At 39.6% G+C, this 55,293-nt stretch overlaps 1 protein-coding gene across 6 annotated transcripts; it reads right to left on the bottom strand.

Moving 5' to 3' along the window:
- Nucleotides 1-8,272: 8,272 nt before the first annotated feature.
- Nucleotides 8,273-55,073, bottom strand: PRDM2 (PR/SET domain 2). Of its 6 annotated transcripts, none has more exons than XM_088529537.1 (8): nucleotides 54,995-55,073; nucleotides 48,875-48,992; nucleotides 47,956-48,059; nucleotides 45,450-45,602; nucleotides 41,609-41,738; nucleotides 26,148-26,258; nucleotides 20,361-24,714; nucleotides 8,273-8,381 (listed from the first exon to the last, which is right to left on the bottom strand). In XM_088529537.1, the coding sequence occupies exons 1-8, from the start codon at nucleotides 55,001-55,003 to the stop codon at nucleotides 8,273-8,275; spliced, it is 5,088 nt and encodes a 1,695-aa protein (XP_088385663.1). In that variant the 5' UTR covers nucleotides 55,004-55,073. The 6 variants fall into 6 exon arrangements, with proteins under 6 accessions (XP_088385663.1, XP_088385658.1, XP_088385660.1 ...); XM_088529532.1 differs by lacking the exon at nucleotides 8,273-8,381 and adding an exon at nucleotides 18,198-18,415; XM_088529536.1 differs by lacking the exon at nucleotides 8,273-8,381 and adding an exon at nucleotides 29,706-29,764 and having other exon boundaries at nucleotides 24,678-24,714.
- Between the last annotated feature and the right edge of the window lie 220 nt (nucleotides 55,074-55,293).

Raw genomic sequence — 55,293 nt, 5'->3', positions numbered from 1 at the left:
CAATGTGGTGCATTCCATGCAAACAAAACGTCTTTGCCCAGCTCATTGCTAAAGACATAGGAGCAATTTCTGTCCTCACAAGCAGAAAGGAGACATAAATAGCCTGACCTTCTTGCCAGCTCCATGCAGGAAAGCAAAAATCAGCTAATTCCATCCACTTGCCGGCAACATTTATACATATATTTTTGCAGCTATTTCCCTCCCTTCCTGACCCGCGGATACCAAAGCTTTTTTCACACCATTTCCAAAGTGGCACAAGCAAAGTTTAGTGTGTGCTGGGATGTGAAAGAATTAGAGAGAGAATTTCTTGACGTTCAGATGTGTTTACTGAGCTGCATGTTTCTGTTAATGCTACTATCCAGTCTACTTAAATCCAGATAGCCTTCTTTAAGGAAAAAAAAAAAAAAAAAGATGGATGGGCTCAAGATTTAGTTCAATAATATCCAAATTGCACAGTGCACCTTGTATTTTCCTTCTCAATCTAAATCTCAAAGCAGGGAATGATTACAACATTCTCTTTTACAGAAAGGAAAACTGGGGCATAGAAAAGACATTCGCAAGATCTGAGAAAAAGACAGTGACAGAGCAAGAAGCTATTTATTTTATGAGTCCGTAAGGTATTTTTGTCCTTCGAGAAGAAAGGAGGATGAAGAAGGGAGGAAGAAGGGAAGAAGGGCAAGTGTTCACAGTCCAATCCCTGTTCTTTCCCAGCTGAGGAGAGTATTTCTGGGCAAGTTTCACCTCTCTACTGCCCGCTTCCTTGCTCTGTTGGTGCCCAGTCATCAGGGGAAAACATTATTGAGCAAAGTCTGCTGATATTTGGAAAGGAGTGTTTAAAGAAAATTACAAAGAAGATTACCTGAAAGTCCCTTTCCTCCTATTCTTCAGTTTTCCACCTCTTCAAGATTTCATGAGTTTAGTATTAGAAAGCAATTTTTAAAGGTATTCTGCCACTGATATGATGGTACTCTGAACCTGAGAAAGTCACATAAAAGTGTTAAAACTGGTTTGCTCGTTACCTACCAGCTGTGCACTCAGCAGCATCGAGCACCTCCTCGCGCAGGCAGACACCGGGAGCCAATTTCACATTTCGCTCCCAAGCAGATGCACATACATTGAATGCACAGCCCCAGCATGGCCGGTGCTCTTGGTCATATACACATTCCATCTGACAGCTCTGCTCCCTGGAATCATAAAAGCTAAATGAAGAGTCTGCCCCCTCAAATGGTAATTCCTACTTGAAGATGGTGATATGATTTCCCTGACGCCTGTGTTATTCTCAGTCGGTTCCCAATGAGAGCTATAAACTCTGATGTGTTATACATCAGCTCATTCTGGCCTCTGCTATAAGATACATTGCTCTCCATTTAGGACATAAGATATATGCTCTCAATTTAGGACAACCTTGCTTAGCTTCCCCTTACAGAGGGAAAATTCTAGGTTTGAGCATTAAAAATCAGGATCACTAGGGATATGCTGCACTGGGGCTTTTGAGAGAGACTGAAAATGAGGAAAAGATACTGAATGAAATAGAGGAGGAAAATGGTGCAGAAAGGGAAGTTTTCCAAGGCACAGGAGCGTGAAGAGGCACCTAGCCCTCATTAGATGTGGATTTGCAGGGAGGATAACAAGTAAGCCCCTCAAAAACCCACAAAGTCCTGTGGTCAAGTCAATGCAGATGCTTTTAACACTGAACTCCCCTGCAGCCAGCAGACCAACTCACTTGGGCTAACTGTGGATAAATCACCTTCCTTCACCTTCCCTCTGTGATTTCTTCCATTTATTCGTACATCTGCCACCAGGACAGCATCCCAGTCTCTCCCCAGCTGGCCTCCAGAATAGTAAGTATATTCGGGCAATGCACCCTTCTTCACACACAGTCTGCAACGATGGCTTCTTTGTCAGCAAGGTTCCTGCCGTCATTTTCTGAGGATGCAGCGACTTCTTTTCTCCTCACTGATGATCAGTTGGGCTGACAGCAAGTTCAGGACTCTGGAATGGCAAAGAGCAGCTCTGTGCAATGGCAGCAAAGTGTCCAGAGTGACAGCAGAGCAGAAGCAGTTTGTGTTAGGACAAAAGGGCCTTGATAAATGCCAGCTTAATGGGTATCTGTTTCTCTACAATATCTAATTATCTCACTGAACAGACAACAATGCTCCACATGGATATGTAAGAAACAGAGATGAAATTTGATTAAATTAATTATACTGGTAGAATAGGTGCTTTATTATAGGCTATTTAACATCTCTATAAATACAGGGACAAGTCACAGCAAGGTTCTTGTTAGTAAAAGACTTTGCAACAGAAGAGTATTTGGTAGATGAGGTACTGCTACAAGCAATATATCTTACAGAACAAATATTCTGATGTAAAGTTGAGGAGGCACCTGGAGAGAACTGCCTATTGCCCTGTTCTTTGCAAAGCCATCGATGCTGGTGAAAGCAAGGGCAAGGAAGATGGGAATTCTTTCAGAATAAAAGCAGGAATACTTGCATTCATTTTCCAAAGGTTGTATCAGCCGCTGGAAAACTCTACACAACTCATTTCCCTACTGAAATCTTGCAGTGACTTTGTTCATTTCTAAAATCACTCGTTCAAGAGAATGGCTCTTTTTTACCCTATTATCTAGAAATAGCAGTGAGTAAGCACTAGAAGTTATCTGGAGCTTTTGCACACAGAGCACAATAACAGAACCAAAAATACCATCTTCTCCCCTAATCTTCATTGACATTTATATAAAAATAATTTGAATGGGGCAAAAGGCTTAGTCACTCAAGCAAATGTTGATTTGAATCATAAATGAGAACAAGAGAGATACTTTCAGAAAAAGGATGAAGCGCCTCACACACCTCATTTGATTATAAATACACTACTGAAGTGTGCGAAAAGCATCATATGGTTCCATGCAAGAGAAACACAAAAACCCCCCTGCAAGCCCTGACACAGTCAGGGTGACCCACACTTGCTCAGCAAAGCAGTAAAAAGGTGGTGATGGGGGGAAAACATCTGTTTTAGCATCTCATATTTAAGGTTATATTTTCAGAGCAGTCTAAGCTTCAACAACTGCCTCTTCCTCTTCCAAAGCAGCTGCAGAGCGAGTCATAAAGCAAATGTGACCCTTAAGCCTGACTCTTAAATCCCTTTCCCTAAGAATTCCCTCCTACCCCGCAATGCCCTTGGCTCGGAGCAAGCCGATGACCCAGGGGTGAAGGGCTCTGCTGCCCATAATCCAGGGAAACACGACTCAGCCGAGCAGGGCTGGACTTATGTTTCTATTCTATTGCTCCTCCATAGGTGCCACTGTCACCTCGGAGACAGGAATCCCACATGGGACACGCAAATGTCTTACTAAGGATTTTTGTCCTGAGCGTGCACATGCCACTCTGCCTGCATGACAGCCTTGAAGACAACTTACAGCTGGCACTGGCAGCAAAGATAAAAATGTCCTAAACGGGTTATCTCTCTTCCTCTGGACATCAGCACATAACTGAGATTTCGTTGGGGGATTCTGCCTCTAGCAGTCTCTTGTTGCCTGCATCCTTGGGTCTCCTGGCAGCTGCAAGCAGCTAGAAGCATGAATTAGAACACGGCACTAGGAGGAAATGGTATTAAGGCACTACTATTACTACGAGTTCTTGTTTCTTGTTTCTGAAGGCAGTCTCCTTTTAAAAAGTCACAGCTCCTGTAAGAAAGGAGGAATTAGTGCTACTTTATGTGACAGCTCAGGCAGATGGAAAATATTTTATCTATTTTGCTAAAGAATATTTCAGAAGATTCTCACGCAGCGAGAGATATACTGCAGAAAAAACAGATTATTCAAAATCTAACCAACATTAGATGCCATTTAATACCAATCAGGTAGGCAGCAGCAGGAAACAGCGACAGCACAGTGATTTTACACTAAAAGATCAGACTTATTGTGCGTAAGCAATCTTCATATTTTCTGGGATGAAAAATGTCACTTTTAGTCTATATGAAATTATACTCATGCCTATCTTTAGCTATTCCCAAGCCTTGTTGTTTTGTCTGCTATTGTTGGTAAACAAGTCAACTGAATTAGTACTCCAGTACTAAACAGCAGCCCACCCAAAGCAATTCTCTTAAGCGAGTGGTAAGACCCACAGCCCTATGGAACTCCAACAAGGTTTAAGATTTCCCGTTTAAGGTGCTGTGATGGAGCATATCCTGCAACAGAGGTGCATAAAACAGGTGCTACTTCCAGAAGGGAAGTTAAATCCTCACCTTTCCAGCCCTGCTCAAGCTTTTACCTGCTTAGAGAGGACAACAACTCTTGAACACCAACTGCTTTGCCCATTTCAGAGTTGCAACACACTAAATCTCCACTTCGAAGGCTTCCTTTGCTGAAATAATGTATTTCCACGATACAGTTTGTCACATTAATTTATTGTTGTTCTTTTTCTTTACATGGCAGACAGACAACAGAGCTTCCAGCCTTTCAGAGTGATGTTCAGAATCCAAGCACCAACCTGTTAATACCACATTGTCACACAGTTTATTTTTAATAAACTTCTCAATATCATCGTCGTCGTGAGAGCTCTGCAGAGCTACCAGTGTCAGTCTAGCAAAATTCTACATGCAGAACCTGAGCTTTTTCCCCACCTTCTCCTTAAATTTTCACAAGAATCTGTGATAATAGTCAAAGGCAAAATTTCACATGTTTCATCAGCAGGCACGGGGGAGGTTAAAAATTTGCTGGAAAACTGCGAAATTTTGCCTTGCAAAAAAAAAAAATGGCATACTTTCCTGAATGTACTGTGAAGAAAATATCCTCATGATTATAGAGAAATAACACCCTTTTGCACTGATTCTTTTTTTTTTTTTTCCTTTTTTTCTTTCTGTAGGAAAAATCAACTCCCCCACCTTCTCCAAAAACCTTCATTTGATATCTGAGGGAAAACAATAAAAAGTTTGGTGCAATAACGGGCTATTTCTTGTCAGTGGTGTGGATATTTTTTTCCTACATCTTAGACTGTAATTGATCCTTCAAATAGACCAGTATAATGTAAAGCTGTGTGCTGTGATCGCTTAGTTGATTAACATACATTATAAAATTTTAAAAACGGAGCATTTACAATGAGGGACATAAAGACGTGCTTTTAAAACTGTAGATACATATTTACAGGCTCATGTGATAAACCAGAATTTCTCTGGGGAAAAAATGTTCATATATCACAATTTACACACTTCTCTCCTTGAGTTTGTCAGTTATGTTTTATACCACTCTTAAAATAAAAGCAGCAAAAATAAATTGCACAAAAATGAACTCTAATAGCCTCATTGGTATGCCTTAAAGGCACTAAACTCAGCAGCTTCCATGCCAGAAACTTTGTACTTAATTCAATTACTGCCACTGGAAGTTGAGGGGGTCTCCGAAGAACTGCTATGAACAGATCATTTAAAGGAGGACTGGGGCTGCATGGCAAGAAAGCTCTTCCTCAGCAACATCCTCAAATAACCAGTGAAGAATTAATTATACAGTAAGTGTGATCTTTGACAAAATGTCTAACAAAGCTGCACTGGGAAAATCAAGGAAAATCCCTATCAAAATGTTTTAGGGCAGAGTTTATTAGAGCTGCTTTCTATTAACACTGTGTATTCATTTTTCCAATGATCTAGGTGCTGTCCAGAGACACAGGTAGATAATTCCTGTTCTGAACAGCAGGGTTTACCATACTAATACTAGATGGTGAAAGGAAGGAGAAAATGTGTTCAGGAAAGGAAAGATAACATGCGAAACCAAAGACAGCAGAACTGATACAGAGAGCTACACGTGCAGGTCAGCTTTGAGACATACACAGGCCAGGAAACTATTATTTTCTGTGCTATTTGAGCAAGATTTACAAAGCTGTCTATCAGATTTGGGTCTCATTTTCTATTAGCTTGAAAGAAAAATGGGCATCTCAGTCTTCTAGGCTGCTCTGAAAAGCTGCAGCTTTAGAAGCATTAGTACATCATATATTTTAAGAGTAAATTATTGCTAGCCAAAACCAAAGGGAACAAATCCTAGAGACTCTGAACTCAAGGAAAGACAGGGAGCAGCCGGCTCTTCCTGAAAATCCTGAATGTCGGCGGTCTCACGGTGTTGGGCTGGAAGCATCACTTCCAAAAGTGGGGAGGGGATATAGCTTTTTTTATGGCTCATTTAGTTCTCAGCATCTCAATCTTCCCTCCCTAAAACAATTGCACTTAGAAATCCTCCAATAGGGGTTATCCAAAAAGCCTCTACCTAAATATTACAAGATCCTCAAGACCTTTTCCTTCCAGCTAAACAACATGTAGCTAAAACATTTTTAGGATGAAAAGAACATATTTCAGTTTAAAGCTTTTACACCAATTTTGATTTGATTTTCATTTAAAAGTACTGTTTTCAGCAATTTTACACACATATATACATTATATGTTATATATAAACATATATATGTATCTGTGTATGTGTGTGTATATATGATGATATTCCTGTGTGTGATTGTCACCATTTTGGAGCAGGATTTAAGAGACCTCCTAGCGCTGCCTTTTCCTAAGGGATGTGCACATTTCTCCAGCTTGTCTTTGCCGGCAGCGGCCGCTTCCAGGGACATCCCCTGTACAGGACCAATGGAACCAGGCTTGGGCTGAGGGCCACGAACACAAAGCTCTGCACTCAGAGGAACGTGCTGTCCGATATTGCATGGCAATATGCACGTTGGTACTCTCATTAATTAAATTCTGACCATTACAAGAGTACCAGATTGGCGACAAATGTCATGGGGCTTCTTGCGAATTTCTGAAATTTGGCTATCGGTGTATTTCGCAGAGATCACTCAACAGGTGACATTTCAAAATGAACAAACAAATGAAGCGGGTCCTGACAGACTTCAAAACCAATGGCATCACACCTCTTAAAGCTAATGGTACAAAGTCAAGAGAATGGGGTACCCACAAATGTGAGATCTGTAAACCTCGGCAAAATCTACCACTCTCCTAGGTGGCTTTTTGTGGGATGCCCAGTTCTTTACCCGTTAGCATGTAAAGTGGAAACTAAAAGGATGTAACAGTCTTTTCAGCATTTAATTGCATAGTATGTTAAACCCCTCGCTGTTCACCTAGAAAGAGGAGACGCATCCAAACCTCTGAACATGGTCAACCTGCCTACAGTTGTCTGAACATATCCCATGCCATTCCACTGGCTGTTGATGTAGGGACTTCACCCAGCAGGGACGCAGAAATCACCCTCTCAGCACCAGCATCCACAGTTCATCACTCTCTCGAAGGCAGCAGCCCTGCACCGCGCTCTCTGCCTCTCCCTCTGGAAGGAAGGACAACATGACAGTCGCGTGCCGCTGCTCCCAGCAGAAACCGCCGTCCCTTCATCTACCGAGGAACTGCTCTCACCTCTCATGAGAAAAAGCAGGAGAGGACAATGCTTGAGGGTGACTTCACCTCACCTTTTCCAGGCAAAAGTTTCTGGTACCTGCAAACACACATACGGAGTTGCATTTAATCAGAGTCAACGTCAAGGTTAAGTCATCAAAGTAACTACCTGGCAGCTCCCTGCAATGAGACCCTGTTGCGCGGAGCTGGAGGCAGGACAAGTCAGTGAGCTCTGCAGGGCAGGAAGGCTCGGTTTTATCCTCTGTTAGGATAGGCTTATCCCTCAAGCCTGTCATGGGCTCAGCATAAATCAGGCATGGGGTCCATAGAAAAATAATCAATTATCTACAATTAAAAGGAGTATATTATAGTTTCCTCTAGCATAGCACAAGGAAGTAACTAGAGAATCTCAGTTAAAACACTCTGAAATATTATCTCATTAGCAACGAATTTCATTAATCAGGAGACAGGGTAATTTCCAATTTTAGTAATATGTTCTCAAAACATTTTTAAAAATACATATTTAACAGTTTTAACAATGAATAGATTTCAGGTTGCAGTGTCCTGATTTTGCTGACACCCATTTTCACCTTTAGCTTTTATACATGTAAATATAATGTTCCTTTATCAGTATAAAGAAGGTGGTTAACTGCATGTTACAGACAGAGAAACTAAGAAATGGAAGACAAAATGACTTGCTCGGAGTCAACAGGAAACCTACGAGACGAATCAGTATATTGCCTATTTTATAAAGCAGAAATCTAGATTTCAGGGATGGTATTTGTAAAGTGCTTGGCAATCCTTGCACGCAGAAACACAAGCCATGGCAAGTTCTGCACGTTCTCCGGGAGCGGCGCGTGGCTGCGGTGCTGTACCTGTCTGGTCTGACATGCAGCAGGGTCTATTCCTTGAAGACGTGGGTTGCAGGGCAGCTGGGTTTCTTGCATTGCCTCGTGCTGGTGTTATGTGAGGAGGAGGAGGGACATCTAGAGGCCATGCGGAGCCTGTAATTATACAAAGAGGCAGGAGAAACTCACACACACGCACCAGGGTATGGAAAGCAAAGCAGAGCCAAGTCCAGCTCAGGGGCTTCAGCAGGCTACAGCTCTACACTCCATTCTGCAAGTGTTGAGAGTCACTTATGAGAGTAAGAGGGTCCCCTCCTTTGTTCTGAACTTATTTGTAGGAAGCAAAAAGATCCAACTGGAAGCAGTGTCTAGTCCCCCATACAAATAAAGTAGGAACGATGTAAAGAACAAATAGAACTCAGTGGCATTTTCTTTTTTTTTCAATCTGTATCTGCAAAAGCAGAATTTTACCTTAACAAGCGTAATACCAAACCTGCTTGTGTTTTCCAGACCAAAATGTGCAGTGCACTATTGCCATTACAGCATGCACAGACTGCGCAGCGAGGAATACAGGCGGCCCCAGGCAGATTCACCTGCATTTCGCTGCGCTAAACAGCACCAAACTTCAGACTAACCCAGAAAATTGCAACTTTCTTAGAAAAAAAAGTGGGACCGAGTTTTCAATTGTGCTTCCAGGAAAAAACCTGAAAACATCAGACAAGGTAGGAGAAAATACAAGGCTTAAAATACAATCTCAGTTCAGAAATACACCCAAGCAAAACTTTCCTCAACTAAATGATTAAAAACAAATTCCCCCTGTTTTTAAATCCTTTCGAGACACATCCAGGGTTTTCAGCAGCTGGGGCTGTGGGTCACTGACCCGCCTGCAGTTGTGTCCTTGCTCTCCCTCCCACATATGTCTAACTATTTACTCACCTGTATATGCAAATTCCTCAAAAGCCTCACCAAATCCAACCATTTATATCCTTCAAAGACATATTTTGAAGTATTGTTTTATTACATAACAACCTGCCTAAAAACTTTTAAAGCTAGGTCTTTCTCCAGAGCATCTTTGTAGTTCAATATAGTTCAATATAGCTCTTTAAAGGACATTGCAATTAACTTACTCCTCACAAACAGCTTTTGTAGCAAGGTGCAACTGCATATTAGAATTAAATGTCTGGAAAATTCTTATGGAAACTATCAATTACAACAGAAAAACAAAGCACAAAATTTTTTGTGAAGCAAACACTCGAACCATTTCAAAATTAAGATTTATGGCTAAAATACTCTGCCAAAGTTTTGTTACTGTTGTAGGTAAATCATACTCTTCAGCCTTTGCAAATTTAACACTCAAGCATTAGTCTAGTATATAAAAAGCAGAAAGCAAAAATGAGGAAATGAACAAAAGCCAGACTGTCATTTTTTATCATCCCAGATAAAATCTCTCACCAGGCGAAAGAATACAATATTAAAAATAAGTTCAGTTTATTTTCAGTTCTTTATTATTACTGGAAGACAGAAGGAAATTCCCTTGTTTCTTTTTATTTAGAATATTTCTATTTAAGCAATTAATAATGTAAAAAAATGAATTATTAGTAAGTGCTCATACAATAAATGACATTAGTGTATTTTTGTATCTAGACTCTGTGGAATATCTGCATTTTCAAATGCACTCCCTCGCTTCCTCAAAAAGAAACACGTGAAACATTTTTCCTAACTGATTTTGTTTTGTTTTAAAGCTACTGATCATTGCCTTATTCTTTGGAGATAGAGGATTAGAGAAAGAAGATAAAGAGGGACTGTTTTTCAGATGGTCTGGATGGAATTTGGAACTGAATTATTAACAATCTTGCTGCTTTTCTTTTTGTTCAGGCTTCAATTAACTCAGCCAGCTGAATGCACTGAAATTAAGACAAGAAATACCTGTGGGTACCTGGCACATCTGGGCAGAGCCCTGGCGTTTGCGCAGCGGAAGGGGCAGGAAATCGGTGCCCTCCTCTGCACGGGTATTGCTCAGGCTGCAGCAGGGCCCAGGGTCCTCAAGGGAAACACTTTTTGATGGAAATGCAATGAAACTTCTAGTTAGAAAGTGCCTGCTTAAAGAAACGCACCCAAGCTCTGGAGGTTGAAGAGCAACATTCTGGGTTAGCAAAACCAGGTTGGCAAATGCAGCCGCCCCAGAGAGGGAGGGAGAGCCGAAATCCCCCCTTCTCATGCAGAATCGGTTATGGAGATGGTTATTTTTAGTACTGTCACCTTGCAGCTGCTTGTGCCATCTCCAGGGCTGGGGTAACTGTAAACAGGCAAAAGAGAAGGAATTCCTGGATGTCCCATGGAGATGCAGCCTGGCAATGACAACTCTGTTGCTAAGGGGCCTGCGACCCGGCCTAGCGGCACCGCCCCGCAGGGCCTGCACGACACCCAGGACCAACCGTCCCAGCGCCAAGGGGAACCGCATCGGGAAAGACACGAAATGTGCACGGGAAGCAGCACAGAAACCAACCATTTGGGAGCAGGAAGGACTTGTCTCCACCGAGTCTCCTCCGTAAACTTTGAAGTTTAAATCAGGAGAAAGACTTCTGGCAAACATACTGTTTTCATCATAAATTAAAGACAACCAGAATGCTACTTCTTAAGGTGTCTACGCAAGGATTGCAGCATATTTATTAAACTGGCTTTAAACATAATTGCAATAAAATGATGCGTTTTTTTTTCCTGTAGACAGGGCCTAAAGCTCTCTCCCTTAAAAAGAAAACACACTCGACCTAACAAACAGGTGTCACAAATCACAGGTCTAGCAAGAGTTGCTACAGTAAAAATACAGCAAGTCCTGGCTCCAAGGAGCTTTCCGTTCTTAGACCTTAAAGCACTTCGGGGCAGCACCCAGTATCCTAAATCTCACCTTGCAGATACAGGAGGATACGTCAAGCAAGTTGTCCCCAAGTACTTAAAGGTTTCAACTTATTTTCCTACATAAAATTCCTACTTGCAGATACGCACACATGAGCTAGAAGGCTAGTTGAAACAGCAGATTCTGGCACACACCCTTCCTTCCAACATTCCCAAAATACATTTGGTTTTCCTTATGCAAATCGCCCCGTCTGCCACCGCACTTGTGCAATTAAGACTCCTCCAAGTTGCTGGTTTACTTGACTAAAAAATCTCAGGAGAATTAGCCCAACTACATGCAAGATTGAAGCTGCGGAGCGATTTGATATGGTTGCTACTTACATTAAGGAAATTCAATGAACAGAGCAAAATAGTTGTAGCATGTGAATATAGGTATTTCTTTCTTAATTGGGTAATTTTAGGCTCTGATTTTTACTTCAATTAAAGTGTCTTTTTTGCTGGGCTTATATTTCTAACCCTCTAATTTAAAAATGTGTTTATGGCAGACACACATAACCTCCCTCCAACTTATCTTCTCATAGATGTGTGACAAATTCTACCAAGTATCTCAATGTCTTGTACTGCAGCTACTCTGAGACTTGTGCATTTATTTGCAAAAATGACAAAAGTTGGGTCACATGTCAAGATTTTAATCTTGCAATCACATGACACAAGAGCATAACCTGAATAATATGATTTTATGGTCAGGTCTCTCATGAATCCAAGCTGGAAAAACCTGTTATTGAGATCCTGGCGTTCTCGGCTTTCACAAAGGCACAGAGCAGCAGCCTCTAACCGCAGTTGTTCACATACCACGTTGCCTCTGCAGGAGCATTGCTGTCTCACACGAACTCCAGAGTCACTTTTGCTGTTCTACCTGCTCGCTCTAAACGTGGGATTTCAGTTTTCTGCATTGCTTAGTTCTCTCTCACTAAAATCCTGCCTCTTCTGCCACCACTAACTTCAGTGGTTGAACATCAAAACCACCTTGAGTCCTGCCAAAAAATGTTTCAAACCATGCACAGAATTCACCTGCAGACCTATCTAAAATTAATGTAAAAATGTCATTTTATTTTTACTTGACAAGATTTCCAAAAGCAACCAGTGATCTGAGTGGCTGCTTTAAAGAGACTCAGCACTCAGAGGAAGATCACTCATCTCTTCAAAAATCAGACTCCTTCATGGGATTTTAAATTGAGCTCAAATAAATTATTAGTCACTTTAAGAAATCTTGGTCTAGGTCTATAAAATTAGATGAACAGTATCATTTCTGCAATTTATCTTTCTGCCCTTTTAAAAGAAGAGAGAGCATTGTGCATGCCAGAAGGCCAAGAACTTTGGTTAGAAATAGCCATACTCAAATACATTGTCTATATTGCCACAAGCTAAGCTGATAATTTGATAAAAAGACTTTCTATCTCCTGAACCACATCCAAGACAAGTGAGAAAAAAATGCCATACCTGGTTGATTTTTATTTAGCTTTATAGAGAGATTTTTCCTCCAGGGAGTTCTCAGATTACTGAAGGGCAGTGGAATGGTTTAGCAGAACTAGTGCAACCCTTTGGCTTTGCACTTTTCATAACATAATTTGCTTTAGACAGGGCAGCACATGCTTAAGGAAGGAACCACAACACAAATCATTCCTTTGATTTAGAAGACCCTGGTGAGAAAAAGCATTTTCAACAATAAAAGGGGAATGCGATTTCAGCGTCAAACTAGAGCGACAGAGCAGTCTGAACGTGTAACTGTCCGAAGCATCTCAATGGAGGAAGCAGAATTTATAACCTCTTCTTATGCCCTTTCACACTGCAGGATTTAGTAGAAAAAGCAGCACCTCAATCAAATGCTAGATGAATTCTTCCATGAAGGCACAGCTGAAATCTGACGGAATATTGGAACTGGTTAAGTGCTGCTATGGTCTGCACAGGAGAGGAGGCTGCTCGGGCTGCCTGGGCCCTTCCAAAGTAAATTCCTGCCAAGGGAAGCCAAGGTTCCTAGTGCCAGGGCTGCTCGGACTCCAATCCCACCACGCTGCAAGGACAGGACGTGAACACCCCGACTCTGCTCCTTCCCGTCACCAGCCACCCCAGCAGGTAGCGCATCCTCCGCGTCCCCAGCGGAATCACCACCTGGTAGGAACGGGCCTGCGTTCCTGCAGGGAGTTCGCTCTGCCGTGTGGCACGGGCTGAAGCGCAGAGAGGACCCGGACGGCCTCTGCAGAAACCGGCGCAGCCACCCTGGTGTTTTCTGTTTCTGAAGCTGATGCAAGACAAGTGGAGCAGCACGAGCCACAATTTGCTGTTGAGCTGAAAGGCAGCCCGTCCCCGCTGCACCAGGCAGGCGACTGCGGCGCTCCCGCTGCCGCGGAGCAACCAACGCCGCTGCCCACAACCCCGCGGCAGCTCTGGGAGCAACGTCACCCAGAGGGGGACTCGGACACCCCTGCCTGGCCTGTGAAATCCGACAGGCTTGCAAAGAACAAGCACCTAACAGCACACTGGAGTCCTTGTTACTGATCCTTGGACTGTGTCGCACAAACCTAGTCTGAGTAAGTTAGGAACATGAAATAGCTAATCTCCCCCCCCAAAAAACCAGGCATCCAACAAGCATCCCGAAGTCCAGTGATGTTTTGCTACCTTTTTACTGAAAAAGATTTACGTATTTTAATGTTCTTCTTCAAATGTGTGCTTTCCAAAGTACATGCTACCAAAAGCAGGCGTGCACCATACTGCCCATGTACAGAGGAAAGAACCTAGGAAACTTCTAATGCAGTCTGAATTCCAGCATAAAAAATTATTTTGAGCATTTGAATTTGAAATTTCTTCCTAAATGTCTTCCAAGACATCTCTTCCAAGCAGCCTTTAGCTTCTAGCCTAGAAGACCCTGCAATCACCATCCACTCAATGCTTCACATAGTTAAAGCAATTCACTTTAAAAATTAGTTCAAATTGTTGTGGCTGTGTAGGGGAAGTTTCATAAGCTCCCAGTAAACTAATCTTGTTGAAAATTTCAGTTATAGGTTGAATACAATTTGCTACTGAAATATTCTGCTGTATAGATGGCACAAAATCAGCCTTAGTGCAATACTTTGTATGCTACAAAAATATATGCAACGTTCCATTAGTGCCACAATTTTCATTCTAATTCTTTTAAAAGAAGATGGAAATATTTACCTTTTTTAATAATTCACTTACCACAAAAGCCCAGATCCACAACAGCATGCACTTGTCATTCAGGACCTGTCCTTTATCTCACTTGGGGAATGAAGTCACAAATCTGAACAGTGAAAATAGCAACTTCCAGGCTAAGGAAAAGCTGCAGTTCAGTAATTCACGCTGGACTCTCGCAGGGCAGCAGCCTCTTCTACTGCTGCTATTGACGATCTCACAGTATTATTGTACCTTTTTTTTTTTTCCGTTTCTTAAGAATGGAGAAGACATGCTTGGCACTCAGCTTCTAGCCCTCACACTAACCCCAATATTTCCCTTTCTTATTTTATTATCCTTTAACTCATTTTGCCATATTGTAAATTCTCCGGGACATCATTTATCTCTTACTCTGCAGAGGGATAGCAGGTTCTCACCTCGACTTCTCAAATAATATTGTAGCATATGGATTTCATAGCCGCTTTTCTGACTCTTATGGTAATTAAACAAAACCTAACAAAGAAACCAGCACGGTTTCTACTTTTCAAGCAACCATTTCAAACTACCTTTCAAGAAAAAACACCCTTCATGTTATTATAAATGGGCGAATTGAACAATGTCATACTCAAAAGAAGTGAAAAGATAATATGAAAAGGATTTAATTACACGTGGATGCCAGTTTTAAATGTATGACCTAAAAGTATGCATCAGCCAGACGTTTAGCCCTGAGACTGAGATCCTAACCAATGTTTAAGCAGACATAAAGCATGCAGGAGAATGGTATTCACTCCCAGATTCCCACCTTTAAATTGAGAAAGTAGGTATAAATCTGCCAGGATCTAGTTTACTATGACGTCTAAAGAAAATAACTACAAACTAACAAATACTTTAAAAACTTCTAAAAGGCAGTTTTTTTAAAAAAGTTCAAAAATGAAACTCTTCCAAAGAAAAAACTTGCAATATAAACGCTGACAGAGCATAGCAGCAGAACGATGCTCACCTAAATCCATTAATTTATAAGTAACTCACAGAAGTGCTGCTGTTTCCATTCAGGAATACAACATGCAGGAGACTGTAGTGCAACGTTTAGGCTGAGCAAGGTGCAATGCACCCTCTCAGAGGAGCTGGTTTTAACTCCTCCAAGCATACCAGAGAGTAGGAAAAAAGGGAAACAACCCATTAAATTTGCTGCCTCCATAGATGTTTCACTGCTGTTTTTGTTACGCTGATGCTGCATTTGATCTGCGCTAAAAGGCCAGTTACGCTCCCATAAACAGGAGAAGCTTTAATTGTTTTCAATGTCTATTTGAATATATTTCCGGAACTGTCAGCATTTTGTGGGCATCGTTATAGCTTTATTATCGTAGTATTCATGTAATAAAGAGTAATAAACCCCAGAGAAATTCCATTATGCCAACGGCATGCAGGAGTAATGCTAACTATAGGACTTGCACATTCCCTATCTGGGAGGAAAGGGCTGCTCGGGACCGACGCTCCTTCCCTGCTGCTTCCAGCTCGCCCATTCCCAGCGCTGGGCGCATCTGTCCCGGGAGCTGCCGTGCACGGACCTGCGTAAACCGTGTCGGAGCAGCAGCAGCGCCGGCCACGGAACCGCACGGAGAGACGCGGGAAAGGGGCAAGAGCAACCGCCCCGGCATCAAGCAACGGGAGAAGGAACACGGCTCGTTTATGACCAGGTTTGCTGTCAGGTATCACTAACAAATGTTGGCAACACGATCAAAATACAGTCCTAGGACCAAACACCTGATGGTATTTTAGCTGATAACAACATAAGATGTGAAATGACTTAAGGATAAGATTGTGCCCCACTTCTAATAAATGAAAAACTGCAGGACAGTTTCGACTTGTTTTCTAATTATCACAAAATATCCAAATACGTCTATGGGTTTGTAAAATATAGTTATTTTCACTGAGGTAAATATAGCAAAACCTAAGCAATGCGAAAACCTTTTACTATGACTTTCCTGCCAATTAACTAACTGATAAGTAACTGGCAAGATAACATGGATCAAGAATTCCTCCTAGTTATGTTTTGCCACAAACTACAGAGCACATTTTCGCAATGCAGATGTACCTGCAAAAACAACCAGGACTAGAATTTCCATAAACTTCTGTATCATTTTATTGTATCTTCCCCATCAGTTAAACCTTAGGGACAACTTTGCTATGGCCAAGATGATGACATCTTCATGGAACAACTTATCCCGTTCGGAAGCAAACTGGGATCTTTTGCCAAGATCTCATGCGAACAGAAGTATTAATTTGGATAGACAAATGCAACATTGAAAATTTGGAAGAGACCCAAAGATCCAAAGTGTGTTTTCAATTACACTGCTTCAGCAGCATCAAGCACGTAAAAATTGAATATTGCAGTATCAGAAAAACAACTGAGGATTAGACTTCATTTTCACCATTTAAATGGATATATTAACTACCTTTACAATAAAAATCAAAGATTAACTGTCAAATTGTACAGATTTGTTTTAGGGAGCAAGGTGTAGATAAGTAAAGGATGCAAGCATGCTTAATCCCTTCTAGATGTACATTGTTTTATTCTTCCTCATACATTTGGTTTCCACACCAAAAAGCATGTTTTCCACAAGTTTTTAAAAAAGGTTAACTTTATTGGTTACAGTTCTATACTATGTGGCACGAGATTCCATCTAGCTGGTCATTAAGTGCTTGCAACATCACCGACCCTTCAATGCCCCTGCCACACCGCGCGGTGGCTGCAGGCTGGGCAGGAGCCCCTCTCTGCTCGCTTACCTGCATCCAAGGCATCTCCAGGAAGGCTACAGCGCTCAAAAGCAAGGACAACCCCATTTGTATGTCAAATCGAAATTTTTAATGTTTTCATCAGAATAGACTTTATATCACTCTCCAATAAAAGAAACAATATAACTAACAGCAAACTTTCATACAGGAACACGCTCCGGATTAACAACCCAAAATGAAAACAAAACGAAATTAATGCAAAATGTAAATCACATATAGTACAATTGAAGTGTCCAAAACGATTTAAATAATTTTAAATATTTTATTTTTTAAACTTGCTACAAATGCTTTGTACAGTATTTCAACATAAAGTCCCCATAACAGAAATGTAACAAAATGGGAATGATAGTGAAAAGTGAAAGTTAAAGTGGCACAAATTCACCAAACAAGTATTAAACTACAATTTTTAAGAGGTAGATTACTTTTTAAGTCAAGAACAAAAAATAAAAGGGGTGGGTGTATAATGAAACTAGTCACTTTCCATCAACTCCATCATTCATCTTGAAAGCTTTATGAACACATGAGAAATGATATTTCCATAAAAGCTGTTTAAGAACAACAGACCAATTTGTTGTTTTATTAGATAGAGGTGTGAGACCTTTCAGAGCAATTATATATTTAACTTTCAAAATATACAGGCACGTAGCCCTGTTCTACCCATTTTATCAATAAAAAGATACACTGCATTCATTATAAATTGGTATTGTTATTTCATTGCTATATAAAGTTTTATTTAAATGTATAAATAGGAACTTGGAAAATTCATAAAACATCCCAACCAGGCTTTTCCCCGTCATATGCTGGCCCTCTAAAAGACTCAGAGTGAGAAAAGGTGGGAAGAAAAGGAAATTCTGTCATGCTAGGTTCCTCTCTACTGATTCATTTAAAAGAAAGAGACTTAATACCTGACCAAAATACTTCTGAGTGTAGCAACATTTTTATCCCTGAATCTACACGACTGTTGATGAACAGGGAACCGGCCTTGCAAGGTTGACAAGTGACCTGTTTGCACGCACACCGTTCCGGAGGGGACGGGCGCCAGGCACGCAGCTGGCTAGCAGACTGAGCCAAGAATTCCTCTGCTTCTTTAGTGTGCCCTTGATTTCAACAGTACCCTTCTTTATCTGAATCATCCTGTAGCTCAGCATGGGTGTCAGGTACCAAATAGGAAAATCTACACCTGGCCCTCAGTATTAGCAAGAAGCCTGCAGGCAGTTTTATGAGTGTGAGCAGCTTCAGCTGGTCTCGCAAGCCTGGTGGATTTCACAGCCATTGTCGTAGTGCTTATCCTACGGTGAGCATGCAACAGCTCTACCATGGCATTAAGGGATTTTTATTTGTTTGGTTTTTACAGAAGATTCCTAGAAAATAAAAAACAAAAACTGAATATAAATGACAAAACCTATTTGTGAGTGGAGGATGTTTGCACAGAAATGGAAAGGTAAAAAAACAAGCAAACAAACAAACAAAAAAAACAAATTTGGAGACAATTACTACATGAAGCAAGTGGCCTTGGAAGAATAGTAAGAATCAAGATCTCCTGGAAAGAAACCCAATGTCTACATAGAGTAGAATCAAAGTCACCCTGTGATGATGTTTGCCGTGATGACATTAGTGTATAAAGGCAAAAAAGGAAATGCTTCACTCTTGATATAAAGAGATAATGCAATGAGCCGTTTATGAACATTATTTCTGACACAAAAAGCAAAAATTCTTCTAGTGTAACTATTCATTAAACCAGACTGCAAGGTGCCAAAATGAAGAGTATCTGAAACAGAGAAATCTTACTCCCAAGTAAAACTTTATTTCCTCCAAATTCTATTAAGCAACTTCTATCCGCACTGGTTTAGAAATATTCTTTTTGCGTAAGGTTGAGCGCTTAATTTAGATGGAAAGCCATGTCATTCTGGCTTCAAATTCTAGTGATGATGTAAAAGATAGTTTTGCACATACCAGTAAGGAACCCATCAGAATTAAGTGACACAAATACACTAATGACCTGGGAGAACAGGCAGGGTTGACTCTTCCTCTTCACTAAAGGCATTTTCTATGTCATTAGCCAAATTCCCACGATGTATCTTTTTCCTTCAGATTGTCCTGATTTGGGTATTAACAATTTATGTCCCATTCCTCTCTAATCTAGCAACATGAAATGCTTCTGCTCTGCTGGGGCTTTGCTGCACACGCAGTGTTTCCTCAGCACCGCTGCCCAGAAGCCCTCGCCGTGAGCTGCTCTGGGTTTGCCGCGTCGCGACGAGCGGAGCCGGGGACACCCCGAGCGCCTGAGGGAGCTGCCATTCCCCCCTCCAGCCCTAAACAACTGCTTGGATAAGAGAAACTACCTTTCACCAGAAATCTCGGTGTGGCAATCGCAGCCACGGACAACCATTCAATATAAGACAGCTTTAATCACCAAACACCATTCCCAGGGAGTTTTGTGGAAGTCACTGAGGCAGTTCAGGTGCCTATGCCAAGAACTACACAGCAGGAGCCTGCCAACAGAAACGCCAAAGTTTTCAAACTATCCTGTTGATTTGAGACTACACAGTAACTTTAAGTGGGACTCAGGCACATAGATTAAGATGGTTTTTAATTTTTTTTCTGCTTTTAAATATTATCTTTTCTTGTGATTAAAAGAATACTTTATCTCAAAATGAAATATAGCAGTACTTTAGTTATAAAATTTGTTTATACTAAACATAAGGGCATAATATTTCTCACAAAGAAATTGCACATTCTTACCTCTATAGAAGAGCAACAGATGCGTAAGTCTTTAGCAATCTGACTCAATTAATTTGTACATAGTTTTTTTTGAAGTACTTTTTTTTTTAAATTCGATACACAGAGAATATCTTTTATTGAAGATCAAAAAATCCAAGTTCTTTTGATAAACAGGTAAAGATGCAGTCATCATTTTTAGCTTAATGAACCACCATAAACTAAACAGACAATTATTTTGGGCAACCACTGGCTGGATATCAAATACAAGGTTGTCATCTTTAAGTACATTATATTTATTGACATAAGGTTTATATGCACTCAGGCACTGATATTTTTTCCCAGCATTTTCAGTTCAATTCATAAAGACATTTTCTGTACAAATTATGCATTATTTCCTGACAACGTGAAAAAAATGCAGTAAGTATGTACATCATACCACAGCACGACTGAGCTGCTAACGGTGTGTTGTAGAAACCTCAACTTTTCTTTACTCTAAACATGAGAAACTTGAAAAAGACCAAGAAAAATAGAAAAGCAGCAAGCAAAGTGTTCCTGTTTTGTTTGAACTTCAAATTAAAAGCTTACCTGAAATCTTTTAGTTCTTGCTTTGTACTGCTTTCATCTCTCTTGTTTTCTGCTGCCTCTGCATTAGCCGCCTGCTGTAAGCTCCGTGTAATGGGGCCTCCAATCCTTTCTCTAGATTTTACACTGAACCTGTCTGCTTTTTTCTTACTTGCCATAGCAGACTTACTTGGCAAAACAGCTTTATTATTCCTTTGTATTCTCACATGCAATTTCCGGGATGCTTTGCTTGAGATGCCAGAGGAACTGTTCTTAGCTACCACTTTAGTTTTTTTCCCTTCAACATGAGTCATTTTGGACACTCTTACAGGACTAGAGTTCCTCAATGCTGAAGAAGAAGAATTTGGCTTTTTAGAGCGAATTGGAGGTACAAATTTAACACTTTGCTTTGACTTGAAGGACGCAGAGGGCAGCTGAATTTGCGTAGGTCCTGAGGTTCGTGCTCTTGTCTTGCCCAAGTGAGCCTGCATACTCTGCATTTTGATTTCTGCATCCGCTGTTCGCCTACGCTGGTTGTTTCCTTTTTCAGTGCTCGCAGTCGATGAAGAACTTGCACTTTTTTTGGCTGCATTTTTTTTAGAGGAGGGAGAGATGGGTTTTTTGGGACAGCTATATGATGCATGTTTGTTCAAACTTCCAATATAAGTAAATTCTCTATTACAGTAAGGGCAGATATGAGAGTCCGACTCAGATGGATTATTTTTCAATTCCGCCTTCTGCTGTGCAGATTTCTTTTTTTGCAAAATAGCTTTCTGGACAAGCTGGTTTTTCTTTTTCAATGCACTTATTTTCAGTTTATTTGAGGACATTTTGCTTATCTCAACGTTGAAATTAAGTCTTTTAGGCTGACCCATTCTTCTGAAGGCATTCTTTCCAGGGCCAGCTATAACCACCAGGCCATTTTTTGGCTGCACTGTCTGTTTCAGTGGTACTGGATTTTTTTTAGGTGTGTATCTCTTTTTATCACTGGCAGATGCACATGCCAGTATGTGTTTGTGTAGCTCAGGCATATTATCAACACTTTTTCCACATTTTGTGCAACGAATGGCAGTAGTAAAGGTCTGGGGGATATTATGGGTAGTGAAATTAGTTGCAGTGACTCCAATACCCATAGGATTACGATGGTGATACTGAAAGGGAGGTGGTTTAAAGCTTGGATAGTGTTGATTGAGGCCCATACGAACATCTGGATCTTTAGCTTTTACCCCCGAAGCCATTATTTTTATAGTAGTATACAACTCTTCTGAGGAGTCGTTTAGATCTTCATCATCCTCCTCTTTAGCAGGGTCTAGAGCATCCTGGGGGAAGCTCTGCATGTGCTCTGCGTTCGCCTTGCTGGGGTCAGTGAAATTCTGGGGTCTCAGAGTCCCACTTTCAAACTCATGATGGGTGCATTCTTTGTCCGGATGGAGATCGCGCTGATGCTGTTGCAAATTGCACAAAAAGGCAAACTCCTTTTTACAGACTGAACAAACAAAGATATTTCCTACTCCGTGAAGCAGAAAGCGATGTTCTGACAAGTCTGTTTTATCCCTAAAAAGCTGTACACAGAATTCACATTTGAAGGGCCATTCTTCAGCATGAACAGATAAATGCTTAGTTAGGTCTTTAATAGAAAGAAAGGGTGATTCACACACATTGCACACAAAGTTTTTATTGAACGTTTCCTGCACTATTCCTGATTCAGCTGAAGTTTGAGGATCTTCTCGTGTTTTTTGTTCACTATCAGTTTCTTCCTGCTTTATAATCGGGAGAGTATTTTCAAGATTATCGGTAGAGGAAACGACAGAAGAAACTACTGAAAGAGGAGGCGGAGATGGAGACGATGACGATGATGAAGAGAAGGAGGAAGATGATGAAGAAGAGGAAGAGGAGAGAGTAGGAGGACCAGGGGAGGCAGCAGGTTCAACAGAAGGAACAGGAGATGGAGAAGGAGAAACTGTAGGTGAAAGAACAGGTAGAGGGGACTGGGCAGTAGTGTTGGACAGCGGTGATGGGCAGGAGGACGTGTTAGTGGCGCTGGCAGAGGCATCTGGAAGTGGTAGCGGGATGGTGGGAAGAAGGGGAGGAGGGGACGTAGCGACCGTTAGCACGGGAGGGCAGGGCGGGGGGGAAGGGGGGTTTGTGGGTGTCAGCAAGGGAGGCAGCTGGCACGCGGCAGGAGCAGACGGCTGCGGCACGGGGGAGACGGAACCCACGGGCTGAGCTTCAACAGAACCTGCAAACAGCCCGGGCTCCGCAGGAGGTTCTGCCTGAGCTTCCAAGGATTTGCTGGGGCTTGGGCTTCTGTTTGCGCTGGAGGCGCTGTCCATGGCTGCATCCATCCCGTTATACTCGTTCAGCAGAACCTTCTGTAACATGCATGTGGTTGGTTTCTTCTTCTTAAGACCACTACAGGTTGGCTGCATGGAATTATTTTCTTTATACTCCCTAATTTCAGCATCACCACAAGGCTTCTTATGCACGCTTAAGTCTAATACAGATTCCCAAGGAACTTGATTCTTATTTTTGACATCAGCTCTTTGTTTTACACCACTAGATAAATCCAGTGGCTGCTGGTTGCACACATTGCCAAAAGCTGGAGCTGCTGTCCAGTCCTTAGATACTTTATAGTCTTCAAAGCAAAGAGGGCTCATAGGCTCTCGTTCTTCCCTTCCAGCCAAGCTCCAGGCAGGTGAGTTGCTGTGGCTGTCTAACTTTGGCATTTTTGAACTCCGAACACTATCATTCCACACAGTTTTTCCCTCACCTGATTTGACAAAGTCTCGAAGTACTGGACTATGCTGTGGAGAGCTGGGAGGAGAGCTGGTCCTTCTTTTGAACCTACCAGATACTGGAGGCAAAATAGGTGGTGATGTAACAGAGGGTCCCAGTTTAGGGATTTCACTTGATGGAGTTATCTTCTTAGTATCCTGTGTCTGAAGCAGCTGCTTTAATTTTGATGACAAATAAATACTTTTATCTTTATGAAAAGTTAAGTTCTCTGTTGAAATGCTAAGAGGAAGATTTAAGGAACTAGTAGGAGTTATAGGTTCTGGGTCTATTTCAGTTTTTATTTTTGGTACAAGAGGAGGGCTAGCTGTTCTCCTCTTTTTGGATTCACTGCTCCCAGTGCTGGAGGGCTCCTTGGGAGGTTCGTTCACATGCGTTTGCGTAACCTTTAGATTTTGGGAAATTTCCACTGTGACTGGACTGATTATACAATTTAGTCCATACAGGTCTGTAGAGTTAGACTCCATCTGAATCACATCGCAATTGCTAGTGCTGCTGTTGGACTGAATTTTACCATCAATATAATAATTTAAGTTTTCAGAGATATTGCTGGAAATATCCATAATATAAACATCATCCACTTCACCTTCCTCTTCCACTTCCGTGCTTGCTATGTACACACTCTGGACTGCTGGGGCCTGCTCCGTTTGAAGTTGCGGCTCTTCAGGAAAGAATCCTTTTCTTCTGACACCTTTGGGAATAAGATGTCGCTCATGAACCCTACGCTGATGTCTCCGCATGTTGGTATGAGTCCCAAAAATCTTTTTGCAGTATTTACACGGATGCAATTCTTTGGGTTCCTTATTTTCTTCAGCAAAAGCAGAGTTGGACATTTCTTGGGAGACTTTCTCAGAATCCAAGACTACGGAATCTTGCACAAGACTGGAAACATTCAAGTCATCTTTAAGACCGTCATCCACAACTACCTGCTCATCACCAACGTTATCCAGGTGTTGCGATGACGCTAGCGTTAAGAACGGTTTCCTTTTTGGCCCTGCCTCATGACGCCGCTCATGTCGTCGCCGGTTAATCTGTGTACCAAAAGCCTTCCCACAATATCGACACTTGAAAGCGTGGTTAATAGTAGATATATGGATGTGCATATGGCGCTCGAGTCCTTGCTTTGTTGTAAACTTCCTCTCACAATGCTGGCACGGAAACATGCATGTTTCCTGGCAATCTCCATTGGATTCATCATTTGCTTTTGGAATTTTCACAACAAGTGTTTTCTTTGGAGAGCTTTCTGGAGAGTCTTCTGACATACTCTTTTGCTCTTCCATTGAATCTAACTTTTCTTCACATATCAAAGGCATTTCAGCATTTTCTGTAAGCATACTGGTATCTTCTATGTCCTCATCGTCCTCATCTTCATCCTCCTCCTCTTCCTCATCATCATTGAAATCATCTGATCCACAGTTTATTGATGCTCCCTGGGTGTCTTCAGTTACCACTGGTGACTCATTGGTGGGACTGGGAATCATCAACTTAGGAAGTACATCTTGATTTACCATTTCCTGAATCACAGCCGTTTGTTCAACGGAGAGCACAGCAGAAACAGAAGGCTTTTCATCTTCCTCCTTAGGACCTAATAAACAAGGCATGAGAAGTATGAGCCATTTTAACAGCCATCCAAAATATGATACTCTTCTACCTGCCCTCTATCACAAAAAAGTCAACATTAATGACCTAAAAAACACTTATCAGTGTCCTAATTTGGTTGTGAGAAAAAAAAGAAAGAATATAACCGTACTCAAATGTACTTTCTGGAGCTTCTGCAGAACACAGACCACTACTTAATGCAGTAAGAAACTTGAGAAGGAACATCACGATCATAAGGCCTAAATGAGTCTGAAGAGTACTGCAATATTTCAGTGTGGACTTCAGAACACTTCAACAATCCTCAGAAAGATTTTCATTGACTTTTCTTATTGCAAAGAATTGTCAAAAAAGGAGTAGAGAAATATCTTAATACCTATAAACAAAACAGAGGAAAATTTTTGCACTCTGGGCATTTTCAAATTCTTACATTTTTACTTTGGATTTGTACTGTTTCATAATGCACAGCAAGACCTCCTTCCTAATCCTACTTCCCATTCTTTAGCCACTGCCTTGTATGGAAGTGTCCTCCATTTCCCAATCAGACACCGCATGCGTCTCATTTGTTGCCACAGACCATCTGTTGCCATAGTTTCCTAACCACACCTCTGCTTGCCAGTTTCATCTACCTGCTGTCAGATGCATCCATTTCTGAAGAAAATATGTTTTTGTTAATTATATGTTTTATAAACAGCTACATGTGCAGTGAGAAGCTCCTCTCCATTCACTTGCTGGGACAATGGTGCATATGGCACAGAAGTAAAACAAAGGAATGAAGGAAGGGAAAGGGCACGGATCAAAAAAGTTCAAGAGTAGAGCTCTGAAATAAACATCTTAAATATTTTTCAATTACATCCATGGGAGAGGCAAGTTGTACATTCTTTTAAAACAGACATTAAACATCCTTCAGTCATTTCACATACACTGCATGTGAGAAGAGCAAAGCCAATTTAGAAATAACCTTTGCAGAGTATCTTTCGGACAAGCAGCACACAGCTATTCCTGTGTTTAGAGCTTTTATTCCCCATGAAGTTGCTTTCTGTTAGAGAGCTGTGCATCAAACCAACCAGTAAGACCAGGTAGGCAGAAATGTAACTACTATATAAGGACGTATTCTTCCCTAGAAAAGTAATAAAGAAATAACTGTATAACTAAGTTCCAAAGACGTCTTAGAATAGGGATTTTTCTCTGGTTTGATGTTCTGAGGAATTTAGATTTACATCTAAGTGTTTCGGCACATTAGTTTTTCCATATTTTCAGAGTTGTGTGCTTAAGGATATAGACACCCACATTACTGTAAGAAGGCTGGGCACAGGATACAAACATGTTTATCTTGCTGGTCTGCTTAAGATATTCAACGTGATTGGTGTCCCTCTAATTTAAAAAGACAGAAGAAAAGTTAAGCCACTTGAGAGCTCTCACCCTCTTTAGAATCCCTCATATCTGCAGAAGTAGAATCCAAATCAGTCTTTTTCTGCTTTGTATCCGAAGTCTTCTTTCCCTTGTTTTTACTCTCCTGAGTCTTTTTCTTGCCTGGGAGAAAAAAGCATCTTTATCATTCCTGTTCGGTAACTTTTCATTTTCATATCAGAAGTTAATGTTAACACCACATGCTAAAAGTGCTAAAAGGCCAAAGTGTGAAACAAAGTGAGGAGTGGGGGCAGGAAGATGACTTGGAAATTACACATCAACATATTTAATTTTCACATCTGTTCTGTGATTATAAATACAGCAGCAAGTCCTATGGTCTAGAAGAAATGCAAAGTAAGGACACATTGAGTTTCTAAAAATCCAAAGGATTCTGAAAGAGCAATCAAACTTTATGGCATTGTATTGTCTGAACTTAATCCACTTATCTCATATAGTTACACAAACCCTTCACATAGCTACTAGATTCATGTATCTAATATTAGCATACCGAAAATATGAAACTGGTTTGCATACTATTCATCTTTAATGTCAACTGGAAGAAGTGGAATCCTACAGAGGTTTCTATACTTGCCTGAACATTCTGAATAATGACCTGGATAAGACAGTTGTATTAAAAGCAATGAAGTATAAACATTACCAGAAGACTGAAAGCAGCATGATCTGGATCAAAAGGCAAAAGCAGTAAAAACACTTTAGATGGAATTGGGTAACAGCAATGAGGTTCTTTATGATGTCCACTGACACAAACAAGTTTGCCAACACTTTCTGCTTGCAAAATTAGGAAGCATTCAAGAGTTGTGCAGGATGAACACATTGTGAAGGTTAGGATAAAAAGGCATTATGCAAAGACTGAATCACTGATGGAAGACATACTAAAAACTTCATTAACTTCACTTACTATTGCACTACAAAGGTGTAGTATCATTTTATTCTCCATGGGCTTAAAGATTCAGTCCAAATATCTTCTAACTGAAGTCACTGCAAATACTTTATTTCACTACAGACTGGTATTTTACATACAACCCTGCAGCAGAGACACCCATTTCTTCTGAAACTTTACACTTCCACACACCCACCTCTTAGGAACGAGAATTCTCCAGAAACAGCCATCCAAATTCCTCCTTTACTCCCTCTAACAAACACAGAGAACGCTACTCTAACATACCCATCCTTCCCTCTACTCAGAGGTGTGAATCATAGCCCTAAATCCATCTCTCATTTGAAAGCACATTCTTCCAACTCATAATCCTGTCAACAAGTTCCTCCTTTTCCCTTAAAAATATTTTTCACATCTTGCGCCAAGAATCTGCAGATGCCTTTAGAGAAAAGTGCTCCTTTACTCAAACAGGAATTTTCAAAGTATGTGCCCCCTCCTCTAGAACAAATCAGAGAGAAGATCAGCTCTAAAAAGAGCATGCTTTTTTTTTTATTTGAACAGTCTATATTATATAAATAATCACCTACATTTATGTCCCAAGGAGCTCGAGTTTAACTGTCTCTCCCTGAAATGTGTTTCAGTTTTGGGCCTAATTACTCCTTTTTTCTTATTCCAAGCTAAGAAATCTTAGTCCGAGAAACTGATAGTACAGTCAACATTCAGAATTTTTTGTCTTTGGAAAATATATACACATCCTTAACTAAACTAGGAGTTATCTCTTAATATGCTCAAATATTGTAATAATCACTATCTTTAAAACTTTCCTTAATGAAGGAACTCCAGTTCATTTAATGGTACAACACGAGGCTTCAATACCAAACACTGGCAAGTTGCCACAAGATTCAGTGCGCATTTCGGTGTTCACACAGACATAACAAATTTAAGTGCTTCTTTATTTGACCAGTTACTTAATATTGAATTTGAACATAACTCAATAAGCACCTCTAATGCTCCTAATAACAACTTGCAGCAGACAAGTTATGAGTAAGGAGGATGTCAAATACATTTCCAAATCTCTCATGAAATGTAACACCAAGTTACACTGGTAACGCATTTCTAGGAACTAGGCCCGACAAAAATGTCAGTCATTTCTAGGGAATTGGACACTCATCACAACTCACATTAGCAGCAAAGCATCAAAACACAGCCTAGCTGTTAGACACTTGGCAATTAATTTTTTGCAGACTGCCTATCCTTTGAAGAACAGTATCAGCATCTGGACTTCCAAAGTGATGTTTTAGACGCATGTCCTGCACCTTTACAGATAAAACCAGAAACAAGAAGGATAAGAGCAGCCCATGGACCACAAAGACTACTGTTGTGTCCTTCCTCCCTGCCCGTGCCATTCCCCTCTAGAGAAGGATTCAATTCCTAAAAAGAGCACCGACACACAGAGCCTCCCTGCTTCTCACGTGTGCCAAACTTTGTCATGGTTAGGGAGGTTATTTCACGACACGGTACAGCGTGTGATGCCAATGCACACGCAGGCCCTGGGCACTTCTAGATTTGCTTCTCAAGCAGTACCAATTTCAGCATATTGCCAAATGATATAAAAGCCTTCAAACTGCAATGCAATTAATTCTTTCTTACAGAAAGATTGAAAATAAATCATGTTAATATGTGAGATAATATACATTAAAAAAAAAAAAAAATCACTCAAGCCCTAAATTCTGAGGTGTCCTCAATTTGCAGGACACACTATAGCACCCCAAAACTGATTGTCAATGGTAGAAACACTAGGATAGCAGAATTTAACTGAAGTTGAATAATTAGGTCACCTCCTTGCTTATCCTATTGATGTAAAGATCATCTGCAAGTTACTGCTTGACACACTCCTGAGAGGGGAGGGGAAAAAAAAAAAAAAAAAAAAAAAAAAGACAACCTGCTCACAGATACAGTTGGAATTTTTTCAAGTTCTTGGCCTTCAAGGATAAATACATTCAAAGAGAAGATTTATCTAGCACCCAGCCTTTATTCAGAATAGCGAGCAGTTACTTGCATACATATATAATTTTAGATGCGTCAGATCAATTTTTGACAAGTATCAACTAGAGATACCAACTGCTTTTCATTTTTTCCTTGGATCAGCTTTAGCTTGGTCATTTTCTAGGTTGCTGTTCTCCTTAGAATTCTCTGCAGTCAAGCATGGCAGTGACTGCCTCAGATGTACCTATTTCAGTGTCCCGGGGCTGATAAAGTTCAAGAGCAGATGCCCAGGAAAGAGAATTAAAGAACACAGTACTGATGAAGTGATACTTCCCTAGTTTCCCTAGTACACTCTCTCAGCTTTCACCCATCTGTAATTCAGGAGTTTTAGAAGGTAGTATCTAACAGTCCTTGATAGTTTCTCTCAAATGAGTTCACAAACTGCTTCTAAAATCTATGTAAACTTGAAAGATTTGCAATTTTTTTCCCCCTGCACATTTCCGATGAAAAACAGCACCTGAAATTTTATTTTAAGGGATATCAATGAATAACCTAAGACACCTGTGTCTCATTTCTTACATTTTAAGATGTCAAGAACTAATAGAAGCCCACAGGAGGGAGGAAAAAAAATCCTTGCAGTACAGAACCTGGTGGAAGCCTGAGCATAAGTACACACGTGCACTTACCATCAGGTTCCTGAAGGGTCCTACATGGCTGCTACTGCCAGCTGGATCCTCCACTTGGTCTAAACAAGAAAGATACAGGAATGAAACACAGGGAAAGTGAAATGGAAACAATGACAAAAGAATAAATGAAGGGCAGAAATCAATATATGTGTATGTGTGCTAAAAGAACTGCAAAAGAAAGATGCAAAGAAAACTGAATGAAAGAATCAGATGAAAAATAGCTGGTGTCCACAGCGACAAAGACCCAAACAGGAATGAATCAAATCTCTTGCCATATAGTTGTTAAATATGGCTCCTTTTGCTCCATTTCCTTCATCTACATGTTGCAGATAACGCTTTTGCTGACCTATCTGGTTTTTATACCCTTGAGATACCTGTATAACTTCTGTTAGCACAAGACCTGCAACAGACACAGGGAAACTTGCGCTAGTGCCAAGGTCCAGATAATCAACCAAAACCCATGCTACAGTCCTGCGTATTGCAGAGGAGTTCAGGTGTCAGCCAAGTAAAGAAAAAAACAAAAACTACTCAAGCAAGTAATCTTTACTGAAAGCAATCTTTATTCTTCCGCACTTAACACCTTAAGTCTTACCGATCAAGCCAAATCTTCTCCAATGATCTATGATGTTTGTGCTGACATTCTTGTTAACCAAAATATAAATGGAATTGTAAAACAACTGACAGTGACTTCTCTTGAGATGGCATTTCCTTACATTTGGACTTGAATCCTATCATTAAATACTCCTAAATTAGGCAAGACATTGCTAGCTTTAGTAACTTTAAATGTGACAAACATGCTCACAGTTAGGACTATAAAGATATTTGAGATCAGATATGAGATTTCCCAATGCTTTGATCATTTACAAGAATCAGGGCAAACAGATGTTTATCTCCCGCAAAAGCTAGGGCTAGTAAGTAGAAAAAGGAATTACTGGTATTATTTGAGGTATTCCTCTGGAATCTGTAGCCAACACAACTGCCTGCAGCTCACTAGCACATCTATCCCATGCTCATTTACTTTGTTGATAAAAGCATCCACCACTTTGCAGCACATGGTAAACAAACCAACTTTGAACTGCTATCCAAAGTTTTCTGTGATTTGATACAAGCCAAGTTATTCCCCTACGTTGGTCAAAACGCAGGTTCTTGGGGAAAAAAAAGAGGAAAGTGAAGTCAAAGCAGCAGACACAAGTTAGAAAGTATTGACTAGGACAAAACTAGGAAAAAGAAAACATGATAACCTCAAAAGAAAAGTCTTAGCAAAATCTGCTTAAAAAAAAAATCCCTTGAATATTAGGACATCAGCTTCCAGCATTTCTCACGTAACATCACTGTTAATAAAACACCAATTTTGTCCTTAACTACTTGCATTTAAGTACTGCTTTGCAACTTATTTAATTAGAGGAAACTCAGTCCAAAAACTCAAGTGTAAATGTGTGTGCATGTGTGTTCAGAAGTACATTATTAGGTAGGGAGGAACCATCTTTTGAACTCAATCTTCAAACTTCAAACAAAACAGAACATGAAACCATTGACTAGCAAGTGCTCTGGGGGGAAAATACTCAGGCACTAGCAAGAAAAATTACTACCGAAACCCGTAAGCTGCAGATGCTTACACCTCCCCAGACCCCAAGGCTGAGATATTCAAATGCTGCCGTAGAACCGCTTTGGTAGTAGATTTTATTCATCTCCTAAATTGGAACGAATCAAGCCAGAGAAAGGGTGGGGTTTTGTTTCTTTCGTTGCATTTCTATTTTTGCTAATGTAAGATATGCTATACCAGGGGAACTGCCTAGTTCAGCTGTTAAGATGAAACCCATTTCTTTGGCACATGCGTGCACATAAACCCACTGTCAAAATTACTACCTAGGTGGGAAGGTAGCTATCCACTGGATTCAAAGAGAGAGAGTAAGGGTAACATTAACTGATTCCTCCCTTTCTCAGACTAGAGCCTTCTAAAAATGAACATAAAAAGATGTAAAAGGATACAGAAATAGCACATGTGTTCACATTCCAGTAATTTGTAACTTTGCAGGTAAAGTTCAAGGCTTATCAAAAGGCACAGCTCGATATTCTGAAACAGAAATATCTAATTAAGCTGAATGTCAACTAAATATGAATGGTTATATAAAACATACCATTAAAAGGCCTATTTTAGCAGTGCTGTCAAGTTTATACAGCAAATGTCAACATTTAAATGTCATAATGACCTTGTTCTACTCAACATATCGTTATAAATAATAGGTGAGCCATAATCATATACAAATAAAATATATGTGAATCCTTTCCTGCAATGCCATTATGAAGTTACCAGGATACAATTAGTTTGTATAAACTTAACTAGACACCACTAAACAAGTTAAAAGCAAACACTTCTAAACAGTTTGTGTTGATTTTAGTGCACAAATTTATCAAAGCGCAATGTCATTTTAGTTTATGGTTTCTGAGAATAATTTAGAGCTAGAGGAGATCTGAGCTTTATGCTGCCCATCTTCCCAACATATCAAATAATTCTGAAAGCTGACAGCCACAGTAGTTATAATTACGTATTTTGGAAAAATCGGAAGATCTGGCACAACTCCCAAGAAGTCCAAACACTGTAACACTGAACTGGGCAACTGGCTGATGGCAGCACTGTCTCCTTATGGTGGCCTCCCCATTTGCAGCTGGATTCTTTCTTCTCTCAGCTGGAGGTTGTGATTATCCATCGGCCTTGGGCCTCGCACAACCCTGCACTGTTCTGCTGACAAAGGCTCTGCAGAGAACTGTTCTTGAACTGCTCATGATCATGTAATTCAGACGCCAGGGCTGAGCACCCTCGCCCTAGCGCAGCTCTCCATACCCTTTCTTTGCAGGCTGGTAGGAGAGGCAGGCAGTGTGTGCACAGGGTTAGCCCGTCCAGCAGGAGTTTCACTTATATCAAGTGAAGTGGTTTATATCTGGAGCCAAAGGGCTCCAGAAGAGACCTCAGCTGCCTTTCCAAAGCAAGAGGTATGAAAACCAGGTCTTTGCATCTCCTCTTCCATAAGAGGCATTCAAGCCTCCCAATGGCAGCAGGAGACAGAGGGAGGGCAAACACAGAGAAGACATAAGAAACTTAAAAGTAATGCTACTACCATCAACCTGACTCTCTGTAACTACTTCCTACAACAAGAAAATCTTTTTCATATTATAAATGTATATTGCTACAGACAAGCCATCACACTTCAAATGTATATGGTGTGATGTTTCAATCGTAGCCTCATTCATCACAATAAAATCTCATTTTGGGAATATATTTCAAAATACCTGAAGAAAAATGCTTACACAACATGTAAGTAGGAATATATCAAAATATATTTCTACTAAACACTAAATATGAATTTTTCACAAGACAGAGTGAGCAATGTTTTTACAGAAGCTGTCAATGTGACATTTACTTAACAAACTAACTTGTTGCCATGGAAAGCATAAGAAAATTCTGAGCTGGGGCTATTTAAAACAACAATTTCTGCAAAAAATTGGTGAAGTTGTCACTTCAATGACAGTACTGAAGATAAAGTTACTATGTCTCACCACAAACTTCTTAAATTATATAATCCTCAATACACGACAAATGCAAGGGATTGCGCGGCATGGCTTGTCAAGACAAGAAAAATGACAAGGATTTGTCATTTTGTGCTGCTTTGCAAGCAGCAAAAAGGAGCACAGTGCCAGTAAATGGAGTTCTTCATAAACTCGGAGAAGTTTAGGTGAAGGAATTCAGATAAACAGATAAAAGCATTTACACAGAAGAGTCATATGAGCAGGAAGCCTATCTTATACATAGTATTATACCAGTCAGCAAGAACTGATATGGCAATTTTCTTCAGTCTCTCTCACTGACTTACTGTATTGTAATTTATGCACTGTCACCCACTGTAACAAAAAGACTAGCAAAACCAACCAATACATATTATGTTTGTGATAATATGCTATCCACATGTGCAACACCTCATTCAAATCCTTAAACATGATTTAGTGTCACAGACTAACCTGAGCATAAATCACAGGTAGTCTTACATTTAGAGACTAAATAGCACTTACTCACCTATAATGATTTAAACAGTACAGAATATCATCTAGCAACTATTAAACACGGCTAATAAACACCCATAGAGTTTAATCCTATGACAGTTCTAACCCACATGAGCACTGTGCTGCACAATTAAATGTAAATAATTAAACATACAGCTTTTGTCTTCTTAACTTTTTTCCTCTCATTTCTGCATTAACTCCTGTATTTATAAAAGTGGAACAGTAGACTCCGATCAGCTCTAAAATCTAGCAACCACCAAACAAGAAGAACGTCTGGCTCCTACTCTTTTTAATAACACAACATCCTGCAATTCACTACAAATTCTTAGCAAGTTACTTGACAACTAATCATAGTTAAAGGTGGCATTACCAACCTGCTTCAGAAAGTAAGACAGATGTTCTGCCACATGGTTATATTGCATTAGCTTTTTTTTAAGCTAACTTTTCAGGTTAGCTAGTTTCAAGTATTAAAACAGATGGAAAAGAAGCAACAGCTGAAATACAAACATTTAATGGATTTTATAGAAATAATTGGGTTCTCTGTATTTAACCAATCTTCTGTCTCTCAATTCAGTCTTTGAATGAATCATTTTTTATCTGCTGAAAAGCTCTGGAAGATTTGCTTAGCATTCCCTCTGAAACCAAGTGTCTCATTCACTCTTGCTGCAGCCCCACGATGCTTGCCCCAAGAAATGTGTTTCAGTCTCCTCCAAGAATACGAGATTTACTGTTTCTCCCAAGGAAATCTCTAACCATAATACTCCAATTGCTCAGTCAGTGCTCAAAGTAGAGGACTACAGCAGACAACAGCTGCTACTCTAGCTGAGAGCTGACAGCAGAAGTTACTGAATGTACAGTTAGCTCCAAATCAAAGTAGAGAAAATTGATGTCTGCTTAATCTATTAAGCCAAAAAATGGCAATAAGCTCAAAGTCACTACAGGAAATGGCAAATTCATTATTAAAATATTGTTCCAATCAGAGCACAAATATATTTGTCCATTGGTCAGTTAATCTGTTTCAATAAAATTGGATTTTAAACATGTGAAACTTTTTTGAAGACATCTTTTGATACCATAAAAGGTCAAATGAAACAAATACAAAATTATTATCATCGCTAAATGGTGGCTTGGACTTTTTCATTTACAGGCAATTGAACTAGATAAAAAAAGGCTTTGGTATCTTCCTTTGGGAGAGGAAAGACTAAAAGCTGACACTTAACAGTTAAGAATGTGGAAGTCATGAATGAAGTTTCAGCTCAAAGTCCACTTTCCTTTTGCACTCCCTGACTACAGTCCATAAGACCACTTTTGCACTTTACCTGCAACTTGAAACAAAAAGTTTGCAAGAAGTCTTTTTTTTTTTTTAAGCTTAGTTACAAGCTATGACAGCATGAATCTAAAGCAACCTTGTGCACTTTGAGTCTGAACTTACCCCTAAAGAGGTCAGATCTCATTACTGTTCAACTACTACACCCTAATAACCAGTAAAAAACCCTACTAACTTAATGCGTTGTAAGGTTGTGATTACATCATAAGCTGTATGAGAAAGTTTGTGACGTATTTGGCTCCAAGTAGTGGCTATAAGTGAGAAAATTTACCATAATTTATATGAATCAAGCCACTTTCGCAAAGACCAGATCTTCTTCCTTCAACAATCTAAACAGATCTTCCAAAGCCGCTTGGACGCAGTCCTGTGCCACCTGCTCTAGGTGACCCTGGAGTGCAGAGGGGTTGGACTGGATGATCTCTAGAGGTCCCTTCCAACCTTAACCATTCTATGATTCTATGATTGCTAATGGGCTGTCAGCACAGAAGATTCATGTTTGAACGGATACGAACAAGCCTGGCATGTGGCTCAACGTTAGCTAGAATGGATGTACAGCTCACTAACCATTTCTGTGCCACTTTGCAGTATCAAGAAGATAGATTCTCAGCTATTATAATACTCTGACTAGAGTAAGTTTATGCCAATCACCACATCAATAATATTGTCTCTTCAAAGTTCTAAAGCATTAATCACAGTCCATCAAATGCTCCTGCAAAAGCCCATACAAAGTGTCACAACACAACCCACGCAACAGCAAAGCTGGCAAGCTCAGAAGCGCTTCTGAAGATCTCATCCTAAATAACTATCACATATGGGCGATCAAAATAAAGATTGCACTTGCTTAAGTCAATCCAGGGGACAATTTTTATAAAAGCCAAGCTAGCAGTAATTAACAAATATCAATGCTCAAAAGATCCTAATTTCATAGCTACAAATTCTGAAATAGAGAGCATTATTTCAATAATTGTTAAACTAGGTTAAACAGATCACTACAATACCTCCTTCAAGGAAGTTGAGGGAACCCTCATCGACAGAAAAAGGAATCAATTTGCTAGAAAGTGTCCAGTGCCTCAATTCCATTCCCCACTGTAGGTTACGTAACTGTAGACAACATTAGCGAATTTGCTTAGACATGCTGCAACTGTCATCTCGACATGCATTTTCTTATTTAACTTGAAAAAAAAATTGTTATACGGAAAGGTGGTTGAAGAGAACTAACAAAAGCATGGAACATTTAGAACCTATGGATTTGAGCATTCAAGTCATCCAAGAAATACTCATGCTTCCAAGGGTTTATACTTACAAATGTAGTTTTGAAAGAGGTCGATACATGTAATTTAATATCAATTTTTTTTTCAAATAATTTATTTTTACCTTCAAAATGAAGTCTTATCTTCTCCTACTCTTAAACTCAGGAACGAAGCTGGAATGAATCATACCAATTTCACTCTGCTCTGAGAAAACTGAGAGCAGCAGCTATCATGGAAACGAAGGCGTTTACTGTAGAAGCGAAGATGGAAATTTAAAGTAATTCAACTCCCCCACTCAAAAAGCCTCATTTATGAGAAATAAAAGGAATTTCCACTGGTTAGAAAAACTTATTAGAAAAAATTTCCTTTGGTTAAAAAAAAAAAAAAAAAAAGTTACCAGATCTTCACCAGATAGGAAATGCCACCAGCAATGCAGTTTCCTTGATATACCGCAAGCAGATTTGAATTGGAGTTATATCATGCTTGTAAATCAATTTGAATTCAGGAAAATAGTTGTCATTCTGTGGTTTTGTTTCAGGTTTTCTTGGTGACCTTCTCCGCCCCCCTCGTCTCTACTCTTCAGCTAGCAAGTTCTGAAGTCTCATATTCATCTGTAAGTTTTTCAACTACTAGGCAGAATTCCACCTGTTCATTTAATCTTTACATTTTTGTGCAGCAAGTTGACATCGTTTCAGTAACAGCTACGCTTCTAACGTAACCTACGTTGGCAGCATTTTTCCAGGATCTCTGAAGTACAAGCCTCAAGTTGCACTGCATTTAGCATTACACATAAAAACACACATAATCATGTATAGCGGCTCCTATGTGATTCATAATTCACATACCTCCACACTAGTTCTGGGACAGCATTATTTATTAAGAGTTACCTAGACTTCAAAGTCTCCCTGAAATCTGCTAAGAACTACAGCAAATATCAAAATCATGATAGCAGTAGAGCCCCTTATGGTACTGAAGTTTTAACACAGATTTATCAGTTCAAGACTGTTGGAGGGCTTACTCCTACAACCACCACGGACTGTCCAAGGTGCACGTAAGCCTCATTTAGGTGTCTTGCCTACAATATAACAGAGGACTGTGTTTTAAAAGGTCACACAACTGGGCTTGCAAGATAACAGAGCATTTGCTTCCATGACTTCAAGCATTCAAGCCCCTTTATGCAGCATGTAGTTTTGTTAAAATGAAGTTACATACTTCCCCTCTCAACAGCCTTACTCTGCACAGGAAAAATACGGAGGCACATACGGTATTCATTCCAAACAATACTATAAATTATGCCACTGGGGTTTGTTGCCTAGATAAAGCGCTAAGCAGGACACAGTAAAGACACAAATACAGCTCAAGAGCACAGCATACAAGCATTACCACAAGGATATAAATAAGTAGAGTAGAAGTACATCTTCCTCCTCTCCCCCTCAAAAGTTACACAAATACTTTTCACAAATATTTATCAAATTAAATCTGCTCTGACATAGATGTTAGGGCCTTTTTTCCTCCGAGATCAGACTTCTGATCTCGGAGGAAATATAATCCATGACAGGTTATCTCAGTATACTTTGTTTTTATTTTGGGGTCTGTTTAGCATCTTAAAGAAGATTATAGCCTCATAAGACCACTGAATATCTTTTATATCTAATATACAACAACCCTTTAAGGTACTCTTAAACTTGGTTAGTGGAATATGACTTTTGGAAAAAAAAATATACCAAGAAGTCAGTGAAGAGGAGGCTGATATTTCATATTATTTTTAGTATACCATCCTTTGTTATCAAAAAATAAGACAAATTTCTATGCTACTCCTCTAATGGAGAGGACAGCTTGTTAACTGTAAAATGAGCAGTGGAGTCTTTCTTCTTTTCTTAGCAAAGGGAATTAATGAAAAAAGAATGCTGATGCGTTTGATTTGAAAAAAAATCCTACGAGGTTGGTGAGGAATAGAAGCATCAATTGCAAACTGGGAAAAACGGATGACAGTGGTAGGAAAGTCTAACAAATGAAATTTCAGAAAATGCAAAAACAAAGCAATGTTTTAGATCACTTTTCTGCTACTGCTTGTCTAAGGAAATCTTGCATACAGCAGCTGTTAGCTCTTACTGACACAGTAATCATGTCAACAATAATGGGGGTGGGAAAGAGGGGTTCTGACAAAAATCAGAAATGTTACCCAAGAAAATTCAACAGGTTGTTGAACACACACAATGTTTCAATGAAGAAAAATAGATAACTACTCCTAAGCTGTTGTGCATGCTAAAAGAAAAACCCAAAAGAACTTACTCCAACTACAAAGGCTTAGAAGAAAACCAGTCTGTAACTGTCTGTGACAGTAACCTGCATATTTCAGTATCTCAGTGTAAGAAGAGTGATATATATGATCAGAATTAACTGATGAAGAAGTCACAAGAGTAAAGAGCAAGTGCATTTTAAGAACTATGACCAAGGCACAACCAAGATTCTGTCTCCTGCAAATGCGCTGGAGGAGGCTGGTAAATAGAGGGGAACATGAGCTGCCATCATAAATATGCTCGAAAGGAGATTATGAAGGCAGTGTCAGTAATCACTTGCAAACGGAGGTCAGATCAAGGTCGGACACAACATACTACTCCAAACCTATGTTTTCTGTCTAACCTCCACTTGCTCGGCTGCTGATTCTTAAGCACCATCTCAATTTTGCTCGGGCCTATCTCTCACAGGGAGAAAGTCTGAACTGCCACCAGGTGAGCATTTATTCAGAAATAATTCAGAGTCCTCCTACATCAACATGGAAGAAGTTTTACAGTAATTATAGCCATGATCAACTGTGCAGAAACATACCACTTTGAAGCTTTAACAGCTATAAAGTGATCACCTTTTCTGATATTATCAGAGTTCAATAAATGAACTGCAGCAACAAGAATATCCAGAAGTTAAATATTTTTAAATATCCAAGGATAAAATCTAAACACGTTAAAAAAAAAATCACAATGCTTGTTTTACTGAAGATCCTTTAGTTCCTATTTAATAACTGCATGTTTTTAAAAACTGCATACTAATATACCTCTCAAATAAGATCTTGTCCAATCATTTGTAACACTTTTTAAAGTCAATTTGCTTTTCAAGAAAGCACATTTCTAAAGAATACACTTATTCACAATTGATCAAACTTAACAAATCTTTCACCGCTGTGAAAGACACAAGCTGTGAAAGACAAAATCTGCAAGGAGAACAAAATTTATGAAGAGGAAGTAGTCTGCTTAGGTAGCTAATAAATTCAAATTTCACAACACTCTTGAGAAGCTATTTTCTAAGAAGTTTATTAAGTTGATTGTTAATCTGTAAAATTACCTTGTACTAAGGATTTTTTACCTGCAAAACTAAAATCAGAAAAATTTTCTCCCCTTCCCTCATCTCCACACCTTTTAGAGCTGTTGAATTATTTCAAAAAATAAATTTACTTTTTATAACTGTTGAGAACTCACAGCTTACCACAATTTCCTTTACTCTCCCTCAAAACCTCAAGCTCACAGCTAAGACCAAGTAGAGAAACTTTCACATCCAAGAGATGCAGCTGTATCTGCAAGAGAGTTATCAATGGAAAGCATTCTGGAATCTCAACTGCTATCCATTTAGCAAAAATATTATGTTTCTTGCAGGCAAACTGGAATGAATCTTAAGTATTAGCAGATATTATTACAAATACTAAAAATAACCAGGAATAAATACAATCCAATGCACTGTTCTAAAAAAAGGAATAAAAATTCAAAATATACGCATTAGTACAGAACAAAGAACATATTATGAATTAACTTATCTTTTACAGCATGGATGATAAAGCTTTAATCATAAGAAATCAAAGCATACAATGAATGCGGTCTATTACTTAACGATACAAGAGTAAAATTCAGAAGATGAATTACTTCTTGGTTACACTTAAACGTCTTATCTATATTGTGCTTTGCCTATTTTTTTTTTTATGTATATACTTTCTGAAGATTTGTGGCTCCTGGGTAGAAGTTCATGTTTATAAAGTAAGAGTGAAGACCCAACATTCCAAATTAGCCCAATTTGAAATCTGTATAATCCGTAACTGTCAGAACTCCATAAACAGTATAAAAGAGAATTACTGAATTAGTTTATCAATATTTTATCTGTAACTATCTGAATACAAATGAAACTTCTATGTCAGGAAAAATTATCTTAGCAATGATCCTGTCTGGCTTTTCTGATTTATAATATAATCAAATTCTTTCAAGTTGTTTTTCTAGACTTTCAGGTAAATCACAGGCACATAAAATTTTTCATGCCAACGCATAATTTAGGAAAAAGCATACACCACCTCTAATTTACCAAGACTTACTCATGTATATTCCAAAAATGCATTTTAGGACAGAAAGCAATAAAAACCAGTGCTTGAATTTCAGGCTTTGTAATAACCTAGCGCACAAATCTGTTCAAATAAATAACCGATTGTGTCCCACCATTTCTTGCTCCAGGCCTCTCTTCAATCTCCAAAATAAACAGACCTTACTTTAAAGACCCGTTTTTCTAAATGTTTGATCGTGGTCCCAGTGCAAATTCTAGTCAGCTACGGTGTAAATAAAATCAGTCCCTAAATTATCATTTTAAACCACGTTCAATGAGGCCATTTTACATATTAGCTCCTTTCCTTATTCTGATTCATGGAACACCTGCAGAGAAACCTGAGGTACAGGAAGGGATACCCGTGTGCTACAACATAAGCATTCCCTTTATTTACCTCTGCAATAGCGTTAAATATGGTTTTGGCCTAAGAGAAGGCTCAAAATACTCGTTATATAAGGGTGTCTGGAGAAACATGCACTCTAAGAAATAAATATATATGGCCGTTGAATTATTAATGGCAGTAAAAGCAATGGGTGCCTGCGTGGATGTAGTTGCAGGGAGCAGCGTGTGCCTTCCCCAGCCCTCCCCAATACAATCCCTCCCCCATCCTTCCTCCCCTGCCAAACTCCTCCAGAAGTGGCCGCTCAGGCCGCCTGCGAAATTGCACCATGAAAAAACAATAACCGATAAAAGCGCTTGGGGCGGGGGGGAAAATAAAGTAAACCCTCCGTTTTCAAGGCAAGTAACTAAACCAGATCCCATTCGGAGGGAAGGGGGAGGGTAACTCCAGGCGCGCTGACAGCGCTGCGCAAACACGGACTCCCGCACGGTGAAAACTTTCCGCCCCCCCCCGCGCCGCGCCGCTCGGCGGGCCGGGCCGGTCCAGGCCGGGCCGGGCCGGGCGCCGCTCCTACCTCTGCGGGCCCGCGCGCAGTGGCGGCGGGCGCGGGCGCTGGCTGCTCGCTCTTCCTCAATAGCGGCGGTTATCTCCGGGTCGTCCTCCCCATTGTACCACACCAACAGCTCCTCGCCCGCCGCGATTGGCTGCCGGGAGAGAAGAGAGGCGCGCGGCGCCAATCAGCGCGCGGCTTGTTGGCGGCGCGGGGCGGGGGGGCACGGCGGCGGCGCCCGCGGCTGCCGCCCCGCGGCAAGGGCGCCCCCGCGCCCGGCAGCGCCCCCTGGCGGCCGGAGGGCGGCGCCGCCCCGCGCTCGCGGGCGCCGGGCCCGGTTCGCGCCGCTCCCGCCCCTCGAGCCGGGCGGCGCCGGCCTCCCCCGCCGCGGCGCGGCCCTTCCCCCTGCTTAACAGACAAAACCATCCCCAAATTCACTTTTAATCCAGAAACACCAAAGCCAAGAGCAGCACCAGAGCCAAAGCTGGGGCCGGGCCCTGCCACCAGCAGCCTGGGCCGTGCCCGACAGACCCTTGCTCCAGGGTTTTTCTTTTCACATGCTCTTTGAAACGGGTTTGAAATCAAACACTACGAAAGTTAAGACATTCTTTTTACACATTTTTAAATCTATTTTTTCTCCATTGCTTAAATAATTCTATCCAAGTCAAACAAACACACACCAAAGCCCACCCCTTGCATGCCCTCCTACACTTAACCACTCTACCCACTTTTCCCCTGGTTTAAAGAACATTGGGGCACTGGAAATGAGATTTCTGACCTCATCGCATGAGAGCAAAGGGTATCTGTACTTCTAAGACTGCTATTCCCAGTCTGAAGCCAGAAGGAACTTTTCTACATGGAGAGACATTAATATCTGTTTCCTACAAAGCGTTCTGCAGGTCTCCCAGCACTTGACCAAGGTGATACTTACCTTAATACCCTCTGACACTGGAACAAGATCTCTACAACTATGTTAACCATTTAAGTTTTAATGCAAGCAAAACCTCTTCTTTGGCTTCCCTTGCAACTCTGCATGCCCGATGGATAAATGGTGGCAAGAATATTTGCATGGTCCCATTTTGCAGCTCTTTAGCAATGAGGAATGAAGAGAAGTTGCCCGATGCAAACAACTTAACCCATACCTAGGCTCCAAGAGCGAGCTGGCATAAAAGCGCAGCGCAACCACATGATGGTAATGAGCACGTAGTCTGTTAGCTTCCTGCCTGGAGCTAACATTCAGGAGGGCGGGTTTAGTCTGGGAGCAGGTCCTCTCCACGTGAATGAAGCCTCTTAGCGAGTGCTATGAAGGTGCAGGGCGGCAGCAGCTCTGATAGGAGCATTAGAACTGCTCCCTGGATACCCCTGCTTTTCCCAGGAATACTCCCAAATACGCAGCAAGATACGAGGAACACCCCTAATAGCACCGCTGGGAACCAGCTTCCTCCCCTAGGATCACTCATGCAGCAGCTGTAGGTCAGGACAGTTCAGTTAAGGGGTGAACTGTGGACAGTTCCCCACTTCCCTCCATCTCCCCAAAATAAAATTGCAACTGCCACGTGCTTTTTCTTGCAGTTCGTCTATAACTGCGACATGTCTTCTACCTGCAGGTTTTCTTTTCAGAAGGTTTCCTTTTAAGCGGTTTGGAAATCTGCTTTCTTTTCAAAAGCAGCATCCAAAGTTAACACAGATTGTATAGCACTATTCACTGTAAACACACAAATACTGCAACATGCTGTGCAGACGGAGACATACATTTGCCTGACCTTACAGCAATATATGTATTTCTCACCGCAGATGCTGCCTTTGACTGTAATATTGCGCTTCTGCTCACAGATGTGGCTCACCTCTCCCAGATGTGAGCAGCACAGAGGGCAGTCTGTGGACCTGGGAGCACTTGTGTGTATTTTTCCATACCTATTCTGCTGCCTGATTAGCACTACTTCCCTATGCAATGAGTTATTGTTACATATTAGAGTTCTTATAAACCTGTTTGACAAAAACCTTCTTCCATAAGCAAATTAATTTCACCTTAAAACTCAAGCACAGTCTCAAACCGATTTAGGAGACTTTTTGAAAGCAAGTTTTCACTGCAATTTATTATTATAATTTGTAATTCCTGAAGAAAAAGCATTAAGACTAGGACTATGTGCAGAACAGCACTATTGTAAAGTAGGTCGTTTCATTTGGAGAGGCAGGAAGAACTGAAACCCCATAATGAGTTTAAGCTGTTTCAATGAAATATCACAAATCTCATATGTATATAGGGAAAAGTATATGCAAAACAGCTTCCAAAGATCCTTAGTCCTTCAGTAAAGAGGAAAAGAATACGGAAGAGAACAGTATTTGCTTCTGCTTACTTAATTCTGCCCTAAACCTCATTATAAGTCCTCAACATTTAATTTTACTATTCATTTACAGCAGAGAAGAGAAAAATGAAAGCAGTTTGGACACTTTTACACAAAGCAAATTCAGACTTTGCTTATCTTAGCAATTCAGCTTGGAAATCAGCTTATTTAACTTACAAATTAAAGTACAGGAAAAGCTTAAGAAAAAACTTGGGAAAAAATAATAGCATGACAGTGTTTTAAATGGTACCAGGTGAAGTAGAGCACAACAACATAGAAGCCACCATCAAATCGTCTTTCGAGGGGCAAGAAAGAACTTTATTGTTTGGGTATCACCAAATAGAACTCCTCTGCATTTATGAATTATGATAAAGATCAGGAAAGAACCATGGGTAGCTGCACTCATGTTACTCAAAACTTCTGAAGAGGCAGCACATGCACCATATTATGTGCAGTTAATGCAGGTATAGGAATATTTTGAGTGTCTTTCTCCTGCAAGACTGCATTTCAACTATCCAATGGCATTTTCCGAATGGCTTTTACACGTCACTAAAAGTTAGATTCAAAATGTGCTCCACTTAATCTACAGCCTACCTAAAATAGTTATGTTTATTTGTCTATATTCATTAACTACTTGCAGGAATATTTATCACAGAACACAACTATGTGCACTGTTACTTATTAAATGTTTTTTAAGTTTCAGTGGTCAGAGATGTCAATCTAAGGCAACTATGGGCTGTATAAGAACCAAGTCATCCTTGGCACAGGAGATGAGACAGAATTAAGCATTTGACTTAGACTTGTATGTCTCTAAGTACTTTGTAAAGCAGAAAATGGCAGATTTTTTGGGGGGGCATGAATCTTCTCTGCAGTTTCTATTTTATCGGATAGTGAAAAAATCCTTCAGTAGTAAATTGCCCTAGAGACCACAAATTTGAGAACTCCTGCCTTCTCATCCCAGGTTGTCAGTCCCTTCAGCTTTATTTGCAAGTTACTCCATGCTGTATAAGAAATCCTACAATATGCTGACTGTGCTGAAAATTTCCCATAAAATTCCCCACAAATTACACCCCTATTTCTCCCTCACTCCCAAAACAAAGTGGAAGGTGAATACAATCAGGGAAGTTTATTTCATGAAGCTCCCTATTTCATGAAGCTCCAATCTTTTTGTAACAAAAGAATTAATTTCTGGGAGAGAGGAAAAAAAAAAACTCTCAAATAGATCCTCAGTTTAAAGTGCCTTCAGTATCTACAGAAACTTCAAAATATTTGATATGCACATCAAATCATCAGCAAACTAAAATAAATGAAATCTTCATACATATTCTTAAGAGTACCAAATAATGCCAACTGTATTGACAAGGAAAAACTTAGACCAATGAAACCTTTGCAGCCTTGTGATTGTATTCCTTAAAATGCTGCAAAATCAACTTAATAGAAATGGCTAAAAACAGGATTTGAATAAAGGGGAATAAAAGGTATATAAAAACAAGTAAGTGATTCTTCACAGCCATTGATACCTTTAAGCTCTTGTAGTAAATGGTCCTGTTTATCTCCAGAGGAAACAGATTTTGCTCCTTCCCTGAACGAGCCCAGTTTATATACCGCAGCCAGTTCCCTTTCTTGGGATCAGTTGCATCCACACACATCCATCCCAGGTTCGGGTAATATACCTGAGAAAGAAAAATTACATTTATCCCAAGCAAGCAGACAACTGTATTAATGCAATGTAAATACACTAAAATATAGACCACTTTTTAAAGCTATATAAAGCAGCAGTTATCATCTAAGGAAAGAAATGAGTCAAAGACTACAAGCTTAGATACAAGTTGGCTGTGGAGGTTCGGAGGGGGTTGTCTTTTTAGAGAAACTCGTATAATCAGAAAAAAATAAGAATTTTGACCTTCAAATCTGAAGGTTGAGTTCAAAATTCAAAATACCTTTTCTTTTATGCTCCATTTTTAGTTTGGAAAACAGAAAATGATTCTTTCATAATTCTATTTTGTAAAGGCCTGATTTAAACACATAAATACAACAGAGGTTTAATTTGATGAATTGCAATGGGTAAATAAAAGTTAGCAGTATTTGCTCTATTTGGAAAGATAAGAGAAAACATAATAAACATTTAGTCTTGCTTCAGGACATCTTAACCATTCAGAAGTTTTGTGATCACTTAAATTTTCTTGATCCATCCGTAAACTTTTGCATGATCCAAGATGCCGTGTAAATTCTTTCATTTCCATTTAAGGAAAAATGTTTTGAAACTCTGCTCATTTTACATTTCAAGACAGCTTGCAATAAAAAAAATGTTACAAGTCTTCAGTATTTTCATCCAGCTTGCAATTCTGCTTCTCTTCCAAGATGTGTTATGAGTCTCCCACATCTCTTTATAATCTAAACTAGATGCCTATAACAAAAGCTTCAGTGAATGCTATACGTTTGCCAAACCAAAGAATACACAACTGTGGAGCAACCAGAGCTATCATTTTTCCATTATTTAAAAATATTTTCCTCATCTCATTACATAGGCATACAACTGCTTTTATTATTCTCACAATAGTTCTAAGTCTTTTCCAAAGGTTTTACATGTTGTCATTTTAGAGTATTCTTCTACAGCAGCTTAAAAATAAGTTCTTTTCTTTTGAACCGATATCCTGCTGATTTATTAAATCAGAGTTTTATCAACTAAGAACATTGTAGAATGTTTCAATAGACATGCCAAAATCTCCCGTGTCTCCTTCCAAGCAACAGACAAAAAGGAAACATCTCCCTTCAAGTGCTCCAGCACGGATTTCATCAGCTGACTTCTGAAAGAATGCTCAGCAGCACACCCAACCCCTGCAACACGAGAGAGTAAACAGCTTCACAGATCAAGATTGTAAAAGTAATCCCTTTGGTTAAAATGGAAGAAAAGAACAGCCAAACAGCACTGAGGAAGAGTTAGTAAATATGAGATGTATGGCAAAACATAATACCTGATTACTTTTCAGTCAAAGCTTCTGATTTACTGAATTTTGTTTAAAAGGCTTGTGCACTGTGGGAAAGGAAATAGTTTTAACTCCTGTGTATAATATTGTGACTTTCAATGATTCTCGCAAACCAGGATCCAGATCATTCAGCACAGTTGTGCCATTTATTCTGAGCTCATCAGCAAGTGCCACATCCTGCATTGTTTTCAATCACTTGCCACCATTTTCCTGTCAGTTTTTTTTTTTCCAAAAGAAAAGCCAAAGTGTTCAATTTATATACTTCTTTCCTGAGCTACAGCGAGCAGATATTGGCACACAAACCCAATTTTATTCAGAATAGTCATACAGCATGAGAGCTTGCAATTTTTAACTTTAAACTAGCATCTCCAATTGGTTGTCAGGAGCCTAACTTTTCTTCATATTAATTTCCCTAAGGAGGGACCCTTGGTAAAATGACTCTTCTCTTTGAGATCAAGGTCCTCATACAGGACTACTTTCAAACACGGGCATCCTTTTACAAATTACATTTTCTAACGGTTAAGCTGCTGGAGTGGTTTCAGATATCAGCATATGGGGCCAACTGTTGCAGTCTCATTTTAGCTGACTTTTTTTTTTTTTTTTAATTCCCAAACCTGTATTAAAGCAGCAAGCAATGCTTCAAAATCTAGTAAAGCACCCTCCTCATTCCCTACATTGCAAACTATGAAACTTTGTCTGTTTCTGGAATGTCTGTGACTACAGGTCTTCAATACAAGTTTAAAAAATGTTAAGACATGCAGTGCAAATACTTAAATCCATTACTGAGAAGTACAAGGTCAATAATCTACTGGACTGATTTAATCTTAGTTAGCAGCAACTCTAAAAGCAAGTCTAAAATTAAAAAAAAAAATTACTATTACTCTAAAATGACTTGTCTCAATGTAAAAACATGTTTGCAGTGGAAACCTCACATAGATGGCGATGATTCTGCAGATTATACTACACCTATAGTCTCTGGAAAAAGTGAGGAGTAAACAAAACAGGCTAATAATTTTTGTTTTTACAAGGTGTTTCTTACCTCCCACATGTACACATTGCTCTTAACCTGAGATCTTTTTTTCTTGTCACCAACAAATGGACCAAACTTCTTGCCTTTTAAAATCGATTTTGTTGCCCAGACACCTGAAAAGATACATATGAGTAATTATAATGAATCTACCTGATTTCAAGCAAATATTCTACATAACGCAGATCTTCTAAAATCATTACAGATGTGTCTGTCTCAGATTGGGAATCATTCTATAATATTATAATCACAAGTAAATTGAAGTTTACTAAAGTGAAGTAAACAAAACAAAAACATCTCTTTATTCACTCAAATTGTAAAAGGTTTAAGCATTCCTCTGGTTTTGTTCTTTATTCACAGGCTATTGCAAGAAGACAATAAATGTCCTGTCATTTCTACTGTAGCTCAGGCGATATTCAAAAAACCATGCTTTTTCTCACAACTTTTACAGTGTGAAGTCCCAGATTTCAGCTGCTTCACTGAGGGAACACGTTATTAAAACAAAAACTACTTGCTTGATACGAAGCAATGCCAGGCAAAGGAAAGCCCCCACAGAAGTTGCAGTTAATTAATTCTAAATGTGTTAATTATTTTCACATTTTACAACAAGATGGCTATTAAAAAACAAACCTAGAAAAGGTGGAAGTGTAGTAAGTGAATCAGCCAAAAAAACATATTGGGATTTTCATAATCTAGTGTCTCTGCATCTTGGACTACCTCTGACCCAGATCCTGCTGTTCTGGGAGGCTGAGCGTGGACTCGGGAGAAACTACGATGGAGGGAGATGATTCTTTCCACTATAAATCACTTCAGATTAATATATGAGATCCATGGCTACCCAGAGGAAGGAGGCATCGTATTTTCACAGCAACTGCAATTTGTGCAAGATAGAGCAAAAACCCTCCTTTCTCTTCCCAGTTGAGGCACTCACCAAGCCTTGTCTTGTCGACGGCAGAAGGGAAGAGCTTCACATCCTCAGGAAGCCCTCGAAGCACATGCTCAGGTACATCAGCTAACGTCTCCACCGTGACAATAGATTCAGTTGTGTTCTGTAAGTCAAAAAAAACACCAGGACCATGACTATTAACAAAGATGCCATAACAGATGATCCACCCATAGAAGCAACAAAAACTTTACTTGGAAGTGAAATTCCCAAGTTGCCATTTCATCTAGGGTTCCCTCCACCAATATTCTAATGTAGATGAGTCTTTTTTTAATCAGAGCATTAAGGTTTTATCCAATGCTTTTATCCCTCCAGGGAAACCCAAGGAAAGACCTAATCAGTCTCAAGACAGTCTAGAAGAGTTGCACCAGTCCTGCAGTTTCTCTGACACACTGAGAATTCAGTAGCACTGCCTTTACTCAAGTGTCTCTCATGAGAAAAAATAAACCAAAAAAGAGGAAAAAACACATATGCAGAGTTCTAAAGTGCATGTAGTTCAAAAGGAATCATCTATTTTACATATTGAATCTAGGATATTGCTTTAAACGAATCAGTACAGTGTATACTACATGTGGACCTGGGATGTTTCATGTACCCTCCGAGGAAGATACCCGAACATTTCTTTGTACTACCTAACCCTAAAGGCTGGGGGCAGAGATAAAGCACCTGCATGTGCTGGACACTGGTGCCGTTCATGCAGACTGCTACAGCAGCGTCGCTGAGCGCAGAGCTTCATATTCTGATGTGTTTTGCAGCACCTTGCTCAGGACCCAAACTTTATTAATCTGTAACAACAATTAAACTCAACCAGCTCTAACTAAATGGTCTCTATGTGCGGGGGACAGAAGCCATCAGAAACTCTTTCCTCCTTCCCTGTCCCTGCTATTTGTTTTACTTCAAGTGACTGCAGGCTACAAAATAAAGCTTTATATGCTATGAAGGTTCACTGAGTTCAGCAACGGGCAAGGAATCAGGCCAGCAGGAGCGTACCTAAGATGCAGACTTTAGGGCAGAAATTTCTAAAGTTTCCAAACAAAGTTTCCAATTTCTAAGTTTCTCTGCAGAAACTCTACACAAACCACTGGGCTCAACTGCTATCTTTCTACTACTCTGTTTACAACCTGTAAACATGCTCCAAAGACCATATCAGCCCAAAGATCAACATTAGAGTATCTGCTTGGCACATTTACTGCTCTGCTTTGCAACAGATTAAGCTAAAAGGTCACTTTTAGAAAAATTAACAGGTTTAAAAAATTGCTTTCAAAGTTAGTACTTCAGTATGCTAAATGGTAATTTTAATTCCTTAATAAATCAGCAATTAGGACTTGTCAGTCAGTAAGCAATAATATTCATACCCCTACATGATCGATCTGTTTCTCTATAAAGCCAGAAAGGCAATAAAAAGCTAATAAACGATTTGTGAATGTTTTAATAAGTGGCTGGTTCAATGTCAGCTTTTAGGAAACTAACAGGTTCTACAGGCTGATAATATTTGCACTGTTGCACATATAGTCTATAGCAGTAAATACTACTCACTCATGAAACTTGACTGGAAATTTATTTGTATCTGCATATGCAATGAAATGTACTATTTTTAACTTTAAAGAGAAATGGATTGAGCTTCACAACTTCTACTTAGAATCTACTTTTTGTGAGGTCGGTGAATATGGCAATTATTCTCCTTTGCATTTCCGAATGCAGCTTGCTGAGTGTAAGTTTAAGTTACCAGAATACTTATTATGCTTCTCAAGGGTTTCTTCAGTAACAGGGAAGAAAAAAAAAAAGAGAAAATCCGAGTCACAGCAATGTTATTCTACTGCTGCCTTGGTAAGCCTCAACAGCTGCACAGACAAATACTAGAGAGCTATTTGTAGGGGAGAAAGACCCCCAAATTGGAAACTATGGAAGGTGCAGAATGCCAGAAATCCCTTCCTATCCACACAAGTGAAGAGACTAGGGGGACAAGAAAAAAAAATACATCGTTCTTTAGTTATAAAATTTGGTCTATTTGAAGCAGAAGGAAGTTTTAACTCGCTCTTCCAAAAACCAGAAATGAAAAAATGATGAAAGACAACCAATTTTCAGGCATCTGTTACCCTTCCACTGATATGAAAGAAGCCAAGCCTCAGCAGACAAAATCCCCGGTCTTTGTAGCATGCCACACTGTGAAACCTAAATATCTTCCTAGTACACCCTACCCCAGGCCTTCATTAGGGCAGCCCCAGCCTTATTTTCCACAGGGTTTTCTAACTAACTAATTGTACAGAGGCTGATAAGGAAGATTGCAGGCAGTGAACAAAACAGTTATCAGAGCGATGTCGTTTCAGTCTAACAAAAGCATTCCTCACTGCCATAACTAAATCAGCTATTAAAATCTTAAGCGCACAGAATCTGATTTATAACACTATTGCAAAATAAAATTAAATTCAGAATCAACTTAGGTAGAAGTGTATATTGTATCATATACTTTGATGTACCAGACATACTCCCTAATAGCCATCCCTCCCTTCAGCTTAAATTCCCCAACTGTTGTCATTTAAGCTAATTTTATTTACATGTTGTAGGAAACAATCAGAACTTTTTTTTTTTAATCTACCTGCAGAAATTGAAGATTATCAACTACCTTCAGAGGACATAGCACTACACGGCTTTCCAAAGCTGTTCTATTAATTTCCTAAGTATCAGGAAACAGCCTTGTACACAACACATTGCATTTCACACCTTGAAACGTTAATAAGTAACCAAATAGCATTCAGTAAAATTAAAAAAGTTCAAAACAGTGATCTCGTTAATTGTAATTTAAATGTAATTATTCCAGAGATTTTCCAGATCAGATCCAGATCAGCTCAGTCAAAGCTCAGTCACTTTCATCAGCACTGAACAATCATATTTAAACTGACTTTTCTGCTAAAAACATGCTAGTTAAATTATGCACCTATGTTAAGTCCTAATATGTTTCACTCACACAGTCCTAATTTTTTACTCACTCCAATATTGCAATTTTGGATCCAAGAGCACCAGAGCTTTCTTTTTACTTTCAAGCTTGTTACTTTGAAGCTCAATACAAACACCACACTGTTAGCATTCAAACTTGCAAGGATGAAGTTGCTTAAAGGAGGAAATAAATAAATAAATAAATTGAAGGTTGCAAGGGTACCCTAACTGAAACTTGCTCTTCTTTGCACGAATTTATAGTCCAGGCATGTTGATAGTACTTTCCCAATACATTTCTTTTACAATTTTGTAATATTTTTGCAATTACATGCAGTTTTGTATAACACCTTCAATAAAAATCACAGCAATCAAAAGTCAGCCTCCAATATTACAAGCAATGTATAAGCAGAGTAGAAACAGTACCTGCTACAATGAGAGTAGAGTTGATGCAGAGACTGGAGCAAGAGACAAAAAACAAACACACACGCACGTGCCAAATGAATGTGCTGAGCAGAAAACAAGCATCGTGTTTTGGTGAAGAAGGTTTTTAATATGTAAATGAAAATATAAATGAAAGGATGTCCAAAAGAGAGAAGGACGTGGCTGAGGTTAGAAGGGATAGCTGGGTTGTGAAATGGAGATGAAGAGGCTGAGGAAGATTGCTGACGCACGCAGCCCGCTAGCACGAGACAGGTCACTCGGAGGCAGAAAATTCTCTGCTCGTCCAAAAACCTTATTTGGCCACTCCTCCTGGCAACAATTTTAGTCTGCATGCCTGAAGATTAAGGATGTACTGCAAATATTTGAAGCCTTAAATAAAAATGAAAAATCAGAAGGGAATGGGAGTTACAAGTATAGTCATAATTTGCTAACTTAGCCTCCACCAGTTTTAATAACCATGCAGTTTGCCAGGTAACCTTGCAACCTTCTTCCTGCTACACCTTAATGCAGTGCAGAGGCACAGCAGATAGATGTTACTGGTGAAAAACACACATTTGTTTGCTTTTTAGAAATAAAATATTCAGACTATTCTAATGAAGCAGTTTAAATACAAAACCAAGTTTTTTTTTTTCAAAAAAAAAAGTAAGCAAATGCATGCCATCTCTCCTAAGGCAGTAATTTTCCAAGCAAGCAATATGAGTTCCAATCAAAACTGCATTTTTTAAAACCCTTTTCCTCTTTATTATGATGTGGAGGCCATATCAAGTATCCATGAAGTGATTTTCCTGCACTACTTTAAGATACCATGGGGGAACAACAAAACTAACAATCTTTTCATAACCTGGTATAAAACACCCAGTTAGTTGCAGGGTTACTGTAGTTACACTAAAAGCAAGAGAAAAGCAGAATGAAAGTAGTATGAGAAGACAAAAGTTGAAAGATGTTTGACAAGAGGCAAAGACATTTCTTATACAGACCTGGCACTACAACTTGTCAGTGAATGAAATGACAAAGGCACTGCAAGAAAAAACACCACAGGGTTGATGCTAAATACACACTTAACATGAATGGTAACTGAACAATAAAAAGCCATATAATGTCCATACATCTCAAACTAAATATGAAAGCCAGAGATGTCAAAATAGCACTCCAATCTATTTTAATCATTCACAGAGGCCAGGACATCTCAATAGTTTACTGCAAGATGACATATACCATAGCATTGTGTAAATAATATTAGAGGTCCAATAAGAATGATGAAGACTTAGACTTAGTTTCACACATTGGAAAAGTCTTAACTTTAGAAACAGATCAGTGATGGGGAAGAGAAAGAAAAATCCACGCAAATGGGAAGGAAACAGAGGCGGTGGTAACGATTACTAAAGACTATGATCTAGAGCCTTCAGGATTTCAGCAGAGCCCAAGTTTATCTGAACAGGCAGCAGAGCAGAGTTACTGCTCTGGTGTAGTGCCACAAGCTGTTCTCTTGATTTCCTCAGGTGCATTCAAACATTCAAAGTGAAAAGGTCTGAAGTCCCAATACACCAATTGTGACACCCTTTATCCTAGCTGCTGCAAACAGGACTACTGATGCTGCACAGCACGCCAATGCAAACGTTAGCATGCATACTTCACAGTACCTACGTATTCCAAGACTCTGGTAAGCAGCAAATTACTATTTCTCCTTTAAATATACATGTATATATTTAAGGACACAGTTAATTTCAAGTTAAAGGAAAAAAGCAACAGGAAACATCCCATTGACCAATTCCTCACCGTAGCTAGTTGTACTTGCTCTTCCTTAGCAGCAGTGACAGAGCACACTCCAGCAAAGTGCTAATTATACTGTATGCTAATGATGATCAGCTATATTGTTCCTAAATAACGTGTCTGGAGCATAAGAGCAATAAAAGCACTCGGAAATAGACATCAATAAACAGTGTACGACAAAGTATTTTACTGTGTACTGTGGTTGGTTTTGCTAAGAAAGTAAGAAGCTTCTATTCATAGTCAGCTTTTAGAACAAACAAAAGGATATTCCTTCAGTTTAATATCCTGTGTTCATATTTCCTTGCCAAAAAAACTTCATTACATCCTCCAGAACAAGGAGTATTTGCAAGAATAATTAAGGCTTGTTCTATATCTTTAACAATGTGCTATGCAATAGGCAGAAATTTATTCCTACTATTTGGATAGAAAAAATAAAATCATGTGCAGTTGGCAATGATTGGAACATGATTAGGACTCTATAATATTCAAGATACTATTCTTGCATCTGTAGAGCACTGCACCATAAAGGAAATGCACCTTCCAAGTCTTAACTTGATTCTAAGGAAATGGTTGGGTTCTGTAAAGGGAAGAAACTTTCTGTTAAATCAATTTCCACAATAGATTCTTTCCGCTGCAAATTTTAATTAGTAAAATGGTGGGGCCCAGGGACAGAAGTCTTCAATTTTCAAATTATTCTCGTAAGCAGCTGAGTTATTATTGAAACCCACAGAAGAAAATACATTTCCTGGGCAGGAATTTAACAGGTGTCAGTCACCATATTTTACATGTGACTAAATGGAATCCACATCAAAAAAATGAAAAAAAAAATCACAAACACAATATGAAAATTATGGAATTTAATGGAACTGATTTACTGGATGATTTATGTTTTTTTTAATTAAAAAATTAACTGTTCTAACATCTAAGCAAAGTATTTTGATAAAGTGTTACATTTAAACTCACCTGGTTCATTTTGAATTCCTGTTGTGTTCTGAAAAGATACACACAACAAAGAAACTCCTTTGATTACATGAGCCCTAAAAAGAAAAACAGACAATTGTAACACGTACCTACCTAAAAATTTATAGTGAAAGTACACATACAGACCTGTAGAGTTTTTCTTAAAAGGATTTTTCACAAAAGCAGCATATTGCTTTATTCAAAATATACTTCAAGTTATAGATTTGTCATTAGAGTTCAAATATCCTCGAAAAAAATAAAAAGGCAGAGTTCATTTTTGCCTCAGTTTGGAACAAAGATGC

The sequence above is a fragment of the Tinamus guttatus genome, unplaced genomic scaffold, assembly GCF_059628265.1.
Source record: "Tinamus guttatus ecotype Peru unplaced genomic scaffold, ASM5962826v1 Tinamus_guttatus_pri_ptg000332l, whole genome shotgun sequence".
In the NCBI taxonomy this organism is placed as follows: domain Eukaryota; kingdom Metazoa; phylum Chordata; class Aves; order Tinamiformes; family Tinamidae; genus Tinamus; species Tinamus guttatus.
Note: the sequence above shows the minus strand (reverse complement) of the source record. Positions and strands in the feature narration are given on the sequence as shown.

Bases quoted from the DNA above. Each gene is read 5' to 3' on its own strand.
- PRDM2 (XM_088529537.1), bottom strand. The intron at 45,603-47,955 runs GTAAGAAACACC...TTTCTTTCTCAG, and splicing joins GCAATGTGTACATGTGGGAG to GTATATTACCCGAACCTGGG. The intron at 24,715-26,147 runs GTGAGAGCTCTC...CTTGTTTATTAG, and splicing joins TATGAGGGATTCTAAAGAGG to GTCCTAAGGAGGAAGATGAA.